The following is a 72,089-nucleotide window of genomic DNA, read 5'->3' on the forward strand; positions in this document are numbered from 1 at the left end:
CCGACTGGTTGCGCCTTCATAGCAGTGTGAAGGGTAAATTTGAGAACGCCAAACAACATGTGAAGTGTTATGCTCGCATATCGCCGCGTCGTTTCAAGGTTCTTAAACGTTTGCACGAAAATTAATGTACTATTCAAGGCATTTATTGTAGCGTATAAATGTCTGTAACAAATACAGCGCATGATGGCAAAACAAGCAGAACTGTGTGTTTGGTTAGTTAACGCACGTTAACGGTATAGCAATAAGATGCCAACCAACGCACACAGGAAGTGACAAAAAAGAACAAACGCCTGCTTACAACAGTTTTTTTAATCCATTCTACGCTATGTGCTTTTCTCCGCTCAGACGCACAAGCCCGAAGTCCCATTTAGAGCCATCTTTTCCGGGAAGGGTACCTGGCTCTACGCAATGTCAGGCTATATACCTATACAGAAACATTTGGAGACTCTGACATTTGATTACCCTTACTACATTCCTAGCTCATCCTCTGTTGTGAAATTTCTGTGCCAAGAGAAGCCAGTTGGCGGCAGTGCTTTTAGCATTGATGTTGAGGACCTTTACTATTTTTTGCCTCACAATGTTTTGTTATTGAGTGAGCGCTCGGCTGACTATACCTCTGTCTTTCGTTTCTTGTCTGTTTGCATGCTCTAAATACCAACAGAGAGAATTGTTAAGAAATATTTGGTGAAGAAAGCGCTTCTTTAGGTTAGGAATTTATCCATTCATTGTTCATCTAAAGGCACCAGACATCTTCGACGAGTGTTTTTGACATTACGAAAAAGGCTACTGGTTCAGAGGGATTACCAGACGGTCCGCGAGCTTTACAAAGTCAGATGTCTACATTTGGCAAAATGCAGACTGTGCATGCATGCCCCCCTCTACATTACGTGTTAAACAGCGCTCAAAACGAAATGATGATCAAGGAAAGGTAGACCTAACAGGCTCTGAGTTGAACATCGGTTTGAAGCGTGCACATTTTACGTCAACGTTTTATTGGTGTTCATTTTCATTCATGTTTTTTTTTCTTTTTGAGCGCTGCTTAAGAATAACCTGTATGCAAGATTACCAACCCGCCCACACTTGTTGATTGTGGGTTGTTTGAAGAACAGACTGACATAGCCGCAATCTTCCATTTTGATTCCACAGCCGTATACCGAATCGTTTTGCATAACTGCTGAGTTCAATCAAGATACATTTAAATAGGTGGCAAATCAAACAATTGTAATAAAATTAACCACCTAACTTAACTATGACCAATAGCGAGTTCCCTTCTTGTGCGCTGACTTTTTAATAATATCAAGATATTACTAATAGCAAATAAATAGCTGGCATATAGCTTCCCTTAAGTGGAGAAAACTGATATTCACGCAGCTGCCAGAAAGTCCGTTGATACTTTTTTTTATTAAACCAGAGAACGCCATAAGCACCGGTACTAGCAGCATGGGACGACCATAAAAGTTTGTGCATATAGTACTAAAGTGGTCTGAACACAAAACTGCGTGGACTTGTGCACTTGCATTATATTTAGCCGGAGTATAACTTAGCTACGGTAGCCATGCTTGAAGGCCCTGGTTCGATTCCCAATCGATTCGATGCCACAGATCGATGAGTTTGAATTTCAAAACCGCCCGTTTGCTTATAGTTAGATGTGCAATAAGTAACCTCTGGTGGTGAGAGTTATTCAGTCATCTCCCGGGTGTTCCGTGAGTATATCATGGTTTTGACACGTAAACCCCAAAAGTCATTGTTTAGTGAATTTAAGGTGTTGTGACTTTGAATGTAGTGTGTTATGCAAAAAAAAAGCATGTGCCTACCTTCGACGGACATAATTAGCTGTTGCGGACCGCAGAAGCTGCGCGTTTTGCTTATGCGTGCATACCGATGCCCCAATAATGACAGCGCTCTGTGCTGTCAAAGCGGGCGAGCACAGAGTTGATGTCCTCGGCATCCGCGGCGCGCGTTGCCGTTTCCGCACGCGACGCGCCAGGGCCGTCACAGCCAAATGACGAATCGAGGGGTGTCGGCCGCCGCGCGAACGAGCATCGCTGGCGGTTTGTTTTGAATGCGCCGCTGCCATGTTTCTCCGACGCGAATCGCCCACGGTCAAGGCAGCGAGCGACCCACGCATGGACAGTGGCGCGCGAGGCGACGACGGCGCTGCCCTTGAAAAGCCCTGGTCTCCGCTGGCCGCGCACAGAATGGCGAGCACCGCGATCCATGCGCACCTGCAGCCTTCGTACCGGCTGCCCATGGTGCTCGGCTTCCAGGAGCGAGAGCTTGAGGCGGCCTTCGAGCGCAATCGAAACCCGAACTTCAGCGACCTGGCAATCCTGGCCGCGGAGATGGGCCTGCCGCTCAGCGCCGTCAAGGTGAGCGAATTAAGTGCGCGTGTTGGCTGCCTTATACCTGTTTGGATTTAGACAAATGGTCGTGCTCTTGTCAACTTGCGCAGATGACAGCTGCAGGCGCGGACCTATCATAATGCGCACGATGAATAAATGCAGGGCACTGGATGTTGTGCGTTTTATCTCACTTTTGTCGTCCATATACTCCATCAGTTCGCCTACACTACAGGGTAGGAGAACGAACACGCGTCCATCTCTTTCCTCTCATTTTCACTCATCGACCTATTGTGTTGCTGCTCTCTCTTTTTTAAGAGATTAAAAAAAAGAAACTATGCAGAATTTACTGCGGCGTTTATCTTTGTTCTTTCTTGGCCCTAATTCATTCCAGTTAATTCGTTTTTAACGTTTCATGTATCATTGTTTTGCAAGTTTCCCATTCCACCCTGAAAATTGTTCTCATAAAACGGTGGCATGCCCCAGAATTTTCGTGTTCAGTTCAAGTAAGTTGAGCATTTACTGTATTCCCCAATGAAGTCGTTTAAATAATTTTGGCCATTCTTTGGGAGACGACATGGACAGCTGCGTGCTCCGTCTACATGTCGAAGTAAATCTATACGACCATGTGGCCCCTTTGGTATACCTTGCGGACAATGGGGAGTTTTCAAACGGTAAACACAAAGCTTTGCATTAGCGTTTGTCGCCTCTACGCATGCGTCGTACGATATCCCCTAGCGGATCTTTTAAATGAAGCAAAAAGCGGGAAACCACAGCGAACGCTATCTTCGCGTATGCTACTCTAAAACTGCCTAATGCTCCAAAGGCTCAAGTCAGACAGTGCTAAAGGGACTTAGTGAAAATCTTTGAGTCGGCCAGCTGCGCCACCTGTTTTCGAGGTGCTCACACTCAAAATGTATCCCGAGACATGCTGCTGTTCTTCCAAAGCAATGTTGATGCTGAAGATAAGCCGAGGCTTGTGATTTAGGCTCGAGCCCCGTATAGTTAGGCTATGGGTTTCCTGAACTGAGAAAGCCACTCGAGCATTTTGCTTTTTCTACCGATGAACGTCGAAAATTCCCTGTTGTGCTCACTAGTCATTAATTTTGCATGACGACACTGTTAATCATTTACATTAAAAAACCTTGTGCTCTTAAGTGTATGAAACCTTTTTAATTAGCGTAGTTTACTTAATAGTAGTGCTCTAATAAATGAAAGTGCTGCTCTATATATATTATATAGATTTTTTGCTGCTGTAACTCAGTGTAGATTATTTTACTTGAAGCTACAAAGCTACAACACAGTTTATATATATATATATATATATATATATATATATATATATATATATATATATATATATATATATATATATATATATATATATATATATATATATATATATATATATATATATATATTGACATCACTGTAGAAAGCACTGAATGAATTGAAGAGCGTAAACGAGCAAAAGTTTTACGTGCTCGTCTGCGGCAATCCAGCTGAGATGTCTGATGTGCTCGCGATGTTTCGAAAGCAGCTTGCCTATGCATTGTGCGTGAAGAGTGGCCGAAGGGACTAGCGGAAATGCATTCTCAGCCGTTGAAGCGTGACATTCTTTTGCGCGCGCCGTTATTCTCAGTTGTTCGAAGATCGCCTCTTCCCTTACTTAACGCTCTAACTCATACACAAAACCGGGCCACATCTGTAACATTGCGCTCACTGAATGTCATCGCAGTGGAAGGAAGATGACAATATACTTACAATACACAAAAGCATACTTTATGTTACCCCCCCCCCCCCTCCCCTCTGACACACACATATACACCATGCTGAAGCTACGAACTGCCAAGCTCTGGCTGACATCCAGCAGCGGATGTGTATGGCTTATGACGTGCAAAATGTGAATTACTTGTATGCAGTTGCGAACGTATGAACTTGAAGACAACACCATGCAATTCAATTTTATTGGTTGAGTTGCAAATTTCTGATGAGTATGAAAACCACACCAAGCTTTCAGGGACACAAGAAGGCTAAGTCGCAAATTAAGTATTCTCAGCAAGTAGCTCCTCGACTTCAGGAAACAGCTATGGCTGCTGGGAGTTAGAAATGATCCCTGCAAGAAATGGTGACATCAATCCAATGAATCGACCATTGATCGCCCATTTTTTCGCCGTTAATTATAGTGAAAAATGAGATGCATGCCAAACAAAAACATCGAGAACTGTCTCCGTGTGTAGACAATTTTATTTCCGATTCATGGGTGCCGCAATTTTAGGCCGTTAAAGAATGTTCTCTGTGTTTTATGTGTCCTGACATGAGATCAAAAAGGTCAAGAAAGGTGAAATGCACGGGCCGTTTTCGTGCTTACGAGTCTGCCGTACCACTGTTCGATTAGTTTTCCAGACACAGAATGGTGGCGCAGAGAAGGGGGCAGTTATAACTGCACGCAAACATGCATGTAACTGCTCAAGCTTCGTGTTTTATTTCTAAAAACAGTGCACTCTATAGAGTGGGCATTGATGCAATAGCGTACAAAAATAGATTGTTTTAGTTCGTTTCATACGGTATTAGCCACCAGTTTGCGCACGAGCGCTGGTCATTATAATATCTGACGGTGATTCGGAAGAAGAAACGCACGCTGTCTGGCATTACTTTTCTGCACGTGAAAATATTACAAAGAAATGCCAGGCCTGCATGGAACACGCCGCACAGACACAGTGAAAGCTGGAAGAGCGACGTTTCTGAGCCTTTATTAAACACCCTTCGGGTAACTGCTAATTCATCGACATGTGACCTTCAACGTCCCAAAACCACCGTATGATTATGAGAGACACCGTAGTGGACGGCTCCGGAAATTTCGACCACCTGGGCTTCTTTAACGTGCAGCCAAATCTGAGCACACGGGCCTACAGCATTTTCGCCTTCATCGAAAATGCAGCCGACGCCACCGAGATTCGATCCCGTGACCTGCTCGGGTAACTGCTGCCAGCATACTTGCATAGTTTCCGCTACACCATAAATACTCCTCAGAATGTATGTCTAGTAGGGAGAGATTCGCTATGCCATCTGGCGCCTCTTCGGAGAAGCGAAGTGCTCAGCCGCTACACGCTTGCGAGGAATTTTGTGTAACTTTTTTCATCGTGTGGCTGATGACTTTGAAGAATCATGCCTGTAGCTTTTGTAATAAGTTGGGGCATTCGACGACCCACTAGTTACACAATTCACATTGTGTGACGTCTGGTTGTTCCTTGGCGGTTCTAAAAAGCTTTATTACTCATTTAACGACATTATTTTCTCGGCATGCAACCTGGTTAGGGGGAGTTTGCAGCGGAGTTTCAAGCACCGTCGCGGCTGGGTGGTAAAATACTGGGCTGGCTTACAGGGGACCGGGGTCGGAATACCATGGTGTCTTTGGTGTTTATTTAGTTTTTTTTTCCTACTTCGCGCGATGGTGATTATAGACATCGGCGTTGACAACTATATGGCGTCAAAAACTACCCTTGTGGTCTCATAAGTCATAACACCTTTTGCTCTAAAAAACAATCCATGCTCATCCACGAAGTGAATTCGGATGATAAGACAAAACAGTGATCATGAATCATGACATTTTATTTTGTACTGCATATTAGCTTTTGATTTTGTTCTTGTTAGTCTTTTGTTATGTCATATCTTTTGACTTATGGGTAATTAAATTTCTATGTTTACGGCGTTGTGGTTTTTTATTTTCTTCTGATCAACGTTCTTTCGATAACCTTTCTGTGGTTCACGGATGTTTTAATTTCTTCACATGCCGCCAACTGCTTTGCCGCATATATAGTGTTTTGGTATTGTGACCCATTAGATGCGAAGCAGTTCTTTGACAAGCCTGTGTGATTCGGTCTCTCGATCCACACCGCGCTCCCCTGACCGCAGGTGTTGGGGCGGTGCCAAGTAGGTCACGCCTTCTCTCGCATTTCGCACGCTTTTACGTCGCTCTCTCCCTAGCCTGTCGCCGCTTGCTGCGTTTCATCTCTCTCGCTTCACCCTCTCCACTGCTCGCAACGTTCGAGTGAACAGTCTTTCTTCTTTAGGCATCCTCTTATCTACAGAGGCATGGTGCGACAGCTGCATACTCCGCTAGGGGCACCACGGTAGTTCCGCGGTACAAAATCACGGAGCGCACGCGCCTCCATCTCTCCTGCGCAATGCTGCGAAGAGCGCCAGCATCCACACCGCCACTAGTGTCAGCGTTAGCGCCAGCACAAGCTCTCAATAAAGTACACCATCTCGCGCTCAAGCGAAAAATCTCCCCATGGCTTCGCATCCACACATGGTTCCCTTTAGCGGGAGGTAATTTAATTTGTTTTGTTCTGGTTAAGATGCTCTCATTTCGATCCAGTGAACAATTTGTTCTGTCACACGCTTTGATTAATGGGTGGGTAAAGGTCACTGTTTGTACGGTTTTGTAGCCTTTTATTTTGCTTGTTCTGGCTAACAGCCTTTTGATAACCTTTTTTCTGTTTGAAGATATATCTGTTTGTTGACGCGCACCTGCGCTACACGGGCTGTAGACGCAGGATGGCGCTTTATGACAATATGCGGTGTTAAGGGGCTCCCGCCCTAATACGAATATTGTGAAAAAAATGCAATGTGTAGTATAGTCGCTAAAAAAGTGTTCCATTTTATTGCAGAGCTTGTTTCGCAGAAATTCTGGTGTCTGTGCCTCGAGGTGTGAGCGAAAAATCGGCGTTGCCCATAAGCGAAAACCGAGATAGATGGCGAACAATAAAAATATTTGGTTTGAGTGGTAATCAAACCCAGTTCTGCGTGACAAGCAGGCATTCAACCACGTCATTTCTCGAACTGTTTTTGAAAAAAAAGTCACTATACGAATGTCATGTAGTGTGCATGAATATTGCGTGGCATAAGCGTAGAATCACACCAAGTGTCAAAACATGCGAATAGCACTACGAGAGGGTTGTTTAAGAGCACCCCCTCCTCTGCTTACAAAGATCTAAGGTATAGTTAATTATCAGCATCAACACCATCAACAAAGTGTGCAACTGGGCTCGTGCTCGTGTTGCCTAGCAGACGCGTGATGTGTACTTCGCCAGTTCGCAAAAGCAATTATAGCGTAGTTCAATTATAGCGTAGTGGGTACTTCGTGACTGTAACTGCAGTAAGCATTTTAGGATAGTTTTGTAGCGGCAGAAGCATCGGCGGCTCATAGAAGACTGGAACGCTCGCAGTTTCTTCTTCCTCTCCACACGCACTGCATACCGTGTCTGCCCCTTCGTATTTGGCTCGATATGTTTTGGTTCGCATTACTCCCGTCCTGGCCTCAAACAGTAGAGCTACCCCGAGTATTATCATAGATCGTTTCCTTGGCAATTTGCTGCTTAAAAGTTTGATAGATCTTGAGTGCGGACTTCTTAATCATGCCAATTCTCCACATGTTAGTCTCTGTTTCCTACACTTTCTTCTTAACCGATAGTTCCCTTTGGTTTGGCCACCTGCTGTTTTCTAGGTATTTACCAGTCAATTTTCTGGTTCGCTTCCTCCATTTTGTATCGACATTCTTCATGTACGAGTAGCTGAATACCTTCCTAGCCCAACGCTCCTCCCCCATTTCTCTCAATCGCTTCTCAAATATTATGTTGCTGCTATAGCTACCCTGCCCTTAATGATGTCCTTCCCATATCACCTTGTACTCCCTGATTTGGTGTATTCTCGTGAGCTCCTAAAGCAAGCCTACCTATTCCACGTTGTTTAATTTCTAATCTTGCTTGAATTTCTGATCTCATGCGCAAGACCGCATCGCCGAACGTCAGACCAGGAACCATGACCTCTTTCCATATTCCTCTCACATCATACCTATTGTAATTCCACAGTGCCCTATTTTTCATCACTGCTGCATTCTTGTTACCTTTAGTTGTTACGTATATTTTGTGTTGCCTTAGGTACTCGGTCCCATTGCTCATTCATACGCCCAGATATTTGTATTAATCTGTTATCTCTAGCATCACCTCCTGTATTCTAAGCTCACAACCTTCATTGTCATTAAAAATCATGACTGCTGATTTTTCCTTACTGAATCTGAAATCTAACCTATCTCCCTCATTACCGCAGATGTCCACCAATCTCTGCAAATCTTCCTTGTTGTCGGCCATTAGCACTATATCATCTGCGTACATCAATGTTGGTAGTGCCTGTTCAATGAGTTTTCCTAGTTTGACGAAAAAGAGGTTGAAGACCAGTCCACTTCCCTCTAATTTGGCCTCTAATCCTTGTAGGTATATCATGTATAATAAGGGTGACAAGGGACACACCTGCCTAAGCCCCCGTTTTACCTCTGCAGGCTTGGATACCTGTTTTTCCCACTTTATACCTACCTTGTTACCTTTCTAGATATTCTTTAAGAGATTAGTGACTACATCTTCCACGCCTAGTGTGTCCAGTATTCCCCACAATTCCTCTTGAACCACGCTATCGTACGCTCCCTTGATATCCAAAAATTTTATCCACAGGGCCCTGTGTTCCTTGTCTGCTATTTCGATGCACTGCGGACATTCCAAGAAATAAACCATCTAGCGGACATTCCAAGAACTAAACGAGAGGTCTCACGGCTGGGCTAGATTACATCTGCGCGCTCGCTTCCTACGGACTTCGCATCGGGTGTAGTACATGCCTCTCGCCGCTGTTTTGAGGAGGGCGCTGCGACCCTGACCTTCCTAGGGTGCCTGGGCGCGCGCATCGAGGGACTCTAGACGTTGCTCCGCCACTCCGTGTAGCGCGCGCAACGCCGGCACATGAGTTCGGGCGCGCTTCTGCACTCACACCTCATTGAAAAACAAGTTGCTCAATCGTTGAAGACGCACAAACGGTTTAAGGCATTGCTTATACCTGATGATACTGGGCTTGGACCTATATACCTCTGAAGAGTGCACTTTGCTGGCAGTGTCAGAAGCCCCAAAGTGCGCGCATGATCGTAGCCTTTTTTGTGACCGAAAGCGCCGTATCAAACATCCCTTACAAGTTTGCCTCGGCACGCCAAATGCTTTCTTCCGTCCCATTATATTTGATGCAAAAGAAACACGGCCTTTTTCTCTCTTTTCCGTGCACCTGTTGCGAGTTTCTTAACGCATGCGTGGTGCTTGTTTTCGCGTTAATATTGGGATGTATTTTTCTCTTTTTCAGCAATTGCTGCACCTTCTCGCATTTTGATCGATGATGTCACACTTGGGAGCGCAATCGTCCTCTCATAGTCTGGTATTGACTCGAACGATGAGCGTCGCTGCTTATTGTTTGCGCACAAACCCTTACTGTTTCTTGTTCAGTGAAAGCGTCTTGTGAAGTTGTAAGATCCAGATCTGTTTCGTTTGTCTCAGCTTTTCGCTTCCTTGATGTATGACGTAGAGGCGAATCTCGTGAAGCAGGATCTTTGCGAGGCTTCTATGCACTCGAAATCAAGTAGGAAGGATAGTCCTTGAGAAGAGTAGGCGGAGTCAGGCATAAGTTTTCTGATGCGGAACGCAACGCATCGCGCAAGTGCCTGCTGCATACGACTGTCAATTCAGACTAGTCGTTGATGATGAGGTTTTCTCTCACAATATTCTTTTGTCACATGGGGCACAGCTCAGTACTGTTTGGGAATTGGAGAGAAGAAACACCGGGTGTTGTCCCAGCACGTGACTTACAATCCGGAACCACGGTGATCGAGCGGTCGTGACGGAACACAGCAATACACCTTCACAGAGCTAATATGTGTCCATGTGCGTAATGCGCGTGCTGAAGGTTGTGCGACGGCCTTATCGACTCGCGAAATTACTGTAGACTTGACTGATTTGTGGGGTTTAACGTCCCAAAACCACCATATGAATATAAGAGAGGCCGTAGTGGAGGGCTCCGGAAATTTTGACCCCCTGCCATGGGGTTGTTTAGCGTGCACACGGGCCTACAACATTTCCACCTCTATAAATAACTGTAGACTGAATACTGACAAAGCACCGAATGAAATACAGCCGTGATGGGTAAATCCTACAAAAAAGCAAGCTACACTAGAGATAAAAGGAAATTGACAACAACCTACTTGTAGCACTATTCCACAAAGAAATTCGTACAGGTTTTTTTTTTAGAAAAAAAAGCTGAATTACTTGCCGAATAGTTGTATTGTTGACAGTTTCTATTTTCAAACATGTTTTTCTACGAACTCGATGGATAACGAAGAACTCATTTGCACTAGAGTTTTAGTTCCAAGGCAAGTGGCTTGCGAGCATAAGCAGCTGCGTACTTCGTTCGCATTCTTCATGGACGTCGCTTGCATTGCAAAGCAATGCAAGAGGGCTTGGGTCTCCAGAATCAATATTTCCAGGTGGTGTTAACATCTTGACAATGCACACAACCACTTTCTGTGCGTGCCGTCCGAAGGGGTTATTCGGCAGCAACGGTCCTCTTTTTTGTTTTTACTTTCTTTCTCCTTATACGCTGTTTTTTTAGCCATGCGATATACAACACACGTACGTGATTCAAAGAGTTGTCAGGCTGCAGACCGTTGCTTCTAGTCCTGAAAACCACTCCAAATGTATTTGGAAAAATATAGAAAAATAGAACATAGCCAGCAAAGTGAAGGTGCGCTCGTCAACCTGTGAGTGGCCTCTCTTAATTGCGGTGGCGTTGTCCAACGACTCCAAGGACCAAAGGTGCTCTCTGCTTGCAGAACAGGTGCAGCATTGTTTATTTATCGCTCTGATTGTTGACAGTGCTTTATGCCTTCTGAAGTATGCCTCTCATTACCCGATTCTTCCGCATTTTTACTTAGTTTCAGCCTGTATTATCTACGAGCACATACATACCAACATTAAGCGGAAAGCCGTCTGGTAAGATTATATTTCTTTAAGTAGGCAATCCTCCTCCTGTCCCTGATTTATATAATAATCCTTTTCCTCCTTTCCGTCAAGAACCTCCATTTTACGTTTTCACATCGACAAGCTCTCTTGTGCTGTGTGCGCAGACGATGGAAGGTCAGGGTGGCTGCGCCCCTATTGACGACGAATGGCGAAACATTCTCAGAAACTCTCCCATTGTGCCGCTTCGTACATGCGGAAGAAGTAATTAGTGCGAGAAAGTGGCCGAAGACAGCTGATTTACAATTCAACGAGTATGCTGCAAAACTCGCTTTGAAGAGTTGGCTCACGACGCCCTCACGCGGAGCGTGACCATCGCATGCAAGGACAGACAGCCAGACAGACTATCAGAAGGACGGATGGAGAGACGGACGCGTAAAGTGGGTATGTGCTACAGGTATACGAGATGCGAGATGGCAGTACTCAGAGTGTAGTTCCATTCTACTCGCGGCAGCTGCTTAGGCCGTAAAAGGAGAGAACCTCTAGACCGCGGCCGTGGCTCTATAGTTAGATAGGTAACCGTTAGAGAACCGTGCCCGTATACACGATAATTCTCATGGTAGTTCTCTGCTGTTCGAGGTCACAACGGGAGTATTGCGGACCAAGACGTATCGAGCCAAGTACGAAGGCACAGACACGGTATGTAGTGCACGTGAAGAGGAGGAGGAAGCGGCTAAACATTTGATAATGTTCTGTAAAGGGCTCCGCCCTTTAGTCGAAGATAATGGCGCCGAATTTTTCGAAGAATTGGGGTTTAGGGACAGTGAAGGCAAAACAGACTTTACGCGGGCAGAAATAACGAAGAGTGTAGCGATCGGGCTATACCTTGACCCAGCGAGTCATTTGCCACGCCGGATTAGTGCAAAAAGGACAGTCTCGCCACGTCTGGACGGAGGAAGCAACAGAGGCCGGCCCCACGAGACGTCGCCTGCTGATTGACAGCGGCGCCAACGGGGTGGAATGTCGCCAAAGAGGGTTTTGGAGCCGCCACTCTATCTCCCGCCTGGGCCAGTCACGCATCGTTGGCGCGTTAAACGGCAGACGACGACGGCGCTGGTCAAAGGGCTCTCCCCAGAGGATTCCACGAACCGGGCACCTCTCAAAAGATCGGCGCTTGTTTAATCCATTGTCAAGTAGCCGACCAGCTGACTGCCTATGCCCGCCAGGCATTGTCCCGGAATACGAGACGTAGTGTCGCCAAGACGCCACCAAGAGGACAACAGGGACGGCGTCTTCCTGGGGGAGACCGCGGCGGCTGCCGCGGATCGCCCCGCTAATTGAGCGAACATAATCGGCGGACTCTTTGAAGTATGCGGCCAGGATCGTGGGCACTCTCGACTAAAGGCTCACACACGACGAGGAAGAGCCCTGCTGGCGCCACCAAAGTGCAGTGTTCACGTGGACCTTGCATGCTCGCCCTCCCCTCACCTGTGTGTGCGTGATTGGTGATCGACTCGTAGAGGAGGAGCCCGACAGGGCATAAAACGACGCGGCAGAGTGCTGGACGTCGCTCTGAACCTTGCTCTGAACTATGTAAGGTTTAACCACCACGCTCGTGGTTTGTGAAACCACTAGTTCTTCTCTTCTCTTCTGTCATCTCGACAACTCCCTGTAAAGATGTAAATAAATCCGTTAAGTTTGCTCAAAGCTCTCCCCTGGTCCTTGGCTCGACGGAGCGACGGCGATCGGCCCCGCTACCCGCAGACTGCGGTCGCCGCGACGCGCAACAACTGGTGAACAGCGGTGGGATCCACAACAAGAGGAGGAGGCTAACGGATTGGTGGCTACAATTAAGGCGCGAGTGAAATTCAATTTTTAAACACATAGTAATAGTACTTAATTTTATGGCTAGGTGGCGTGCACATGACCCACCAATGGGAAGTTATTACTAGATCTTTGCGAGCAACATAGTCTGGAGATAGTTAACACGGGGCCTAAATGTGACGGCCAGATCACATGGGAAGTCGGAAACAAGCAATCAAGTATTGATTATTGTCTCATGACTGAAGGAATTTACCACAAACTGACAGAAATGAGGATAGACGAGGAAGGCATTAACAGCTTGGGTAGTGATCATAAACGAATAACATTACAAATGGGATACGAAACTGAAAATATGAGCATGGAATCAAAGTCTGGCAGCTCGTATTTAAATGACAAACAAATAATAAATATAGCCGCAAGAGTCGAGGAAGAAGTAGGCGAAATACCAGGCAAGGACTGGGAGTATAGTGAGCTGTTACATCTAATGACGAAGGAGATAGGGAAAGAGAAGAAAGCTGTTTGCTGGAAAGGAAAAAGGAAGCCAAAAAGTTGGTGGAACAAGGAAATCCGGGAGGCGATCGAGAAGCGACGCGAAGCATCACGGGAGCATAGAAAGGCAAAAAAGGAGAAGCGGCCGCAGGACGAAGTCAAAAAAATATGGGAAATATATTTAGAGAAAAAATCCCTTGTACAGAAATTGGTAGAGGCAAAAATTAAAGGTGAAAGTGAACGCTGGATGACAGAGATACACGAAAAAAAGGAGGCCGCGCCTAGGATTTTTTGGAGCCACATAAAGGCGCTAGGTAGGAAGTCTGTCACAACGCAACAACATATTCTAGATGAAAGAGGAAATCAATTGGAAGGGTACGAAGCGCTAGGTTACATCCAAAAGGTAACAGCCGATTCGTTTCAAAAGAGCGTCCAGGGGATCTCCCCGGTGAGTAAAAGTGTGGCGGAGAAAGCAACAGAGGAAGAGCTAGTACTTGATAATTTCAACTGGAAAAAGGCCGAAGGAAAAATTCCAAAGCGCACTGCCGCGGGTTTAGATGGGATTCCCGTTAGCCTCATTAACGAACTAGGACATAACACTAAAGAAGCATTGTTAAAAGCAGTAGAAAAAAGCTTAAAGGACGGACAAATACCGGACAGTTGGCGACAAAGTAGAATGAACTTAATCTATAAAGGCAAGGGAGAAAAGGACAAGATTCGCTCGTATAGACCACTAACCATTACATCGGTACTATACAGGATGGCGATGCAAGCAGTAAAAATGAAAATAGAAACATGGGCCGAACATAACGATATTTTGGGAGAACTTCAGAACGGATTTCGAGTCGACAGGCGGTTAGACGATAACCTGTTTGTTCTCACTCAGTGTATAGAAATATCTAAAATAGAGAATAGGCCCTTGTACGTGGCTTTTCTAGACATCACTGGGGCATACGACAACGTTAATCAGGAAATTTTGTGGAATATATTGAAAGGAATGGGCATGGGCGACGACTGTATTGTTGCGCCTTTGTGTAGCGTGGTGCGGACTCGGGCCATCCGAGTCCCCGGAGAGGACGAGTAGAGAAGCCGGAGAAGGAGAAAAAAATGTTTATATACAGTATTTACATGGTAGCGTGGTACAACATGAAAAGAGAATCACCCACGAGCGCCTCTGCGCTAGCGTTTTTATACATCGTCCGCCTTCCCAAGATCCCTTGCAAAGATAATTTATGCGCAGGATACTCCAATGAGATCGTCGTCTTCCTCTCCGGCCCCGAAGAGGGAAAGCCAAACACCGCCTCCCTCTGAACCTAGGAAAGGGGGCAAGGCATGCCCAGTTCGCTGTTTGGTGAGGGAGACCCCACGCGCCAGCGTGGCACCACAGTGAGATGACGTGGAATCCCATGCGCAAAGTCGCTCCCTGATGCAGCCAGGTTGACTCAAGCAAGGCAGAATACCCCGTACAGCTGCTGGGTCGACGCTGCTTCGGAGTGTTGCTCTCGGCGGCTGACAAAAGCTTGGCCAACGACTTTTGTGTCAAGAGGAGCCGGCGACGTGGTTTTTCCCGATTGTCCGCGTCCGTCGCCGTCCCGGTGCAGGGTTGACTCATCAACAGCTGCCAGGTGCCAGCAGGCCGCGAAGACCACGTGGAACTTGGGCGAGGCACAACAGTATACAGCTTTTGAGGGAGATATACCGAGAAAATACAGTTTGCATAGAGTGGGAAGGAATGCGTAGCAAAGAGAACGTTGAGGTTAGCAGGGGTCTGAGACAGGGATGTCCTTTGTCCCCGCTGTTATTCATGCTGTACATGGTGAGTATGGAAAAAGCGCTAGAAGGTAGCAACATTGGTTTTAATCTGTCACACAAACAGGGCGGCATGATGATTGAGCAGAAGCTTCCAGGTTTATTTTATGCGGACGATATCGTCTTATTTGCGGACAGTCGAGATGATATACAGCAGCTGGCGAATATATGCGGAAGGGAAGGTGAAGCTCTTGGACTAGGATTCAGTGTAACGAAGTGTGGATTGATGGTATTCAATGATCCCTGTGATCAGACGGTGTCCATACAAGGCCAAGAAATACCGAGGGTAAGTGAATACAAGTACCTTGGAGTATGGGTAAATGAGAGTGATAGATACATGGAGGTACAGGAAAAAGCCTCGGCAGCAAAAGGAAAGAGGAATGCGGCAATAATGAAGCACAGAGCGTTGTGGGGATACAATAGGTATGAGGTGCTTCGAGGTCTGTGGAAGGGTGTAATGGTTCCAGGGCTTACTTTTGGGAACTCAGTGGTGTGCATGAGGGCAGAGGTGCAAGCGGGAATGGATGTAAATCAAAGGACTGTGGGACGCCTCGCGTTGGGTGCTCACGGGAAGACGACAAACGAGGCTGTAAAGGGCGATATGGGGTGGGCAGGTTTTGAGGCGAGGGAAGCGCAGAGCAAAATAAGGTTCGAAGAAAGGCTAAGAAATATGAAGGAGAGTAGATGGGCAGAGAAGGTGTTCCGTTATTTGTATAGGAAGAGCGTGGACAGACAGTGGAGCAAAAGAACTAGAAGACTCACTAGTAAGTATACGGCTGGTATTGTAAGCCATATGTCAACAAAGAGCGTTAAGGGAAAAGTCAGGGAGGCGGAGAGGATTTACTGGATGGCAGCTATGGAGAAAAAACCGGCTTTGAGTAACTACCGAAAGGGCAAAAATGAAATAAGGAGGGAGGCATTTTACGATAATTCAAGGGGAAGCGCTTTACTGTTTGAAGCGAGATCGGGTTGCCTTAGAACGCGTAGTTATAAAGCAAGATTCAGTAAAGAAGAAGAACAATGCACATGCTGCGGGAAAGATAAGGAAACGGCGGAGCATGTTCTGATTGAATGTGGAGATATCCACCCAGGTGTACGTTTGGGCACGAGCCTACAGGAAGCCTTGGGTTTTAGGGACAACAATGGAAAGCTGAACACACCCGCGATTGAAATAAGTAAGAGACGGTTAGAGTATTGGTGGCAGAAAATTAGAGAGAAAGGACAAAAATAAATATTGGAAAAATAAAATATGGACAGTGTGCCGTAAATGGCAGAGAACTTAAGCTGAAAATTTACCTTTTTTTCCATTAAGATAGAATTTATCGAAGTAGAGGCATTAGGCCAACATAAAAAAAAGAAAAAAAATTTTTTTTTTTTTTGTCGAGCCTGGTGGCATACTTGTCACCACCCCGTTATAAAGCGGACGCTCATAGCATCCATCCATCCATCCAGCCCGATCTAAAGGGCACAGCCGGATACATCCATCCAGGGCACTTCTAAGTAGCTCTAGTATTATACACCATTTTCACGGAGACGAGGAGCGTAGCGTCGAACCGGTGCACTTTAGTCAGTCTCTCCACTCGCCATTTGGCGACAACCATGGGTGTGTGCGAACTGCCGTGTTTTGTATGCGCGGCGCGTGAAAGAACAATGTTCTTATTTTTTTTGTCCGCTAAAGCTGTTGTGCTGCCGAAAATTGAAATATCGGAGAAAAACAGGTCGACAGGCTACCACAGCGCTGTCTTTGGCTGCCAGAACAACTGTCGAAAGCACAAAAAGTTGGCAGATGAGACACATGAGTTTCAACTTCCTTCGAAATGACTTTATAAAGTCCCAGGCGTTTTTCGCCGCCAAATATTTTATCATATGTGGTCTCTGTCCTTCGTACCGTTTCTTTATTACACCAGCTTGTAATATTGCTCGGGTGTTGATACACTTTGTTAACTGCAGCAAAGAGAAGCAGCGCAGTTATTACAAAAATGTTTTGTCCAGAATTCTGTTGCAACATCAACATCCCCCATTTCTGGGCGGTAGCACATGAGTTGCAATGCCTGCTGCTACCAAAATCTCAGAGCGTGCAATTTCAAGTTTATATCAAATGAGCCCTTTCTAAACTGCATGACAGAAATGGCCGCATGAAATAAGTGTTTTTTGGCTTGGGAACGTGCCTAGCATTTTTTTTTCTTTCAACGGCACGTCACTTCTGGACTTATCAATTTCGTGACGATAACTGGGGCAGTTTCATGACAACCACACTTTTTTTTGAGGCAGCCTGCACGTTGTAAATAATCGGCCCATAATTGTTTTTGCCTGAACCAGTGCACACGTCGTGATGATTTAAAAAAAAGACAACAATGTTACTGAAAACAGGCGCACTTTTGGCATATGGCCAGTGGCGACCGCTCGCGTCGAAGGGAATTTACGCCATGCCATGCTTCCAGCTGTGCGAGACGTTTATTTTCATTTTCTCTCTGTGTTGCTCCTGCGCCGAAGTTTGAGCTCATCCGTCGTACATCCGTTTGTTTTTCTGCGTGACAATCAGACACGAGCTTTTGGTCACTACTACGACGGCACGAATCAACACAAGCATCAGCGTTTAATTGTGCTTCCTTTGTTTCATAAACTTTGTATTGCGACATTCTGAGCGGAACCAGTTGGTCTGCTAGCAATAATAGAGTTACATGGAACTTGAATCACGCCAAAGAAACCCGCGAGTTGTTTCAAACACTAATGCGCGTACTTTTAGTGCAGCTGGACAGTGGCGTACGTATTTCCTCAACTCAAATTACGTGTCACCGATGGATTCGACAGTTGACCCCAGTTTTTACGCTATAGTGCATATTCCCAGAACCCTACAAAGCCAGCTATACCAAAACATACTAAGCAATTACCTATTTACACGTGCTGCTTAAATAAGGCATTGGAATTTCCCTCACCTCCTATCTATCGTCGGCACCACTGTGGGAGCGTCCGTGTCGCCGCAGTTTCCTGTTTCAGCCATTTCGAAGCTGACAGCTTAGCGATTGCTCATTAGTGCCTTCACACCATAGCGAAGCTTTGCTGTATTTTGTCTGTGTCCACCACGGTAGATCAGTGGCTATGATGAGAAAATCAAGCACCTATGGTGCTCTGCTGCTGACCTGACCGTCGTGGGTCCGATTCCGGCCACGGCGGTTCCATTTCGGTGGAGCCAAAAATGCTTGAGGCCCATGTGCTGTGTGATGTAAGCGCACGTTAACGAACACCAGACAGCCAAAATTTCCGGAGCCCTCCGCATTGACGTGTCTCATAATCAAATCGTGGTTTTGTAGAGATCTGAGGCAGCGGCGTATCATGCACAGCAGATCTCCACTCACCGACGCGGCGGCGATACATTGCAGACGCTATAGACAGCACTGCGGCGGAAAAAAAAATTACGGCCTCTTTGTGAAGTTGGTGCATACAGTGCTCCCGTGGGGCGCGCTTCCTTTCTATTCACTGGGAGCTCACTCAGCGAACTCATTTCTTGACCACTCCACTGTCTTGCACCCCAGAAGCTAAGGCAGCGGCGCGACGGGCAGCAACAGCTTGGTCTCACCGCAGCGCTATGTTTGACTGCCCTTACTATCAAAAATACATAATGATGGTTGTCTACTTTCCCTTTCTTAACCCTTCAGCCACCTTGCGGGTCTCCGCAATACTCATCTGCATTAGCTTTAGCGTACTAATAGTTCTTGCGTAGTCAAAAACACGAATGTTTTGGACTCCTTCGGCGTAGCGCTTCATCGTTTTTGCTCATTTGTTACTGGCTAAGGGTGCTTTGAAAATTGTTTCATTGTGTTAGTCAGTGTAAAGGTTTTTAAAAGTTCCTAAAAAGTTTTTATAGTACCTTTTTATGCGTTCATGTCATTGAAGAGGCTTGGTGCAATAAAAGCATAATAAAGAAAAGTTAATAATAGATAAAGTAGAAGTACACACCTTGCGGGTACGTAGTTCTTAAGAAGTTTAGATTGTGGTGTTCGTTACATTTAAAGTGTTTTGTCACGGCTCTGTCTGCAGCACCTCTGCAATAGAAACCTGTTTTGTGCGCATCGTGGTGGCGCAGTTTGGCTTGCCTATATGTTGGTTTCATTGAACGACAATGAACAGTTGGTGGTCTGTGCTCTTTCCAGCCTCCCTCCTCGTTTTCCTTCAGCTTGCGCAGCGAGTCGAGTTTTCACGTGTGAACCGCTGGTCTTGGAAGAAAATGAAGCGTCCCAGAACAAGTGCCCCGCCGCGGTGGTCTAGTGGCTAAGATACTCGGCTGCTGACCCGCAGGTCGCGGTATCGAATCCCGGCTGCGGCGGCTGCATTTCCCATGGAGGCGGAAATGTATGCCCGTGTGCTCAGATTTGGGTGCACGTTAAAGAACCCCAGATGGGAGAAATTTCCGGAGCGCTCCACTACAGCGTCTCTCATAATCATATGGTGGTTTTGGGACGTTAAACTTCATATATCAATCATTCAATGTCCCAGAACAAGTGTTTTTCCCGAACCCCTTCTTTCATCATTTACAGTTCTCATCCAGGAGCTCATGTCACCCGCAGTAAAGGCTTGGCATAAACTTAAAAAAGTGTAAGCCAGTGGTCATCCCACATGTGCATGCCGTCTCCCACCGAATGAAGAAGGCTGCAGGACGTGCTCGCGTGCAGATCGTGTTCTCGGTCCCACAACAAATGGGTTCTTTTCGCAAACATCTCAACGGGAGCCACATTGATCACCACCCCTGCAGCATTAACCACGTTTCGTCCCAGGTGAAATGCAAGATCGGAGTAATGTATGAATTTGCCACCACTTGCAGAAGGACGCCCGTAGGCCAAACCAAACGCTGCCTCAACGACCCCTTGTGGGAACATGCAAACAACGTGAGGAATAGGCACGGCACCAACCTGGCGATCCACTGTGTCAAATTCGGGTGCTTCAGGACACCAATGTCCGGCACGGTGAACATGGCTCAGCGTGGACGTGGTCTGCGGAGCCATGCCTCGAAGCCTGTAGTGGCGCATGCACGCATGGACACACGCCAGATACTTCACGTTGCCAGATACATCGTTCGAACGCACCGCTCGCCAGGTGCTGCTCTTAGCTGTAGTACAGCAAGAGCCACGCACTCGTGTGCGCCTGCGTCACTTTGATTGGATGCGCGCTGCGCAGCTTCACGTAACCGTGTTGATGCACAGCGCTGTGCAATAGCTTTCTTCTGTTTGTGTTTTCGCGTTTGCAATGTGATAGTCACTTGTGCTGCACCCCCCTCTTTGTGCGAAATCTGGGAGCATATATATTTGGTTGATGTGAGAAAAATAAACGAGTTGAAAGTCCCGGCGCCCTATCCTGTATCATTCTTTTTTCTTGTTTGTATCAGTTGCGCCATGATTTATTTATTAAGCTTATTCACTCACGGCATGGTTGGCTTTCGGCCCCATTTGCCCACAAAAGATGATGCAGATCACCCACGACATGTTTGACCCGCTCATTCCGGGCCACACCAAGGCCGTCCTAGCTCTGGACTTATCCAGAGTATTTGATCGCGTCGAGCATATCATGCTATCTTCACAGCTCTCTTTCTACTGAATTTTGGTACACTTGCGCACACTTACATTGAGACCTTTCTCACAGCACGCACTGCCGAACTTCAGTTCGGCCCGCTCACTTGCCCAACATACATACTAAAGAGTGTCGGAACACCTCAAAAGTCCACCCTCTCACTTTTCTTATTTAATGTTACTATCATCCCCCCAGCCCGACAACTGACAACTATTCCTCACCTAAAGCACACCCTATACGCAGATGACATCACGCTATGGTCTATCCATGGCAGTGATGGTGACATACAGGACACCATTCAAACTGCCACCAACCTAACACAAAACTACGCAAGTGTAGGGCTTACCTGTTCTCCAGAGAAGTCCGGACCGCTCTGCATCCGTCTCAAAAGCCGCAACTCCCCTTCCTTACCTATCGTCATCGAACTGGATGGCAGATCGGTACCTGAGGGCGACACCCTCCGGATATGGAGCATGCATATCCAAAGAGATCAAAAGAACACTAGCATAATCCAAAAACTTAAGCAGGTTGTAGGGGCGATTTTAACCTGATCCGCCGAGTCTCGGGCTGCCACAGGGGCATGAATGAGGGTGACCTATGTGCCCTTATTCATGAATTCGTACTCAGCCACGTACGCTACTCCACTACCTACCTCCAACTATCTCGCGAGACACTGACGTCCTGGATGTACTCATCCGTCGGGCATACAAAGTATACCCCTCCATCCTCCCATGAGTACACCGACCTATCGACTTCTCAAGTTGCAGCCTTGACACGACTATCGGGAACCTATAGACGCCCACCGCCAAGCGCAATACCTTCGCCTTACACAAACTGACACCGGACGGCATATTTTGCATTGTTTCAACCAAGAGGGCAGTCGAAGCCAGAGGGTTCCTGGACTAGGGAACCCTCCCGCCTTGAGGAGATACCGGGACTTGCACGGAACACTGTTTCTAAATAAACGTTTATTTCTCTCTCTTGGAATCCAGATACCAGCCAACGATCCGACATTACTCCCCATACCAAGACCCCTGCACCGTGAACTCCTCATTACACCACTTCCCCGTAACATGCACCCCAGCCACCATGATAAAAGCCTCCGAGCTCGTGCTAGAACTCAACACCGATGTTGTGGCTCCGAACTGGACGCCGTATGGGTGGACGCAGCATGCGTGGGTGATGACGTGGTCGCCACCATGATGGATCACACGCTCTCCCCATTAAGTATACACACACTTCCTTCGGACACCTACCCCTAAGCTGCAGAGAAAGCTGCCATTGCCTTAGCAATTGTTAACATTTAGCATGGCATGTTTTATCCAATTCCAAAACCGCAATTCTAAATTTCGCGCGGGGCCGAGTTCACGTCCTTGCTTTTCGCATACTGGACTCGCCCAATGCACCTCCGCCCCGTCATCTGGAGTTGATCTGGGCACCACGCACTCCGGGAATCCTGGAAATAAGGCCGCCAACCTCTTATTCCGAGGTTCTCTAAGCCGGGCACTGGCGGCCTCCGATCCCGGATTCACGAAGGAGCACGCGCACACTTTCAACGAGCTGACTCAGGCCTATAGGGCAGAGCGTTAGCTTTATCCTCCCCCGCACAAGTCCATCAGCAACCGACAGACCACCATATTGTGCCAGCTACAGATTATCACTCTTCCTTCTCCTCTCGTTCTATCACACTATCACCCCCTTTTCCTAACACCCGCCTCTACTCTCTGCCCTGAATCTCATGCTTCTGCTATACCAATCCTTTTTCACTGCCCGGCGGATCGTCCCCCACGTGAACGCCTCAAGACCAGGGAGGACTGGGAGACCCTACTGCATTCAGAGGGCCTGGTCGATCAGACAATTACTGCCGACCAGGCTGCCAGAGTCATAAATCACCACCAAATGAACGCTTGAGTGCTGCGGGATCGTGTGGGGACCCAAGGGCCCGCGTCCTCCAAACTCCTCTGTTGAAATAGAGTTTTTCTCCTCCTCCTGGGGAAGGACTGCAATCACGGTGCGCGTGAGCTCGTAAGCAGCTGCTATAGGCATATTACGTCGTATCCCTTATTGCGATAACAATTATATGGACACTCTCGGCTGGTTTTTGGCGTCGCCTCTGCCGTCATTCAAGGGTACACTTAGATTCAGATCTTTCTGGGTGTGAGTGTATAATGCCGCGTTGCTTTTTTCAAGTTTTATTATCACCCCGTTACACCATGTTCAGCACAAACTGTGCCTACGGTGTCAGAGAAGCTTCGAGGCTGAAGTAGATTGTTTTGTTAAGATTACGCCCACCTCATGAATCTTTCAGACTATTCTGGAACCTACGTCGCCGCTAGCGATAACGCTAGAATGTTGGATGGCAAGTGTATAAACGCCGACACGCTGCACCACTTGTCAGTTGATCGACGGCCGACGCTGCGTTCGCCACTATCAGTGCACGACTGCTAATGTAGCCCGACTTTCTGTTTACAGGGCACAGGTTCACCCAAAAAAAAACAGTTTGATCTCAACATACAGTCTTCTGTCTTCGGCCACGTCGCGAGCTCATGACTATATATATATATATATATATATATATATATATATATATATAGAACTTGAAGGAAAGGCACGACAGGTCCGGGTATTTTCTATATTGAACTAACTTGCAGATAGCACATAAGAAAAGGATCCTATTTACTAACGTTTCGGCCGTGGCACGGCCTTCGTCAGAGTAAGTAGGTATGATACAATGCAGCCGCTTTTATAGGCTCACGTGATGAACTCTTGGTATAGCAGCTAGGACAATCAAAGTAAAAAAATCGTAATCTGTCAGAACCTTGTGTTGACATGACTGACATGTGACGGGTGCATGAATATACAAGTCTCAAGTTTCCTTGCGCATCGACACGCGGGGCACAGTATGGTTGGCAGGACATGCAAAAGAGCTCTGAAGTAAAGAAACCACGGTTGACTAATATACATTCTAATATACACTAAAATATTTTACTAATCTAAGAAGTCGTGTTGTTATAGTGCGAGGCAGGTGAGCTTTCCTACGTTTTCATTGATACCTGAACGAATGGTGTTAAATTTATGAATCAAGAAGGATTCCCTCACTTCCCTATCGTGATTAGTCTTGAAACCGGACTGAATAATAGTGGCCCTAATTTTGTCGAAACCATGGCCAGGCATACTGACGTGCTTCGACAGCGGTAGATTAGGGAGGCTTACGGCATGTGCACGGTGATTATTAAAACGAATTCTAAAACTTGTCTCTGTTTGACCTATGTACTGAGCTCCGCATGTTGAACACTCGAGAAGATAGATGACGTTGATACTATCACACGTGTAGTTCCCATTTATCTTTAAAGAAAAACTGGACGATGTACTTAAAACTGTTTTAGATGTCGTCATGTGCGCGCACACTTTGCAACGTGGTTTGTTGCAGGGATGACAGCCTTCATGATGTGAACACGTGGTTTTAGATGAGGTTAGTAAATCACGAAGGTTCCGCGACTGCCGGTAGACCACGCGTGGTTGTTCTGTAAAGATTCCTTTGAGCCGCTCGCTCTGTATTAATATGTTGAAATGTTTCTTTAAGATATGGTTAACATTTGGAGCTGAGGCCGCATGTGTCAAAATTAGATTAGTCCGCGAACAGTCTTTGGGTCTTTTGTTAGTACTCAGCAGGTCTGAACGGTCAAGCTCTTCGGCACGTTCGATGGCGTCTGTGATTATGCTGGCCGGGTAGCTCTGTTTTTTGAGCGCGCTCCGAAGTTGTTCACAGTGGCAGGAAAATTCGCTGCTATCAGAGCATATTCTTTTAAAACGGACTGCTTGGCTGTAGGGAATACTAGTTTTCTTGTGTTTCACGTGACTACTGCTAAAGTGAAGATATTGCTGCCTATCCGTGGGTTTTCTGTAAAGATTAGTTATCAGCTTCCCGTTACGTAGAGTGACCATGACATCCAGGAAGTTTATGTTCACAGGTGAATGTGAGTGCGAAAAAGAAATCGCCGGATGGGCGTTGTTAATATCTGCTATGAAAGAAAGAAGTTGCGATTCACTATGGTGCCAGATTAGGAAAATGTCGTCAATGAACCGCTTATAGTAAAATGGCTTATATTCACAATTTGCAAGAAATTTGTTTTCAAGAAGTCCCATAAATATGTTTGCGTAGTTTGGTCCAATTCTTGTGCCCATAGATGTACCGCTAACTTGAACATAATGTGTCCCATCAAATTCGAAATTGTTAAGTTCAAGAATGAGCTTAAGTAACGTAGCTAACGTAGATGCAGAAACTGGTTTGTTGGCGTCGCAATCGTTGTACGCGCAGATAACTACTACCTCGATGCCATCTGAGTGAGGGATATTAGTACATAGTGACGTGACATCTAACGTAACGAGAAACGAATTTTGAGGAACCTGTAGGTCAACAATATCTGATAGAAAGTGATTGGTGTCTTTAATGTAAGAAGAAAAGCTGGACGGAATGATGTTGATGAGGCTGTCTACATAACGGGAAAGGTTCTCAGTCACTGTTCCAATACCAGAAATTATCGGTCTACCGGGATTATCTCTCTTATGAATTTTGGGAAGAAGGTAAAACCTGCCAGCTACTGGGCTCAACGGTATTAGGGATTTCAGAGTGCCATAGCTCATTTCTTTAGTATTAAAGAGCGCAGTCAAAGTATCACGAACAATATCTTTGAACTCGTTTGTTGGGTCATGATCTTGCCGCTTGTAATATGATGCATCACTGAGCTGCCTATGGCCTTCGCTGATATATTTGCTTCTGTCCATTACAACAATGGCGCCTCCTTTATCTGCAGGTTTTATAATTATGTCATTACGACTAGCGAGGGATTCAATTGCTTGTTGCTCTCTGTCAGTAAGGTTGCGGTGCAATGATGTACGTTCTTTATATGCCTGCATGACATCGCGTTGTACAGCTCTGATATAAAGGTCCAGACATTAGTCTCTTTGGGAGGGGGGTGTCCAATGCTTGTAAGATGGCAATGATGAGCTATCGGTATTGTGAGCCGAGGACCGATCATAAAAGTACTCATGGAGGCGCATGTTACGTTCGAAATTGTGAAGATCCTTCACCAACTGAAATTCACTATAGCCTCCTGTTGCAGGGCAAAAATTAAGTCCTCGAGATAACACACTACGTTCCTCATTTGATAGATCGTAACCTGACAAATTTATAATGTTATCCTGTCCAGAAGATTTACTTTCCAGCTCGGGCTGGCGCATTTCAGCTGTAGTTAGAATGTTTCCTCGTCGGGAGCATTCCTTTTTTCCTAAGTTGTCACGCGCGACCTTCTTTGACTTTTTAGCATCCAGCTCGGCTAACTTCTGTGACCGATATAATTCGAGATTTTTTAATTCTTCAGTCGTAAACTGAGAGGATTGCACAAGCTGTTTTTCTTGATTCCGCAGACCTTTTTTTGATGATTCATAATGGCTAATAAGTATGCTGGTTAGTTCAACAGACGCCCGATTTAAGGTGTTGTGCCACCTTGACAGGTTTTTCTTTGACATCTCTGATGTGGCCGGCTGCAGTTTTAGTTGTAAACCTTTAGGAGCACTTGTTGCCGCGACATACATTCTAAGCATAGAAATGTGCGATTCACAACGAGTACGTTTTTCTATAACCTTCCTGGTCCTTAAAAAGTTCATTGAGCTAACAGATAAAGTACTCTCACTTAGCTGGCGTTGTGTTAGTCAGTTCGTTCCTCTCGTGGTTGTGCCCCTGTTCCGGAGTCCGTAGCGTGGTTGAGACGGCTAAGGTGATGCAACGACCGCAGGCGGTGGTAGGCAAGACGTAGGCCGTGTAGATTGCAACTTGTTCATGTGGGCGCGCGATGACTTCGAGGTGACGTTCTCTGCTACGGAAGGCTTGTTCGTCAGGGTGAAGGTAGCTGTCGGCGCGGTGTTGTTTCTTGAGTTTGACTGTGTTGTAGGATTACTGGGTGCTGAAGGTCGCCCAGCTCGATCCACTCGATGCGGAGAGTCGTCATTCGTTGATGAATCGCACCAGGCAGCTGATGTCGCATCCACCGGTCTCCTGAAGCACAGGTGGCGGATGTGGCTTGCAAGCAACGACACACCCTCGAAGCTCATATGAAGGCCGTCTGCTGCGAGGACCCGTGTGGGTGGTAACCATTCGATTTCATGATCGAGGTAGCAAACTAGCCGGGAATAGCGGCAAAAATTCCGAAGCATGTTGTTGAACACTGAAGCTTCTCTGTTGCAGCGTCGGACGAATGTCAGGTTACAGTTCCTTTGTCGACGGTTTCCACTTCTAGGCAGTATCAGCGTGGCGTAAATTCGCCGAATTTCTGGGCGGTCTTTTGCAATGCTTTCAAGTAGATCGCGGTATTTTGCAAACGCCTCGTGTCCCGAACTCGAAGCCACATCGACTGTCCCAACATGAAGAATAAGACAGGATGCTGAGCGGGGCACTAGATCCAGTAAGTCACGCACATCACCGATTGTAGCACCACATTGCGAAATGAAGGCTGGTGCGCCATTGCAGAGGGGGTCGAAGTATTGTAGTATCGGCCGAAACGTTAGTAAATAGGATCCTTTTCTTATGTGCTATCTGCAAGTTAGTTCAATATAGAAAATACTCGGACCTGTCGTGCCTTCCCTTCAAGTTCTTCTTCAACCATGGGTCCTGGGACAGCACTGAAGAAAAGGATGATTTTGAAATACCCTGTGCACACTCCTACCACAGCAGTTGTGGGAGATTCACAAACAAAGTATATACATCAATACTTCGACCCCCTCTGCAATGGCGCACCAGCCTTCATTTCGCAATGTGGTGCTACAATCGGTGATGTGCGTGACTTACTGGATCTAGTGCCCCGCTCAGCATCCTGTCTTATTCTTCATGTTGGGACAGTCGATGTGGCTTCGAGTTCGGGACACGAGGCGTTTGCAAAATACCACGATCTACTTGAAAGCATTGCAAAAGACCGCCCAGAAATTCGGCGAATTTACGCCACGCTGATACTGCCTAGAAGTGGAAACCGTCGACAAAGGAACTGTAACCTGACATTCGTCCGACGCTGCAACAGAGAAGCTTCAGTGTTCAACAACATGCTTCGGAATTTTTGCCGCTATTCCCGGCTAGTTTGCTACCTCGATCATGAAATCGAATGGTTACCACCCACACGGGTCCTCGCAGCAGACGGCCTTCATATGAGCTTCGAGGGTGTGTCGTTGCTTGCAAGCCACATCCGCCACCTGTGCTTCAGGAGACCGGTGGATGCGACATCAGCTGCCTGGTGCGATTCATCAACGAATGACGACTCTCCGCATCGAGTGGATCGAGCTGGGCGACCTTCAGCACCCAGTAATCCTACAACACAGTCAAACTCAAGAAACAACACCGCGCCGACAGCTACCTTCACCCTGACGAACAAGCCTTCCGTAGCAGAGAACGTCACCTCGAAGTCATCGCGCGCCCACATGAACAAGTTGCAATCTACACGGCCTACGTCTTGCCTACCACCGCCTGCGGTCGTTGCATCACCTTAGCCGTCTCAACCACGCTACGGACTCCGGAACAGGGGCACAACCACGAGAGGAACGAACTGACTAACACAACGCCAGCGTAAATAACTTAAAAAACCGTGCTGAGCTAGAGGATTTGGCCACTCGTCGGAAATATGCACGCCTATCACTTTTTCACAAGCTTTACAATCACCCATCATTACATGACAGTTTCTTTTAACCCGCCTGTTCCATCTTTCCCCACCGTGATCATCCTAACAAAGTCAAACGCCCGCTATCTCGCACCCTTCGGTTCGCTCAGTCATTCATCCCGCGCACTATTATTGAGTGGAACAGTTTGCCTGCACATATTGCCACCGAGAAAGACTCGGTAAAGTTTTCAGAGCTCATGCGCACTACGGTGACTAACTAAATATTTTTTGCTTTTGTTGTTTTGTTTTCTTTCGTTTTTTAACTATTGTATAACGCCATGCAATTGCTGCCCGTATTCATGGTTTGTGCTTTGTTGCGGTTGTCAGGTTGCACTGTATCTCGCTGTACTGCTTTTTTTTCTGTTTTGTTGTATTGGCCCCATGTATTGTATTCCCCATGTATTTCTGTATGTTGTATTGGCAAACCATGTTGTATTGGCCCCCCCCCCCCCCTATGTAATACCCTCTTCTAGAGGGCCTTTAGGGGTAACCTGAATAAATAAATAAATAAATAAATAAATAAATAAATAAATAAATAAATAAATAAATAAACGCCAGCTAAGTGAGAGTACTTTATCTGTTAGCTCAATGAACTTTTTAAGGACCAGGAAGGTTATAGAAAAACGTACTCGTTGTGAATCGCACATTTCTATGCTTAGAATGTATGTCGCGGCAACAAGTGCTCCTAAAGGTTTACAACTAAAACTGCAGCCGGCCACATCAGAGATGTCAAAGAAAAACCTGTCAAGGTGGCACAACACCTTAAATCGGGCGTCTGTTGAACTAACCAGCATACTTATTAGCCATTATGAATCATCAGAAAAAGGTCTGCGGAATCAAGAAAAACAGCTTGTGCAATCCTCTCAGTTTACGACTGAAGAATTAAAAAATCTCGAATTATATCGGTCACAGAAGTTAGCCGAGCTGGATGCTAAAAAGTCAAAGAAGGTCGCGCGTGACAACTTAGGAAAAAAGGAATGCTCCCGACGAGGAAACATTCTAACTACAGCTGAAATGCGCCAGCCCGAGCTGGAAAGTAAATCTTCTGGACAGGATAACATTATAAATTTGTCAGGTTACGATCTATCAAATGAGGAACGTAGTGTGTTATCTCGAGGACTTAATTTTTGCCCTGCAACAGGAGGCTATAGTGAATTTCAGTTGGTGAAGGATCTTCACAATTTCGAACGTAACATGCGCCTCCATGAGTACTTTTATGATCGGTCCTCGGCTCACAATACCGATAGCTCATCATTGCCATCTTACAAGCATTGGACACCCCCCTCCCAAAGAGACAAATGTCTGGGCCTTTATATCAGAGCTGTACAACGCGATGTCATGCAGGCATATAAAGAACGTACACCATTGCACCGCAACCTTACTGACAGAGAGCAACAAGCAATTGAATCCCTCGCTAGTCGTAATGACATAATTATAAAACCTGCAGATAAAGGAGGCGCCATTGTTGTAATGGACAGAAGCAAATATATCAGCGAAGGCCATAGGCAGCTCAGTGATGCATCATATTACAAGCGGCAAGATCATGACCCAACAAACGAGTTCAAAGATATTGTTCGTGATACTTTGACTGCGCTCTTTAATACTAAAGAAATGAGCTATGGCACTCTGAAATCCCTAATACCGTTGAGCCCAGTAGCTGGCAGGTTTTACCTTCTTCCCAAAATTCATAAGAGAGATAATCCCGGTAGACCGATAATTTCTGGTATTGGAACAGTGACTGAGAACCTTTCCCGTTATGTAGACAGCCTCATCAACATCATTCCGTCCAGCTTTTCTTCTTACATTAAAGACACCAATCACTTTCTATCAGATATTGTTGACCTACAGGTTCCTCAAAATTCGTTTCTCGTTACGTTAGATGTCACGTCACTATGTACTAATATCCCTCACTCAGATGGCATCGAGGTAGTAGTTATCTGCGCGTACAACGATTGCGACGCCAACAAACCAGTTTCTGCATCTACGTTAGCTACGTTACTTAAGCTCATTCTTGAACTTAACAATTTCGAATTTGATGGGACACATTATGTTCAAGTTAGCGGTACATCTATGGGCACAAGAATTGGACCAAACTACGCAAACATATTTATGGGACTTCTTGAAAACAAATTTCTTGCAAATTGTGAATATAAGCCATTTTACTATAAGCGGTTCATTGACGACATTTTCCTAATCTGGCACCATAGTGAATCGCAACTTCTTTCTTTCATAGCAGATATTAACAACGCCCATCCGGCGATTTCTTTTTCGCACTCACATTCACCTGTGAACATAAACTTCCTGGATGTCATGGTCACTCTACGTAACGGGAAGCTGATAACTAATCTTTACAGAAAACCCACGGATAGGCAGCAATATCTTCACTTTAGCAGTAGTCACGTGAAACACAAGAAAACTAGTATTCCCTACAGCCAAGCAGTCCGTTTTAAAAGAATATGCTCTGATAGCAGCGAATTTTCCTGCCACTGTGAACAACTTCGGAGCGCGCTCAAAAAACAGAGCTACCCGGCCAGCATAATCACAGACGCCATCGAACGTGCCGAAGAGCTTGACCGTTCAGACCTGCTGAGTACTAACAAAAGACCCAAAGACTGTTCGCGGACTAATCTAATTTTGACACATGCGGCCTCAGCTCCAAATGTTAACCATATCTTAAAGAAACATTTCAACATATTAATACAGAGCGAGCGGCTCAAAGGAATCTTTACAGAACAACCACGCGTGGTCTACCGGCAGTCGCGGAACCTTCGTGATTTACTAACCTCATCTAAAACCACGTGTTCACATCATGAAGGCTGTCATCCCTGCAACAAACCACGTTGCAAAGTGTGCGCGCACATGACGACATCTAAAACAGTTTTAAGTACATCGTCCAGTTTTTCTTTAAAGATAAATGGGAACTACACGTGTGATAGTATCAACGTCATCTATCTTCTCGAGTGTTCAACATGCGGAGCTCAGTACATAGGTCAAACAGAGACAAGTTTTAGAATTCGTTTTAATAATCACCGTGCACATGCCGTAAGCCTCCCTAATCTACCGCTGTCGAAGCACGTCAGTATGCCTGGCCATGGTTTCGACAAAATTAGGGCCACTATTATTCAGTCCGGTTTCAAGACTAATCACGATAGGGAAGTGAGGGAATCCTTCTTGATCCATAAATTTAACACCATTCGTTCAGGTATCAATGAAAATGTAGGAAAGCTCACCTGCCTCGCACTATAACAACACGACTTCTTAGATTAGTAAAATATTTTAGTGTATATTAGAATGTATATTAGTCAACCGTGGTTTCTTTACTTCAGAGCTCTTTTGCATGTCCTGCCAACCATACTGTGCCCCGCGTGTCGATGCGCAAGGAAACTTGAGACTTGTATATTCATGCACCCGTCACATGTCAGTCATGTCAACACAAGGTTCTGACAGATTACGATTTTTTTACTTTGATTGTCCTAGCTGCTATACCAAGAGTTCATCACGTGAGCCTATAAAAGCGGCTGCATTGTATCATACCTACTTACTCTGACGAAGGCCGTGCCACGGCCGAAACGTTAGTAAATAGGATCCTTTTCTTATGTGCTATCTGCAAGTTAGTTCAATATATATATATATATATATATATATATATATATATATATATATATATATATATATATGGGGGGGGGGGGAGAACGCACTAGCCTCCTCTTTCTACGAAGCGAACACATCACTTTTCGCACGCGCGCTTATCTCGTGAGCGAACAAGGGGAGGAGGCGCTTGTGCGCGGACACGAACACGATCAGCGCGCGGCTCTTGCCCCCACAGCAGTCGGGAGCTTCTACGGGCTGCGCTCTCAACGCGAAAAAACGGCGCCAAAAATGTACCTGGAGCAACCGTCCACATATATAGATGCGCTCTATAACAAACTGCCACCAGCGGCAACACATGACGTATAGCCCTTAGTACCAGCATGCGCTGCCTACGGGAGGCGCTTCTCATCAACGGCGTAAGCACGAGCCTTGTGGTCAACTACTGTGGCCGCGCCGTAGGAAAGTTGGTTACTTAGTAAGCGCATGTTTACTACAATTATTATTGCTTGTAAAAATGATAGCCTTGCTTCGTAAAACAGTCGAATATGTTGCTATCACATTAATTGCTTCCTCCTTTTGGCGGAACTGCGACATTTTAGGAGTTTGCTCCTTTTGCTCGTGGCATCGAGGCACTATGCTCGTAGTTTGTCCTACGGCAGCTGCCGGCGTGTACACAGTGCTGCCGGTGTGTACGCCAATGCGGTCGCCGCTCAAGTTCACCTCTCGGGTGGTTTTAACAATGCTCACTAGATGGCGTGCCGTCGCCGAAGGCATGTTCAGTTCGGGCTGTCAAGGTGGATGGACGTGTTTTTTTGACCGCTCCGGATCGACTGCGCAGATAAGTGTTTTTGCATGTTTTGAGCTTGTTTTTATAATTATAAGGCAGCGGTTGAAATCTTCGTAGCACTTAGTTTATGGTACGGCTTTTTCGGGAGCCAGTCACCAGGTATTTATTATGTAGTGCGGGTGTGTGTGTTTAAATTTTTGGTTTTTTTTTCTTTTGCCACCACGTGGGGGAGGTACTCGTACATTGAACACGCAAGTTTTTGTAGTAGAGCTTATACTTTCTTTTTTTTCGTAGTGCAGGGCTCGGGTTTAGTAATTATCGAGTATAGGAACAATTGGTGTCAGAAAGGCATGGTTAAAAAGACTGTAAAGTGTTCAGTATGTGGAGTGGGTTTGAAAGTGGACCCAAGCGTAGAAGCGGATGGAGAAGAGGCTGACGCGAAGTGTAGGCAATGTGAGGTCGAGGAAAAATGGAGAAAATTATGGTTGCCCAGAGTGAACTGCTGATGAGAATCGCCGAGCTCGAGACTGCGTTGGCGACAGAGCAAGAGAAAACGAGGGCAATGGGAGAAAGACTGAAGTCCGCCGAGGAAGCGCTAGCGAAGCTGCACAAAGAAGCGACCTACCCAGAGAACCGTAGGGAACCGGCAACCAGAACGGTGGAGAAGGAAAAGCAAGCAAGTTTGGAAAAAACAGGTTTAGCCGGTTCAACTGTCGCAAGGCCCAGCTTCAGCGAGGTAGTGGTGGGGCAGGGAGGAAACAAAGCAGCCGGCGTCACAGGTGCAAGTAGCCCCTAGGTGCAGAACGCTCCAGCTGAAAAGTCACAGCATGTGATAATCGCCGCGGACTCAAATTTAAATCGATGCACAGAAACCATCAAAGAGAGGGTAAGAGGTGACAAGAGGGTTGCAGTAGGGGCGTTCCCAGGACGCAAGCTGGAAGCAGTCATGAGGCAAGCGAGCACAAAGCTCAAAACGACAGCTGATAGACGAAACCTCGTGATAATTTTAGGCGGTTTAAACGATGTTCTATATGAAGATGCAGCAGGACTAGCAGTCCCACTGGCGAAAGGCGTCGATGACATGCGCGCCACTTCTCCTAAGGTACAGGTAGTGATATGCACGATACCGGAGGTACCGGTGCGTGATAGCAACCTGCAAAGAGCGGTGGTCAACGCAAACCAAGAGATATGGCGGATGAGTCGAGAAAAAGGCTTTGAGGTGGTGGAAACAAACAGAGAGGTGCATAGGTGGGGGGGTTTTCAACGAGACAGAATTCACTTCGATGGGCGGCTAGGTCATGAGGTAGGTTGGCGACTTGCAGGACGCGCAGTAGCTTTTTTGGGCGGCAAGCGAGCCCTTCGGGGTGCTGAATAGCTAGTAACGAGGGAAACAACCAAGAAGACTCTTCGACAGGTGGTATGGACAGATACGATTCCAAAGTGGCACCAATATCTAAGATAGGTAGAGTCCGGGGTATAACTAGACGTAGCCACGAGCGCCGAGCCAATTCAGACATAAGGTATATTAAAATGCAGGGTGGTAGGAACAGGCTGAAGTGGGAAGAGATAGAAGAACAGCCAAGGGAAGAGAGGCCGATGGTATATGGTTTTGTAGAAACACATCTCAGGGACATGGAATAACGTCCGAACAATCTGGACTACGCGTGGGAATATTGTAATAGAACAGAATACAGCAGAAAGGGGGGTGGTATTGGGGCATTCATTCATAAAAGTACAGACTGGCAAAGGGTCAAGCAGGAGTCCAAGGAACATTTATGGCTAAAAGGGAAAGTGGCAGGTCAAATGACACTCCTTCATTTCGTGTACTTGTGGACGGGAGCAAAGGCCAGAGAGGGAAACCAGGCAATGGTAGAGTGTATATCAAACGACATTCAGGAGTTAGGAAGAGAGTGCGAGATAATTATACTAGGAGACATGGATGCGCACATAGAAGATATAGATGGGTATACCAACCCGACAGGCAAAATGATCATGGATATGTGTGAAAGGCTTGATTTGATCATTTGCAACAGTACCGAGAAGTGTGAAGGGCAAATAACATAGGAGGTAGGAAGGCTTCAGTCGACGATAGATTATCCACTGATGTCACATAGGATGTATGATAAGCTCAGGGGAATGCACATAGATGAAGGTGGCTCCAGAAGTCTGGGTAGCGATCACAAACGTATCAAGCTAAGTTTTGGAAGAGCAGTGAAAGTGGGAAGGAGACAAGATGAGCAACTACAGTAAAATTTTTATCCAGAAAGGCAAATTGAAATAGCCACTAATCAAACTGAGAAAGTAATAACAAAGGATAATAAGACAGTGTGGACATACACGAATATAATTAGACTCTTTGAGCTAGAGCTTGCTAAGACGCGTGACAAGTCACCCCAGAAAAGAAGACACAAACCCAAAAGTTGGTGGGATTAGGAAGTTAAGAGAGCCATAGCAAAACGTCAGGAAGCCTCTAGGGAACACAGACATGCTAAGCAATGGGGTCAACCGACAGATGATGTTGAAAGAAAATGGGACCCCTTTCTAAGCTGTAGAAGTAATGCATCCCTTCTGATCAATGAAAAGATTAGAAGGAAGGGAGCTCAGTGGCTGGCAGAAGTACATAAAAAAGATAGAAAGGCAGCTGCAAAATTTTGAAACCATCTAAACTCCCTAAGAAATGAGACGAGCCTAGAGCAGAGTTTTATTACTACAACCCAAGGTGCTAGGCTAGAAGGGGACGAAGCTATTGAATATATAAGAACAAGGTTGACAGAAAATTTCAGCAAAGAAGTACTTTATGCACAACAATAGACAAGGACGAATCAAGTGGTGCAATGGCTCCATTTTCACAACAAGAGTGGGAAAGGGCTGAGAAAAGGGTTCCTGGTAGTACATCAACAGGCCCAGATGGCATTCCAATTAGGCTGATAAAGACATTAGGCCCGAAGTCTAAGCAGGCTTTGAGAAAGGCAGTGAGCACAATAATAATCGATGGTGAAGTTCCCGATGGATGGAAACTTAGCAGGATGAGCATGATCTATAAAGGAAAGGGGGACAAAGCTGATATAAACAACTACCGTCCTATAACAGTGACATCAGTGGTCTACAGGCTGGCGATGCAGATTATAAAGGAAAGACTGCAGGCGTGGATAGAGGATGAGGGGGTGCTGGGGCAACTGCACAATGGGTTTCGGAAACACAGGAGGTTGGAAGACAATCTGTTCTCACTGACGCAGTGCATCAAAATAGCAGAAAAGGAACACAGGCCCCTGTGGCTAGCATTTTTGGATATCAAGGGAGCGTACGATAGCGTGGTTCAAGAGGAATTGTGGGGAATACTGGACACACTAGGCGTGGAACATGTAGTCACTAATCTTTTAAAGGGTATCTATAAAGGTAACAAGGTAGTTATAAAGTGGAAAAAACAGGTATCCAAGCCTGCAGAGGTAAAACGGGGGCTTAGGCAGGGGTGCCCCCTGTCACCCTTATTATTCATGATGTACCTACAAGGATTAGAGGCAAAATTAGAGGGAAGTGGACTGGGCTTCAACCTCTCTTTAGTCAAACAAGGAAAACTTATTGATCAGGCACTACCAGCATTAATGTACGCTGATGATATAGTGCTAATGGCCAACAACAAGGAAGATTTGCAGAGATTGATGGACATCTGCGGTAATGAGGGAGATAGGTTAGATTTTAGATTCAGTAAGGAAAAATCAGCAGTCATGACTTTCAATGACAACGAAGGTAGTGAGCTTAGAATACAGGAGGTCATGCTAGAGATAATAGATAAATACAAATATCTGGGCGTATGGATAAGCAATGGGACTGAGTATCTGAGGGAACACGAAATATACGTGACGACTAAAGGTAACAGGAATGCAGCAGTGATGAAAAATAGGGCACTGTGGAATTACAATAGGTATGATGTTGTGAGAGGAATATGGAAAGGGGTCATGGTTCCTGGGCTGACGTTCGGCAATTCGGTCTTGTGCATGAGATCAGAAGTTCAAGCAAGATTAGAAATTAAGCAACGTGGAATAAGTAGGCTTGCTTTAGGAGCTCACGGGAATAGACCAAATCAGGGAGTACAAGGTGATATGGGATGGACATCATTTGAGGGCAGGGAAGCAAGCAGCAAGATAAAATTTGAGAAGCGATTGAGAAAAATGGGGGAAGAGTGTTGGGCTAGGAAGGTTTTCAGCTACTTGTACATGAAGAATGTTGATACAAAATGGAGGAAGCGAACCAGGAAGTTGACTGGTAAATACTTAAAAAACAGCAGGTGGCCATACCAAAAATAACTATCGGTTAAGAAGAAAATGAAGGAAACGGAGACTGATATGTGGAGAATGGGCATGATTAAGAAGTCCACACTAGAGATCTATCGAACTTTTAAGCAGGAAATTACCAAGGAAAGGATCTATGATAATACTCGGGGTAGTTCTCTACTGTTTTAGGCCAGAACGGGAGTACTGCGAACCAAGACATATCGGGCCAAATACGAAGGGGTAGACACAGTATGCAGTGCGTGTGGAGAGGAAGAAGAAACTGCCGAACACTTGATAATGTTATGTAAAGGGCTTCACCCTATAGTTCAGAATGATGGCGCCGAGTTTTTCAAAGCACTGGGGTTTAGGGACCGGGAGGGCAAAATAAACTTTAAGCGGGTAGACTTAACTAGAAGGAGGTTATCTGATTGGTGGCTAAAGTCAAGGCACGAGTGAAAATTAAACTCTTCACTGCGAAGTACGAATCCTCAAACTCACTTTTTAAGGAAAAAAAATAAATATAGTTTTTGGTTCATTAGGTATTACGGCTTGGTGGCACTAGCCACCGCCCGATCTAAAGGGTACAGCCATATCCATCCATCCATCCATCCATCCATCCATCCATCCATCCATCCATCCATCCATCCATCCATCCATCCATCCATCCATCCATCGATTTCTTATGACCCGCACGCTCCTCCTCGAGGTGGATTTGAAAGAAGGGGAAACGAAGATAAAAATCTGGCGTCGTAACTGTCCCTCTCTCAGGAGGTCACCTCAACAATGCCACATGGGAATGGGTAGTGGAGAAGAGAAAGGAATCGGAAATAGAGAGGAAAAGAGGAGAATATCATTGGCGTTTGGTCTGGCCGCGGGCGAACGCGCGTCACCTCCGAGCCGGGACTACGTCCACTTCCTTGTCGTTGCTTCGTAGGGCATAGCAGAACGTGCCAAGTTCCTACGATAAGTGTTAAGCACGAGTACCGATATCGTCCCAAGCCCTCCCCCCCCCCCCTGCCTGCTGTCAACTCCGTTGAAGAGCGTCTGATAGCTCCACGTCTGCCATTTATGAGCGTTAGGCATTTGAAACACGGCAGCGGCCAGTATTGCATAGAGGGGCAGGTGGTTAACGTGCCGATTGACGTCGCCAGCACTGTGCAGTGCCGGCCGCGGAACGGGCCCAACAACGCTGCCTTCGACACTACATGCGCCGGCTCGTTAACAAACCTTGCTGCATAAGTTGTCTCGCTAAGAAACGTCCCGTGCATCTACGAGCAGGCTGCTCTAACATCATTCACTTCGTAGATATGATGGCGATTTTTTTATTTAGCGAGTATCATTAGTAAGTATAAAACAGTAATAATGAACGTATATAAAGTTTTAAACTGTCTAATAGGACATTTTGCAAACCAATCTACAACTTTTTTCCGTGAAATATTTGGCTAGCTTTATTGCTTCAAAAGTTAGTTAAACATTCCTAACTGGGCCATTAAGTGAAAAACAAAAAGAAATGGTTTTAGACCGTTTTACTTACGCCAGACAATAGTAAGCACAGGCATTTGGTCGTGTCGTCATAAAGTGCGTCGACATGGAGACTCCCACTAAGCTCTAGCCACCTAGTGGCCACGCCTGTTAATGGTGCTAACAGGGCCAACCTTAAAAAACAAGATATGTCACCACGTTGCGCGCGTTGAGAAGCGCTCACATAGTTCCTTTGTTATCGCTATTCTGACGCGCGAGCCCGAAAAAGAAGAAGGCGATGTCCAAAGAACATTAAAGCGTGCCGCAATGCGTGCACGCATCACGGTGGAAAGATGGTAACGTATATCCTTTTATCACTTTCCAAAGGATGCAGACGACGCGCGATGGAGAATGGCGCAAATCAGAAACTTGCGGATTGGAAAGTCGGTGAAGGACACTACGGTAGTTTCTTTCAATCAATTTGCTCTGGAAGACTTAATTTTACTTAGCAAGTACACCATTTTTTATCGTGTGTGCATTGTTATAAATATTACAGTTTTTGTTTATATAAGCAAGTGTATTAGGAAATGTGTTGCGTTACGTGTGTGACTGTATTTTTCGCATATGCTTGTTTTCTGTGCAAGTCCTATAGTGCTAACCATTCTCAAATTAAGCTGCTGCAATCCTTCCCCAACACCATTTTTTTTTTATTTCGAATGTGTGTTCACGCACATAAACGCACGCCCGAGGGATCGTGCGTTCCTGTAGCATGCGTGTATGTGTACATATATAATCTCTCTGTGAATTCGTAGCGTGCGTATATAGTGTGCGTACATATATCTCTCTGAACATCCACTACGGCCAATACAAACAGACGAGTATTCGGAAACACACAACCTCATTTTTGCAAGCTTAACAACATCAACCGCGAACGCAAAGAAAGGAGCACTCCTTCTACAATCGAAACTACGATTTGCGTCATCTCAAGATACGTCGGCCCAGGCCTAGCTTTGTTCCGTAATCATGTGAACAGGATGCGTATTCAGCTTTTCGCGGGACGACATAACTCAATGGGATAGATGCAATTGGCAGCACGACTCGCAGCGTAGTTACCTCAAAAATCGTTAAGGCCTTACCCGCAGTAGTGTAGCAAAGAAGCGTAAAAGTGCTAGCACCTTTCGGAGATGTACGCTATAAATGGACAGTTGCCTTCTTCAACGTCGGGCTTGCTAGACATGTTCTCCAACTTGAAGTCAATCTGATGCGGTTCGCTGAAGAGGCTCGATGTTGGCGCGCACACAGCGCCACTATTTCCGCGAATTGGCGAGTAAAATTCTTTATGTCGATGAGAATGAGGCGGTCTGCGGCCAATTAATTTTCGCATTCGGCGAAGCGACGCCATTCAACTCCACAATCAAGAAACTTCAGCACAGCGCCAAGCGAAAGGGCTGCGTTGACCCTGTTAAGCGCAGCCATCTTTGTTTTTTTCGACCAGTTTTGCCAGCACACAAAGCGTTTTTTAGAGTTGCGAAATACCGCTACTGTTGCGTGGGTACATCACTTCGACGATAGATAGATAGATAGATAGATAGATAGATAGATAGATAGATAGATAGATAGATAGATAGATAGATAGATAGATAGATAGATAGATAGATAGATAGATAGATAGATAGATAGATAGATAGATAGATAGATAGAATTGGAGTGAGCTTGCCCTCATCCTCTCCCTGTATTGAATGCTAAGCATTTCTTAGCGAACTTCGGCGACTTCGAGCGTATCTATCTATCTATCTATCTATCTATCTATCTATCTATCTATCTATCTATCTATCTATCTATCTATCTATCTATCTATCTATCTATCTAGCCGCTTAAATTTGGGTGCTCTCCTGGTCACCCCCTTAACTTGGTGTGAACCAAAATTAGCATGGGAGGGTAAAATAGTGTGACAAATATAAGGCGCTGGTGAAGACATGAATACTGCCATAATCCCGTCTCGTACGTCGTCAAACACTTCCCGCCAGACAGTGGCACATACCCACGGGCAGGTATGTGCCGCTGGTATGCGGTTGTGTGCCACAGGTGATCGACACTTAGTATCTACCCAGGAAGGACGAGAACACACATGGGCAATTGTAACGCTCGGACGCTAAGAAACACCCGACATCGGTAGCTTCGACCCGAGAAATGCAAAGAATAAATGTCAGGATCCCAGCTGGAATCAAACCCAAGAATTCTGTGTTTCAATGAAGCACTTAACCACAGAGAACGCCAGGTCTAAGAACTATTCAAATAGACGGTAACTTTAGTGAAAAGATAGTGGTTGCAGTGCTGCCAACCCAATTTTATAAACATTACATATGTACTCCTTTGATACAGCCGTCACGTCGGGTTAACGTCCTTTGTGGTTAGTTACCTGGCGCTCAAGTTTATTTATGTAGCAGTGTCCAGGGCCAGCATCCTCGCGAGCATAAGCGCTTCATATCAGCTTCGGGTGTTTCTAATACGCATGTTCCAGTTGACATCGTTGCTCAAGTGCAAACAACAGTTTATAACATCTGCAACTCTTGAACATGTGTATGCGTAACACATTTGTACATATATTTAGCGTCATTTCAGGACATGTCACTCACTAAAAAAAAATGCAGCATGGCCCCCTTCCCTCCGCATGCTTCGCATACGCTGATTCCCAAATACATGGGATCTGCCAATTTTTTTATTGTTTGTGTGACACTGGATATTCGCAGATGTGGTTCGAGAACCGGCTGGCACGTTGGCGAATGTCGCAGGGTCTACCAGCCAACGGCAGAATGGTTAACCAGTGAGCTGAACCGGCGCCACTGTGCAAGTGAATGCGCCGCTTGGCAGCCAATGCGAGCCAAAGACATCACGCACTGACTGGGCGCCTACTCCGGGGCACCGGACGATATAAATTGCAGGAATGACCAAGTTGTTTGACACCTCCAGCTTCCACAATAGCGGAGCAATAAACCTTATTTCTTCCAAGTAGTGTTTATGCGCTCACAATAGAGTGCCACTCTAACCTAGCGTAGCGTTAATAATAATAATAATAATAATAATAATAATAATAATAATAATAATAATAATAATAATAATAATAATTCGTTTTTTATATCGTCAGCCCCCTTTGGGCTATATAGCAGGTGTGGAAAAACATGCAGAGACAAAACAAGTACTCCCTCTGCAAACATCTATATTATATAACAATGAATGACAAACGATAGCCAAAGCAATAATAATAATCATCAATCAATCAATCATTTATTTGAACGTACCCAGGAACAACTACAAAGTCTTTGTGCTGGCGCACAGAAATTGAAACAATAAATAGAAACCATACAATATACAATATTCAGAAAAAAATGAAATAAAAAGAGCGATAACGCACAGACAAAATGAAACCAACACAAAATGGGGAGAATAAAAAGACAAGACAATAATCACAGAATTGGAGTGAAAAATAATGTGGAATATACACTGCTCTGCGGAAGGCTTTCCGAAATACCAAAAAGGGAAGGATTTTCACATTGTGCTTAGCTGCGTTGAGACAGTGTAAAGCTCAGATAAAAACAGTGACTGTGGGCTATGAACACATCAAGAACAAGAAAGTTTACTGTACAGAGACTTTGTCTTCTGTGAACGGTAGGAAAGAAGGAACAGGAAGGAAAGGAAAGGCAGGGATGTTTGCCAGTCTATAGAAGGAATGTATATAGTGTTGGAAGGAGCTGGCAGCTATGTGAAATGGTTGATTTTCTCCGGTAAACTTGCACGGAGTTTTAAAGTTAATACAACTGCGAAGTAAAGGGCACGGTATCATACCGTGAACTAGCTTGTAAAGAAATAACAGATAAGAGTGAATCCGTCGGCAGCAATGTGATGACAGTGATAATAATCTAGCAGCGTTAGAACGAGATACAGTCATTCCTAACAAAACGATGATTGTACGCGCTTTAAAGGTTTCTGGACTCTCTAAATGACGTTACTGTTAGTATACCAATGCCGTTCCAGACCCCACATGCAAACGATGGATGTAAACGCTTATAAATATTTCTGGACTCTCTAAATGACGTTATTGTTAGTATACCGATGTCGTTCCAGACCCCACATGCATATTCAAGTTGAGGAAGACATATGATTGATTTGTGGGGTTTAACGTCCCAAAACCACCATATGATTATGAGAGACGCCGTAGTGGAGGGCTCCGGAAATTTTGACCACCTGGGGTTCTTTAACGTGCACCCAAATCTAAGCACACGGGCCTACGACATTTCCGCCTCCATCGGAAATGCAGCCGCCGCAGCCGCGATTTGAACCCGCGACCTGCGGGTCAGCAGCCGAGCACCTTAGCCACTAGACCACCGCGGCGGGGCTGAGGAAGACATATATGCAGCGTACAATTTTTGGAAAGTGTTAGGAAAACTGCATTCTCGAGAGACTCTGGCAACACAGCTGAGATAACGAAGGCCTCTAATGGCCGCACTTTGAGTGTGAGGAGAAAAATGTATCATGTTATTAAAATTTATTGATTGATATGTGGGGTTTAAAGTCCGAAAACCATCATTGGATTATGAGAGACGCCGTAGTGGAGGGCTCCGGAAATTTTGACAACCTGGGGTTCTTTAGCGTGCACCCAAATCTAAGTACACGGGCCTACAACATTTCCGCCTCCATCGGAAATGCAGCCGCCGCAGCCGGGAATCGAACCCGCGACCTGCAGGTCAGCAGCCGAGTACCTTAGCCACTAGACCACCGCGGCGGGGCCATGTTATTAAAAAGAACGCCAACATCACTGATGTCATAACCCTTACGACACGGTATTGAGAGAGTGTAAAAATGACACGATGGATATTTTGCGAAATATAGTCATGAAATTTGTCTTCGACGTATTAGGGGAAATGTTGTTGTTCTTACAACATTCCGAGAGAAAGAACACAAATATGGCTGCAGCAAGCGACAGTTGTTATAACTGAGGCTGGGGTAGGAAACCTGCGCCAATTGCGCCAACGTGGCCAACTGGAAATTACTGCCCCATATATACTGCTCGAAAGGGCACTTTTTGTCTAATTTGCACCATTGCTGTTCCACAAGGTGACTTTGGAACCGAAACTAATGTTGACAGCACGCATTGTGTGTGGTTATTACATAATGGTCACCATCTATACACGTGCGCTGCTGCATTTACGTACAGCAGCGGGGCAAGCATGCCGCTGCTGTGCTCGGAAGGTTAGAGAAACAATTATGGAACCAAGCTTGGTAGATTGGGTTATATAGTGTTATGCCAGAGGCATGGGCCCCTTTCGGAGCGCTTCTTCCCCCGGGAACGAGCGCAGTTCCGGAGAACTCTCCCCGCTCCCAGCGCCACCTTCCACACAGACGGCGGCGAGCCACGTGTCGTTCTGGGGAAGGCTTCGCTTCCTCCGCCAAGAACTGGGAACTGGTCTCAGAGAAAACACCAGAACGTTATTCAGGGCCGTGCCAGCCCCATGCTTAAGGATTTTGCCCCAGCCGACGTCGTTGTGCTGGCCAGCTCTGTAGAAACGATAAGCTTCTGCTCTAAACGTTGCTACCTGTTTCGTTCTGCAATACGTTTGCCTCCCTATTCCGCCTCTGAGCGAAAGGTTCAGCGAAGTCCGTTCGGCTAATCGCCGCTCTCGGCTACTGCTACCATCACGACACAGCGAATTCCTCTAAAGGTGGTGGCAGCGGTGGGACGCCATCAAACCCGAATTCTTAACAATAGCTGGTGGTGACGCGAGCCGCCTGTGAAACTGCATTGGCGCTGCCTTTTATCGGAAACGTGTGGTGAAAAGTGGCCGTGTCACGCCATGCTTATCAGTGACGAGAAGAAGGCTGCGCAGATCTCTGGACAGTGGTCGCCACAGGCTCTTAGACCCCACCCACATCCTCCAACATTATTTCAAACGATATCTTGAAAAGAATAACATCAAGGTTGTTCACAGACGCCGAGTAAGACACGAGCATGGCTCCTAGCAACAACAAGAAGACCCCCTTTATTCCCAACTGCCCCCCTGCTATATACCCCACATGAGGTGGCGCGCGCATGCCGACAGCGCCATCCATTAGAGGATTAACATAGCACTCAGCGTCCACTACATCTTCCCTCCCGGGATAGTTACATGTTCAACCTGCGCGGCGGTTTCACGGCACGGCCAGAACGCGTACGCTTAGGTTCATCACACTGAGGCGCACTTGCTTGCACAGGTAGCGTCTGCACTTCAGGCGAGGGAGGCATCTTCACAGGCGGCACAGGTGATGCGCACGAAGCACTTGAAGCACTTGGAGACAATGATTCCGACGCTGAGGTCGAGGCTGAGTCTCTTGGCGGATTTGATGACAAGGTTCCATGCGTCGGTGATGAAGCCATTGATGCTTGCTGTTGGACATTTTGGTCATCTACAAACGGCACCAGATGGCAACGGTTCCTCTGGACAACACCACTTTGAGTCTCGACCACATATGACCTTGGTCGCTGAGCTGGGCTGAGGACACGACCGCTGCAACCTAAATCCTTTATCCACACATCCTCCCCCATACTGAGAGAAATCAGAGGAGTAGTACTGTGACGGCTATTGTAGTCCTTCGCCTGTTTCAACTTCGCCGCAGTATCCTGTGCTTGAAATTCCTCGTGATTGGGTAAGGCCGGAAGAAGTCGTTCAGGCAGAACCGGAAGACGAGTTTGTAGTCTCCTTCCCATGAGTAACTGAGCTGGAGAGACGCCCGAAACTCCAGGTGTGTCTCGGTATGCGAGTAGAGCGAGGTACGGATCCGGGCTTTTCTTCAGCAAATCTTTCACGGTACGCACCATGCGCTCTACCTCTCCGTTACTCTGAGGGTATCGAGGGCTGCTGGTCTCGTGGCAGAATCGATACGCCGTTGCAAAGTCGGCGAACTCCTTGGACGAGAATTGAGGTCCATTGTCCGTCCGCACAACGTCTGGTATCCCAAAACGGGCAAAACAACTCTTGACCGCAGCAACAACCGCTTTTACTGATGAAGTTCCCAGTGTGACTATTTCTGGAAATCGGGAGTAGTAGTCGACAATGAGGACGTAGTCGCGTCCTTCCAGGTGGAACAAGTCGATTCCCAGGCGTTGCCATGGTCGTTCCGGTGTTGGCGTTGGTGACAGTGGCTCAGAACGCAAGGTTCGCGTCTCAGCACACTTAGCACATTGAGCCACAAGGTCCTCAATATGCTGGCTGCAATGGGGCCACCAAACGCACTCGCGGGCGCGCACTTGACAGCGGCGGACACCTTGATGTCCTTCGTGCAGTAGTGCGAGAATGTCCTTGCGTTGGGCTGACGGGATGACAATGCGGCGATCCAGTAAGAGTAACCCATCGTACACACTCAGTCTTTCTCGCTCCTTCCAGTATGGTGCTAAATGGGTCGGAACTCTCTTCTTGGACGGCCAGCCTTTCTCACAATAAGTCATAATAGAAGAACACTCGCTATCTTGAGCTTGAAGACGACGGATCTCGTCTAGCTGATTTTCCAGTTGTAAAGGTAGCTCCTTGAGAACTTCCCCTATATAGACTTCCAAGCTGCTGACTGCTTTAGAAGTTGGCAAGTCGCAGGGTGCTCTTGATAGTGTGTCCGCTGTGGCTAGCAGTTTTCCAGGAACATACTTGACGGCGAACTGATAGCGCATCAGTTTTATTCGCATACGTTGAATTCGAGGTGGCAAGATGTCCAGATCTTTACTTGACAGGAGAGCTACAAGCGGAAGGTGATCGGATTCGACCTCAAAGCTTAGTCCACGTAGGTATTGATCGAACCTGGTGACAGCCCATGTGACAGCCAGAGACTCCTTTTCCGTTTGACTGTAGCGTCCTTCTGTAGTAGTGAGAGATCTGGAAGCATAGGCAACTGCTCGTCGAATTCCTGACGGTTGATCTTGGAGTAAAACGGCACCAAGGCCATGAGAGCTTGCGTCAGCCGATACTATAGTTGGGTAATGGGGATTGTACATAGCCATACATGTGTCGGAGCTGAGCAAAGACTTTATCTTCTTGAACGCTTCCTCTTGGTTGTAACTCCAGCTCCACGCGTTATTCTTGTTGAGGAGTGCACGAATAGGTGCGGAGATCTCAGACAGTTTTGGAATGAATCGAGCCACATGGTTTACCATTCCAAGTAATCGGCGAACACCACTAACATCGATTGGTGGTGGGAGATCCATGATAGCCTTGACTTTGTCCGGGTCTGGACTAATTCCTTGCTGGCTGACGACAACTCCTAAGAACTTGACAGAAGAGACCCTGAACTGACACTTCTTTTCATTAAGAGTGACACCCGCTTGAGTCAACCGTGCCAAGACGTCAGCTAGACGCTGGTCGTGCTCTTGATGGTTCCTACCAAAGACGAGTATGTCGTCTATCATGTTGACGACTCCGGTGATGCCTTCGAGCAGTCTCGACATGAAGCGTTGGAAATACTCGGGTGCTGTCGCAATGCCAAAGGGAAGACGCTTGTAGCAATATCGGCCAAAAGGTGTGATGAATGTCGTCAGTTCTTCACTCTCACGAGTTAGTTTTATTTGGTGGAAGCTGGATCTTGCATCGAGCTTGGAAAAAATTTGTGCCCCACCAAGCTGACCTAAGATGTCTTCAACTGTCGGCAGAATGTAGCGTTCCCGCTGGATAACCTTGTTAAGCTTCGTCAAGTCGACACAGAGCCTGTACCCGCCCGACGACTTCGGCACGACGACGAGGCCTGAACACCATGCGGTAGGCGTGTCAACCTTGCGAATGACTCCTTGGGTTTCCATTTCATCCAATTCCTTCTTCACATGCTCTAGCAGAGGCAGAGGTATTCGTCGAGGAACACTTAATGAAAAGGGACGAGCATCTTGAGCGACGCGGATGTGGTATTCTTCCTGTACTTCGCCAAGCCCACGAAAAATTTTTGATTGAGATGACGGAATACCATCCACAGAGTCCAAAAACTGAACGATGCCCAAGTCTTCAATTGCTGGTAATCCCAGGAGGTGTGTCGTCTGGTTCTTGATAACATACAGTCTTTGCACAGACACTTTGTTACGCCACTGCAAGGTAGCAGTGAAAGATCCCAGAACGTGCAGCCTTTGATTTCCAGGACCGGATACCTCGGCGTCCACTTTATCCAAAACAGTAGGTAATGCCGGAAAAGAAGGTGAAACCACCGTTATTTCGGCCCCTGAGTCTATCTTGAAGTGTGCGAGGTGACCATTCACGTGAATGTCGGCATATCGTGCCCGACGCGTACTGAGCGCGTGAAGTTCCACTGAGCCTAACAGCTCTTTCCGATGCTTGGCCCGGCAAACAGCAATAAAATGACCTTGCTTCTTGCAGAAATTGCATGTGGCTTTGCGAGCTGGGCATTCTTTTCGAGAGTGGTGACCACGGCCGCAGTAATCGCAAGTAGACTGAGTTGGCTGCACAGATTTGCTGCGACGCGATGAAGCGTTCTTCGCGCGTTGCGCCGCGTCCACGTTTAAGCTGTCAAAGGCCCCGTTCTCGCTGGGAGTTTCACGGGATAGACGCTCTTTTTCGGCTTCTTCATGAACACGCGCTTGGCACAACGCTTCCTCAGCTGTAAGTTTCGTACATCGGCACAACTGATCCGATAGCTTCTCATTCCGCAATCCAACGACAAACTTGTCTCGCACAAGGCGGTCTTCGATCTCGGCGTTGTTGTACCCACAACGCTTGACAAGATTCCTGAGCGCGGTGAAAAATTCATCAACCGGCTCCCCAAGTTGTTGCACTCGGCGGTGAAATCGGCGGCTCTCGTAAATCTCATTGATAGGGTGGACAAAATGCGAAGTGAGCTTAGCCTTGACTTCCGCAAACGGGCGGTTTTCCGGAGCAGACAGTCCTAGCGACGACAAGACGCTACGTGCTTGGGAACCCATGCAATATAAAAGAGTTCGCACCTGCACCTCGTCGGTGGCTGTGTTGATACCGGCCGCGAAGGCGTAATCTTCGTACCTCGTTATCCATGTTGTCCATTCCCCAGGGCTGGTGAAGTTGAAAGGCGACGGAGGCTGAAGTCCCGGTGTACCGACGTGAATGAAGTTGAGCTGAGAAGGTCCGGCGTCTGTCTCCTCCATAACTCCGCGTTAGACGCCCACTTCTGACACCATGTTCAGAGACGCCGAGTAAGACACGAGCATGGCTCCTAGCAACAACAAGAAGACCCCCTTTATTCCCAACTGCCCCCCTGCTATATACCCCACATGAGGTGGCGCGCGCATGCCGACAGCGCCATCCATTAGAGGATTAACATAGCACTCAGCGTCCACTACAAAGGTGATTGACACGGGTTCGGAAGTTGATATTTCACTTTTGATTCAGTATTTTATGTTTCGTGCACTTGCCACCAAGTAGCCTGAAAATCACCTTCATGGTTTTTTATTACAAAGTTTTAAAGAAAACAATATCGATCTTACTGTATACGAACTGAACAATTTCGTTTTTTGCCTTTCTTGAACGTTAACGACATTTTAAAAACAGTAATGTTACTGTTACAAATATCATCTTTTTTAAATAAATTCACGCGTAATAAAAAGTAAGGCAGCATTGCTTGAAGTCTGTGGGCTCAAGCAAACTGTTTTAAAAAAAAAAATGTCTGAACAAGCGACATTTTTTTAAAAGTTTCTGTACTGGAGATTTGTTTTTAATCTGTAAGGTAAACGAGGCAATGCTTCCTATCTTGGTCACCTATTACAAAATAATGTTTGCAGTATTTCCTGGTAATACCGTGGCTGCAATTCAAATAAATATTTTAAAACTAAGGTTAACCAGCCAATGCTCCCTATCTTGGTCACCTACTACAAAATAATGTTTACGGTATTGCCTGGTAATACCATGGCTGCACTTCAAATAAATATTTTAAAAACTAAGGTAAACCAGCCAATGCTTCCTATCTTGGTCACCTACTACAAAATAATGTTTACAGTATTGCCTGGTAATGCCGTGGCTGCACTTCAAATAAATATTATAAACTAAGGTAAACCAGCAAATGCCTCATGTCTCGGTCACCTACTACAAAATAATCTTTACAGTATTGGCTGGTAATACCGTTGGTGCACTTCAAATAAATATTTTCATAAACTGCCTCACACTTTCAGTTTTGGCGACTGCTAAGTCCATTGGAATATTCTGATTTAACCCCCCGCCCTCCACTTACACTTTTCTGAAAAGGCCTTCGCAGATAATAGAAACATATTATTAAGAAACATGTTGCATTATTATATTTGTAGCAAAAATATCACGGGCACGAGTCCCGGCTTTTCGAGGATGCACTTAGGCAATAAACAGATGACAAATCGGCCTTAAAAAAGTGGGCACGAGCATCGGAGTCATTTGAAAGTAGCCAAAATTACAGAGGAAAAGCTGTTTTGGTAAGCCGGAATGACCGTTCCAAGCACGCCCTTCTAAAGTAGCTTAATTTGCGCTTTGAAGTTGAGCCTTCAGATCTCCAACTTATGGGCACCTCGGTTACGGACGTTCTTGCTTGAGGCAGCTTTGAAATTAATGTTTTAACATTTTGGTTCAGTACACTGAAATGGTAATACGCTAAGAAAGGAAGCCTGAAGCATAACGAATATCGAAATTAAGCAACGCTGCAGCTGCCGCCTCATTCAGAAGACGCTTTATCACTTACATCCGCCGGTTGCCTGCTCAACAATTTCATGCGCGCTCCCTCTTGAATGCAATGTTTAATGTCATAGGCTTTCAACTATAGCAAACGGTAAAAATCTGCAATTTTAATGAAACATGGGTTAGAAAAGCCTAGCGAAGCACAAAATCTCGCTCTCCCACTTAAGCGCGGAATCTTGGGTGTGAATAAACCGGCATATGGAATGATGGCATTATAAAGCTAAGGAATGTCAAAATGCTCTATGCAAATGCAGACGACCTAGAAACAATTCGTTATTTTAGGATAAATTTAGTGCATGACGTTGCCACGTGCTGCAATGTTGTCGGTACATTTCATTAAGCTAATCTAACGGTACAGATCATGGCCATGTTTTGTTAGTGCCAACCACTGCTGTAAGTTATATGGAAAACATGCAGCGTTTTGAGCACTGCCTGGCTTACTTTCAATGCACACAGCTTAAGAAGGAAGAGAGGAGAGGGCCACTTCAAACGATCATGTTCTACCTTCCGATGTTTTACGCTAGTGATGAAGCATTTTAATTCATCACTTTGCAGCATGTACGGATTGTCGGATTGCGTGTCACTGTGTATAGGATTTCGGCTTTAAGCTGAACGAAGCGCACCAGAAATGCACCTTTACAAAAACGCATTCCTCAAATTGCCAAGACTCCTTTCCTCTGTAAATATGACCACGTTCAAATGACCTAGAAGATCAAGCCCACTTTTTCAGGCCAATTCGCCATGTGCTTATTTCCTAAGTTCATCCTCGAAAAGGTGCAACTCGTTCATTTGACAGTTTTGCTGAAAATAAAGTAATGCAACATATTTCCCAATATTATTTTTCTTTGCCCTACGAGGGTATTTATGTGGGATTCTAAGAAAAATCACAGATGAGTTTTCATCGTGAATCCTCCACTGGTCGCCTCCGACCCAAGGAGGATTAAAAAATTGCTGGAGTCGAAGCTTCCGCACTGCCCTGCCAGCAGAAGTGAAGCAATCTTATGCCACTGCCAAGATGGCGGAAACATTCTCTTTTCTGATAGTGCCCACCTAAAGATCAAGTGAATCGGAGGCTCACTGAGGAAAACTAGTAACACTGAAACGCACTTGGAGCACTATGTGACCCGAAAAAGTTTCCACGTGACACTCGTTGGGCGTGTGAGGGAAACGCTCCATCCCTAATCGCTTAATGGTGATACTGTATCACGCGCCTACTAAGATGGTGGCCGCAGCCGCCATCTTGCTAGAGGCATGGTTTCACACCTAGGCGATGATTTCCACTCAATTTTTAGTCCTCCTTCGTCCGACCGTCGTCTGTCTGTCTGTTTGACGCATGGACGGATGCAGAGATGGACGCACAGATGGATGCACAGATGGACGCACAGACAGGTGCATGGGTGGACGGACAAACCATGCATGACAAGACGGACGGACAGCTACAGGGACGCACATACTGAGGCACGGATAGACGGACGCACGGGCAGACAAACGCACGGACGAACCCAGGGATGGATGGACACACGGACGCACAGATGAACGTAGGTACGAACACACGTGCGGCCGAACGCACGCACAGACGAATGCAGGGTCTCACGCACGGACGGACGGGTGGACGGACGGACGCACGCACGGACGAAAGCCGGACGAGCAACTGGGCGCACGTACGGACGAATGGGTGGACGCATGGACAAACGCATGGATGAACGCAAGCAAGCACGGAAGGGCGAACAGAATGCTGGACGGACTGACGCACGCTTCGCCCTAATATTCATCATTCACTCGGTGGATGGGTGTGCTGTTATTTTTTGTTTGTTTGTTTTTTTTGCTCGCTTGCATTTTTCCAGGTATGGTTAGTCTAGTGATCCTCACTTTTACCAGTAGTGCGTCTGTTGTTGACTAATACAATGTTTAACAGTGACTTGGACTACTTGAGTGTTGAAGTCAAACATACGTTGGAAATTGACCAATAAGGTTATCAAGCACTAGGAAACCTGCACACCAAAAGAGACCACCATGGACACAATGTTAAAATTTAAGAATGTTCATTTGTTCATAGACATGCATATTTTATCTGTACAATAGCTGAAGTGGTCATTTACTCCCCTTCATACATGAGTGAAATTTTTAAATAAAATAAATAAATTTTCCACGATCGGAAAATGAATTATGTACCCCTCCTTCGGACTTTTTCGCGACAGCCACGCCGCTTCATTCGGCTTCTTATGAGAATAATATTGGCTTCTTCATTCGCTGGCATAAAACTTGCTGCATTCAAAAAATGGCACATGTGGAGCACTGGAATGCGAACTGACTATTCGCCTGAATAAAAGATTAAGTTTCTATATGAAAAGATGTTGATCTCTGACAAATACGCGATCAAAAAATCAGCACTTATTGAGACAAAACGCAAAGAGGTATGTAGCCTCCCCGCGCACTATTTACGGCCTGTTCGTGTGAATAGTTTAACCGTTCTTTGACTCCCTGCTTTCAATTAACCCTGCTACATGCATTTGTACAAGCAGCTAATGTCAGGGTGAGGCCCAAGGGACGGCGGTTTGCTCTCCCACAGTAGAGTACCTAGTACTCTAAATCGTTTAACTTTTTTGTAGCGTTAGCTACACTGGCCTCGCTGAGCCAATTTCGCGTGGCACTGGTCTGCGCATGCGCAATGATACTCCGCCGCCGCCGGTGTGCACGCAATTCGATGCGCTGCGCAGACGATGAGTAGTGTCGCGCACCGGGGCCGGCACCTCCCTCGCACTCGTCCGCGGCCGGTGTGCGCTTCCCAGAGAAGTGCCGTCATAGCCTTGGCAGACATATGGACGCCGACGCGCGCGCCTTCCCTGTGCAGTCGCCATCTGACACTGCGCTGGAGCCGCTTGATAGCGCCTCTGACTGGCGTTTGCCACTGTGGTATAGCCATGGACAAGGAGAGTGCAAATGCTGCTCAACGGTGCAGTAGAGCGGAGAAGCTTTTTTTCTAAGCACGCAGTCACTTTGGGGGGGGCGGCTTTATGTTCTCTCCTACCAGAGTACCGAAACTCTTAATCGTTAATCACTTTTTAAATGCGAAGCATTTCTTAGCAAACTTTGGCGATTTCGAGCCTATCTATCTATCTATCTATCTATCTATCTATCTATCTATCTATCTATCTATCTATCTATCTATCTATCTAGCCACTTACGTTTCAGTGCTCTCGTGGTCACCCCCTAACTTGGCGTGAACCAAAATTAGCATTGGAGGGTAAGAAGACGGTTTGACGAATATGACGCGCTGGACAAGACATGAACATTCTCACAAGGCCGTCACGTACGTCGTCAAACACTTCCCGCCATAAAGTGGCACATATCCACGGGTGGGTATGTGCCGCTAATATGTGGGTACTTGCTACAGGTGATTGACACTTATTATCTACCCCGGAACGACGAAAACACACATGGACAATTTTAACGCGCGAGCGTTAAGAAATACCCGACATCGGATGCGTTACCCGACGAGTGCACACAATAAATGTCAGGGTCCCAGCTGGAATCAAACTCAAGCATTCTGCGTGGGAATAAAGCATTTCACTACAGAACTACACCAGGTCTTCGAACTACTTTTCAAATAGACGCTATCCTTCATGAAACTTCGATAGTGTTTGCAGTGCTGCCTACCCAATTTTATAAACATTACATATGTACTCCTTCGATACAGCCGTTACGTCACGTTAACGTCAATTGTGCTTAGTTGCTATGCGCTGAAGTTGATTTAGGTAGCAGTGTCCAGAGCCATGGTGTTGGGACGTTAAACCCAGTATATCAGTGTCCAGCGCCAGCATCCTCGCGAGACACAGCGCTTCATATAATGTTTTGGTGATGCTAATACCCATGTTCCAGTCGGCATCGTTGCGCAAGTGTAAACAACTGGTTATATAAACATCTGCAACTTTTCAACTTATGTCTGTGCGTACATATATTTAACGTCATTTCATATCGTGTCGCTCAATAAAAAAATTGCAACATGGTCATCTTTCCTCCGCATGCTTCGCATAACGTCGGTTCCCAGGTATGCGGGATCTGCCAAATTTTTTTCTGAACACTTTTAATTGTGTGACAGTCATCATGGACGCCTTCGATAGCCCAAGGAGAGAACGCCTACACCTTTAGAGATAGGAACAGTACGTTTCACTATAGCATGAAAATAACGTTAGCGGTGGCTTACCGTACCGCTAAATATCTAGGCCATATAATGCTGCTAATTCTAACACCATTTTTGGACTGACGCACATTTTTGTCATTGTTAGCGTCAGGCATCGGAAAGTGTGAAGTTCCCGCCACCACCGAAGGGGGCGAAAAAATAGGCCACGCCCGAGCTAAAGAAAAAACTATGGACCATCTGCTCGAACGGAACCCTGTTGGGGCGCGAAGCAGCAGTGGCGCGCACGGCGTACCCGATCGAAACGAACGTCGACGCAGGTGCTGGAAAAATGGTTTCAAACTAAAGTCGGTGTAGCGTTTACGCGAGTAAACGTTTTTTTTAAAACGATAGTCTTTCTTGGGGACCTTCGATGCAAAAATTTTGGTCTGTCTGTCTGGATATTTGTCTGTTCGTCCACTCTTAACAGCATCGGGTATTTGAAACGGCCGACCACATCCGCAGCGCGCACCATTGTTGCTCAAGATTCAGCGTTCATACTTGTGCAATTTTCGATGAAAAAGCAATTATTGCGCATGTCTGGGGCACCATAACAGCACGTGTACATTCTGCATGTGCGCCTTTTACTAAAAAAGGCATACATAGGTAATTCTAAGGACCATGGTGCTTATCAGGCTGCGCTGACCATGCAACTCTTGCACGAAAAGGAGAGTGCTTCCAACGCTTTGCTAAAACGAGACGGTGGTGGCACCTACCCGTCGCCTTGCGTTCCACACCTTATCACCTCTGAGACGGGCGCGCGCACCCGTCTCAAAGCCACGCTCTTTGTTTTGGAAGAAAACTGCCAGATAGCGCTCATGTCTCACGTGTGACGTGACTTGATGCGCTTGTTCGCCTCCGCTGCACGCTCGAGGCACTCTGACGCAGCGCCTCCAGAATATCATTCACCGATTTTTTTGCACAGAACATCAAATAAATGTTTTGTTCACTCTCTCCACACGCAAGACTGTCGTCTTTCGATGGCATTTGCAGAATAAATGCAGATACGAGGCCTATATTTTTTTTACGCAAAGACTAGGGAAGCGGGACGCGTTGAAGGCGCTTGCGCTCAGCTTCTTGGCTCGCTTCTCATCAGTTTTACCCGCGTGCCGTCTGTATTCTCGAACGCGATCGGTGTTCTCGACTCGCACCTCGTCGGCGTTGCTCATCTTCCACTGCCGATGCTTGTGTTCCGCTTCCCTGGTTTGCGCCTCGTCGGTGCTGACGTCGCCAATCATCCGTGAACGCGATTGGCTTCGCTTACCCGCACAACGTCGACAACAGCCGGGAAAGGTACACGCACCCTAGCGGGAAGCATGCCGCGACTGCGTCCTAAAGCCCCTAGATGTTGGAAAGTAGCGACGCTCCTTTATCCACGCCGGCACTCTCTCGGCGCGCCGGCAACCTACTCTTTTAGATGCGGAAGCATCTTATACTCGCGCCTTGTAGTGCGCCGTCCGCGCCGTCCGCACCGCTTCTCGAACACTCGACAGCTGACGCGCGCGCATGCGCCGTCGCGCCGTCGCCCACCATCTGTGCCGCGCGCGCTTCTCCTTCGAGAACATTCGACAGCTGACAGCGCATGCGCCGTCGCGCCGTCGCCATCTGTGCCGCGCGCGCGCTTCTCCTTCGACAACATTCGACAGCTGACAGCGCATGCGCCGTCGCGCTGTATATATACTCAAGGTCGGCGCTCGCTCGCTCAGTTGCCGCTCGTCCGTTGGTTTGTACGGCGCGTCGACGTCCGAAGTCGCCGTGAAATGAATGCCAACGAATCCACAAACAGAATGATCGATGTCCCTTCGACCAGCGCCGGCCAAACTGTTGGCGGAACCGCTTCCGCATCCTCCTCAGTGTTCCCCCGAGGGAAGCTGCGGGCAATTTTTTTTAGATGCGGAAGCATCTTATACTCGCGCCTTGTAGTGCGCCGTCCGCGCCGTCCGCACCGCTTCTTGAACATTCGACAGCTAACGCGCGCGCATGCGCCGTCGCGCCGTCGCCCACCATCTGTGCCGCGCGCGCTTCTCCTTCGAGAACATTCGACAGCTGACAGCGCATGCGCCGTCGCGCCGTCGCCATCTGTGCCGCGCGCGCGCTTCTCCTTCGAGAACATTCGACAGCTGACAGCGCATGCGCCGTCGCGCTGTATATATACTCAAGGTCGGCGCTCGCTCGCTCAGTTGCCGCTCGTCCGTTGGTTTGTACGGCGCGTCGACGTCCGAAGTCGCCGTGAAATGAATGCCAACGAATCCACAAACAGAATGATCGACGTCCCTTCGACCAGCGCCGGCCAAACTGTTGGCGGAACCGCTTCCGCATCCTCCTCAGTGTTCCCCCGAGGGAAGCTGCGGGCAATTTTTTTTTCACCCCCTCTTTCGCGGAGCCCGCGCATCCCAAGCGCTGAATGGCTGCGGCGGGCGATACCGCCCAGTCAGATGACCCTGACGTCACGAAAAGCGCGCGCAAGCAAACTTCGCGCGCTTTTCGTCAATCACGCACGCCATGAACCCTCCAGGCGCCACGCCAGCCCTGCCGCTCTGAACGTGTGTTTTTTTTTTTGCGTAGAATCGTGAGCTTCGTTTTTCGTGGCAATGCCTGGCTGTTGCGCGTATCAGTGCAGCAGCAGGTCAGAGAAAGGAGTAAGATTATTTTATATCCCCCGAGGAGATAGGAATAGGAATGCCGTGCGCAGAAAGCAGTGGATCCACAACATCGGGAGAAAGGACTTCGCCCCTTCTAAACACGTCGTTCTTTGCGAGGTTAGTGTTACCGATTTCGTTAAATCTCTAGATAAAGTCGTACGAAGATTTTAATGCTATTTGCATCGCTGGACTCTCCGTTCAGTTTAATAGCGAGCACATATAAATATGGATATAGCTGGGTCTGAATGAGTCGCTGAGCTTTTTTTGTAATTCTCTGTGCCCTGAGATAGTTTTCTTGTGTTTTAGCACGTGCGTCAGTTTTCTTAATGTGTGTAATTTGTAAATTAACGTGTGTAATTCCTACGCATGTGTGTGTGTGTGTGCGTGCGGGTGTGCGTTTATGTGTGTGCATGTGTGCGCCTGCGTGTATGCGTGTGTGTATGTATGCGACTGCATATGCGCGCTTATGTGTGTGTGTATGTGTGCGCCTGTGTGTTCGCGCGTTTCTGTACGTCTGTATTCGCGCGTGTGTATGTGCTTGTGCGCTCAATGATATCTCACATCATATCTAACAACCGCTCAATGATATCTTGGCAGCAGCCGTAAAGTAAATAGCCATACGCACGGAAGCAAAGTTACGTATCTGGTATATGTATGTATTATGCGTGTATGCTCATATAAAGAAAGAGCCACGTACGCGCTTTTCGTAATGGCTCTCTTCTGATAAACTTTACATCCTGAATTCTGTGAGTTAATTATAGCGTAACATAGTCTTAGAAGCTTCCATCTGAGCGGTGGGTTTTGCTTTTTTTTTTTAACAGACTGAGGTAAGTCCCAAAGTTAATGGAATGCAATATCTCGGCGTTTCATCGTGACGGAAGCCAGGCACGCACGGTGACTTCTATGCTTGCTTTTCGCCAACACAACATGAATTTTACAAAGCGACACTGCAGCACTTATCAAGTTCTCGTCTATACAATGTGCTGCCTACATTACATGCGCTTAATACACATCCGCGTTACAGACAGCCGAAGCGGCGACGGAGAGGTAAACCGCTAAGCCGCCAGCTGGTATGCTCATTTTTTCGAAGCGCTTCCGCTCGTATTTATCGAATCGTCTTAAAAAATATGTCTGCCATAATGTTCTATGGGAAGCCTACTTTCGTCACGACTCTTTCTTAAGGGACATATTCTCGTATAATGCTTCAAGGAGCCGATTAAACAAGCGCGCGCATTGAATCTAATGCGGCTGCAGCGAGCCAGTGGAGGGTTCAGCGTGCCGTGCGCACCGCGCCGGCCGGGAGAGGGGAGAAATCCGAGGAGAATTGAGGAGGAAAACGCGCGCGCGGAGGAGAGTGTCGCTACTTTCTAGATCTAGGGGCTTTACTGCGTCCCGCCCGTCAGCGCGATCGCGTGGCAACCAGCGCGCGTTGTCCACATTGTCGACGCCGTTGGATTCTCGAGGCACGCGCTTTCACCGGCTCTCACTTTCTTGCCCCGCCGCGGTGGTTTAGTGGCTAGGGTACTCAGCTGCTGCCCCACAGGTAGCGGGATCGAATCCCGGCCGCGGCGGCTCCACTTCAGATGTAGGCGGAAATGCTGTAGGTCCGTGTGCTCCGACTTCGGTACACGTTAAAGAAACCCAGGTGGTCGAAATTTTCGGAGCCCTCCACTACAGCGTCTCATAATCATACGGTGGGTTTGAGACGTTAAACCCCACATATCAGTGTACCGAAACTCTAAATCATTGATCACTTATTAAATGCGAAGCATTTTTTAGTGAACTTCGGGGGCTTTGAGCGTATTTATCTACACATCTATCTAGCCACTTACGTTTCTGTGCTCTCGTGGTCACCCCCTAACTTGGCTTGAACCAAAATTAGCATGGGTGGGTAAGATGATTTGACGAATATGACGCGATGGATAAGACATGGATATTCTCACAATCCCGTCACGTACGTCATCAAACACTTCCCGCCAGCAGTGGCTCATACCCACGGGTGGGTATGTGCCGCTGCGGGTATGTGACACATGTGACTGACACTTAGTATCTATTCAGGAGCGCGAGAACACACATGGGCCATTTTAACGCACGAGCGTTATAAAATACCCGACATCGGTAACGTTGACCCAACGAATGCAAAGAATAAATGTCAGGGTCCCAGCTGGAATCGAACCTAAGCATGCGTGGTAATGAAGCATTTTAGTACAGAGCTACGCTAGGTCTCTGAACTTCTTTTCAAATAGACGCTATACGCCTTGCCACAGCTGTCTACTGATTACGCTCAGTTGTGGCAAGGTGTACATTGGCCAGTCGGGCCGATGTATAAATGACCGCCTAAGAGAGCACGCGCTGTCAATGAGGAGCAGCACGGGCTCGCACTTGCCGAATCATTGTAAGGAGTGCTCGTGTGGGTGCTCGAATCATTGGAAGAGTGCTTGTAAGGACCGCTCCTGATCAGCACGGGTATCTTACGAATAATCAATCAATCAAATTTATTTGAGTCAATTTCACAAACAGACACAGTAGTGGTGAATAAAAGATTGACGAGCCCTCCGCCCCCATCTACAAGGACTCACAGCAGCACAGCGAGATTTTGATTTACAGAGTCTTGGAAAAAGAAATCATACAGAAAAAGTGACGTCGCTGTCAAAATACGGTGCATCACTTGGAAACAATGGCATTCAACACGAGAAAGCAACCAAGCGAAAAAGAACAGTGACAAAATAATCAAAATAATAGAAACGAATATACACATATTAATAGCCAATCGCGCGTTTCAAAATTTCAAGCGTAACTTGCTTGAATGACAACCGAACAGATGAAAATTAGTTAATGTGTAATGACTGAGAAAGGAAAGCAAGGTATGGAACAAGCGTTTTCCGCCGGCGTCGACGTTACTCACCGTATATATATATATATATATATATATATATATATATATATATATATATATATATATATATATATATAGTCTAGTAGATCCTCCGTGAGCGGTCACAACGTGGTTTATTTCGACGTTTCGGCCTAGAGTCTGGCCTTCATCAGCTTTCCTGGCTTTCCTGATGAAGGCCAGACTCTAGGCCGAAACGTCGAAATAAACCACGTTGTGACCGCTCACGGAGGATCTACTAGACTATATGCAACGCTACGGCCACTCAACCACCATGCCTGCCATATATATATATATATATATATATATATATATATATATATATATATATATATATATATATATATATATATATATATATAGGAAAGAAGTGTATACCCAAGGGCTTGTTTTTCCGTATTTTGACACAATATTGATGAGATCTAACTGACAATAATACCAAGGAATGTATAGGGGAAGTTATTAGAACAAATGCAATGTAAATAAGAAAGAAAACTGGGAGAAAAATTAACTTGCCGTGAGCAGGAATCGAACCTACGCCCTTCGAATAACGCGTTCGATGCTCTACCACTGAGCTGTCACGGCAGCTATCACCCCAGCCACTGTATTGGGTTTATATGTGAATTTAAACGTGGGAATGTCAGTCAGTGCGCCACCTGTAGCCATGGCGGCGAGTGTGGAACACTCATTTTATGAGCCTGTATGGCGTCACGTAGCACGTGAACTTTATTACAAGCTGGCAGAAGACCTATAGTCCCTCGTATACAACCTAACGGCTCTAAGTCTGCCAGTACGAGAGCCTCGTTACTGAATATGTATATATATATATATATATATATATATATATATATATATATGTGTGTGTGTGTGTGTGTGTGTGTGTGTGTGTGTGTGTGTGCGTGTGACGCTATGATGAATTGGCGACGGGGCCTGGCTCATACCCCATGTTTATTCCATCTCACTTCTTCCTCTACTTCTCCTAATCATCCCTGCCTTCTTACGTCACATATATATATATATATATATATATATATATATATATATATATATATATATATATATATATATAATGTTACAAGTAACTTATTTATTAAATTATATATGATGGACCGTGCTCGGCGAACAAGATGGCGACAGTTCATCAACAACCAGCAAGCGACGTCGTCTTTCTCTTTCATGCACGAGGGCTGTGCCGGCTGTTGTGTATGATAACCCCCCGGCGGTAGAAGCACCGTCTCGGTGCTTCAGCTACTCGGATGCGGTAGAAAGAGGGTGATAAGGCTTGAGTCGAGCTATGTGCACGATGTCACTTGAAGGTGACGATGATGACGTTGAATCGGCTGGAACGATCTCGTATGTAACGTCAGTCCCCTGGCGAATGACGCGGTATGGTCCAGTGTAGCGTGACAGCAGTTTTTAAGAAAGACCTACACGCCGAGTGTGGGACCAGAGAAGTACAAGGGAACCAGGTAAAAAGTGCACGTTTCGATGATGGGAATTGTAGAGCTGTCTTTGGTGCTTGATTGATTGATTTGTGGGGTTTAACGTCCCAAAACCACCATATGATTATGAGAGACGCCGTAGTGGAGGACTCCGGAAATTTTGACCACCTGGGGTTCTTTAACGTGCACCCAAATCTGAGCACACGGTGTCTTTGGTGCTCCTGTGACGCCTGCAGACGGCTTCGGGCGAGTTGGCGTGCGTGGTTGGCTCGCGCGATGGCTTCGCCGGCATACTCAGTGACCGAGGGCAGCGAGGTGTCAAAGGGCATGGCGGGTTCTCCGCCGTATAGAAGATTAAATGGCAAATAGCCGGCAGTGTCGTGACGTGATGAATTACATGTGAGCGTCACAAATAGCAAATGAACGTCCCAGTCCTGGTGGTCGGCCGCTACGTACTTAGAAAGCATGTCGGTTATGGTGCGGTTGAGGCGCTCCGTAAGACCGTTCATTTGCGGATGGTACGAAGGGGCAAACTTGTGCTTGGCAGAGCAAGAACGCAGTATTTCGTCAACGACAGCTGATAGGAAGGTCTGGCCCCGGCAGTGAGAAGTTGGCGTGGAGCTCCTTGTACTGAAATAATATTATATACCAGAAAGTCCGCCACATCGGTTGCGCAACTCGTCGGAAGTGCTCGTGTGATAGCGTACCGTGTTGCATAGTCAGCGGCGACAGCAATCCATTTGTTGCTTGAGCTGGCGATCAGGAATAGGCCAAGCAGGCTCAGGCCAACTCGAAAAAAAAGGTTCAGTGGGAATGTCAATCAGCTGAAGAAATATAGCTGGTAGGGAGGATGGCTTTTTGCGGCGCTGGCAGGGCTCACAAGCGGCAACGTAGCGTCGAACAAAATGGGCAAGACCAGGCCAAAAGAAACGACGACATTCACGGCCGTATGTGCGAGAGACGCCCAAGTGGCCCGTGAAAGGAGCGTCATGAAGTTGGTTGAGGACAGTGTCACAGAACGAGCGCTAAAAATGGGCGCGCCGCCAAATTCTTGCGATAACGCGCGAAAGAGACGCCGCGAGGTCAAAAAAGAAAAAAAAGAAAACAAACATCCAAGGCTCCCCGGGGCGCGCGCTCTCCCCTCGGAAGCGTGGCTTCGCCGACGAACCTCCTCACCCCACAACGGCGGCCGAGCAAGCGCTGGAAAGTTCCAGAAGGAAATAGGCGTGGTCATACCGAGCTAAGTCATCTGCCGCGGAGGGCATTCCAACCGTCTCGCCCTCTTCCCAGCCTTCGCTGCGTATCGCGCCGACGAAATGATTAGAACCTTCTGGAATGTCGCGTGGAAGGTATTTAACCGAGCAGCGGAGATGAGAGATCAGGAGAAGACGGAAGTTAGCGCCAGAGTGCGAAGGGATCCCGCCGTGTAGTCGGCGAAGGTTTTGTCCGTAGCGACAAAGCAGGAGATGAACAGGATTTCCACCTGAGGGGTGAAGGCTCGAGCTACAGGCAAGAGCGTGTGTCTACCGCTATCGAGCGAAGACGCGTGGCAACCGCTGCGTGTGTGAAGCCGACGTGGTTCCGGCGAAGAAGTTGAAGCTTGAAGAGTGGCCAATTGAAGACGCGAGGTTTCCTGGAAGAGAAACTTCAGGGGGCAGCGGAACGACAACAACGCTGGACTTTGAGTGAGTGATTCTCGGAAGAGTATCATCTAGGCTTGGGTTCCAAGAACTTTGGACTGAATAGGTTTTCTATCTCTTTAGTCTTTAAGTGTCTTGGTTGTTCAATGCATGCGACTGCATTGTAGTGCGTATTGTTGTCTGTGTCCGTTGTTTCAAGTGTGGCTGAATGTACTGTGTAGTACGTTGTTTGTTTGTTGACATATTGTACTCAACTGTTGTGGAGTGTGCATACTTGTGTGTGTTGTTTTTTGATCTGCCACTATTGTGAATATAATTCTGTTTTGTTTATCAACTCTCGGCTCTGACTTGTTCTTTGGGCCACAGCCGGCGTCCGCTGGCGCACCAAAAAGGACCACTTCTAAATTGTCCACGCTTTCGTGGTGCGGTTCGGGGGGCCGATACTTCGGCCCTTGGAATTAGCCCGGCGATCGCCTCCCTAATTAACGGGACCGGTGTGACAATTAATCTGGCGTCCGCGACAGGACCTTTTGGTGCACAGTGTGTCCAAAGTAGTGAGAAAGAGCCTGGAGTTGTTGATAGTGTTATCGGAACGATTTGGTGTGTTGTTCAGTGTTCTCGTTAACGAGTGCAGGGGAGTGTTCCGATAGACTGATTTAGGCAGATACTTTTTGCACGCGGCAAGGTTTTATTTGCGAGTTGCGAGACACAATGGATCTCGAAAAGTTAGTCGCTCTTGGTGAGAAGATGGGTCTTTCTGGCGCCGAACTACGGAAGTGGCTCACCCAGAAGGAAAAAGAAGAAAAAGAGAGAGCCAAGGAAGAAAAAGCAGCTGAGTTGGAACGAGAGAGGTTGGCAGCTGAGAGAGCCAAGGAAGAAAAGCAGCTGAGTTGGAACGAGAGAGGTTGGCCGCTGAGAGGGCGAGAGAAGAAAGAGAGGCAAAGGAGCGACAGCTGAAAGAAGAAAGAGAGCAGCAGTTGAAGTTGGAGCTGGAGAGAGAAAAGCTGGCCGCTGAGAGGGCGAGAGAAGAAAGAGAGGCAAAGCAGCGACAGCTGAAAGAAGAAAGAGAACTCAAGGGAACGGCAGCGGCAGCACGAGATGGAACTCGAGCGGCTCCGGTTGCAACAGCGAAGTGAAACTCCCGTCCAAGCTAGAGTTGAAAGCAGCGAACGGGAAGATCATGGCTTCCGCTTGAACCCAAGCAAGCTGCTCGTAGCGTTTGATGAAAGGAAGGACGACCTTGACGCGTACCTTCACCGATTTGAGACGATTGCCAGGAGCCAGAATTGGCCGGAACATCAATGGGCAACTGCTTTGAGTACCTGCTTGAGTGGTGAAGCGCTCAGTGTGTATGGTAGGCTGACGCCGACCGATGCAGCCAACTATGAGAAGGTGAAAACTGCTTTGCTGAAGCGATTTAGATTCACTGTGGAAGGATTCCGGGACAGATTTCGGACAGAAAAGCCAGCTGATGGTGAGACGGCTACACAGTACGCCGCCCGACTTAGCCATTATTTCGACAGATGGATTGAACTTTCAGGGACAGCGCAGGAGTACGATGAACTTAGAGAGCTCCTAATTAGAGAACAATTTCTTACTAGTTGCCACCCAAGCCTGTCGCTGTATTTCAAAGAGAGGAAGGCTGAGTCACTTGAAGGAATGCTTGAATTGGCTGATCAATTCTTGGAAGCGCAAGGTGGAACTAATTTGGCCAAGGTCAAGAAGGATTGTCCCGATGATTCGAAGAAATCGGCTCCCGAAAAAAAGAAGCGTGCACCGGAAAGCACTCCGCGTTGTTTTCTGTGTAACCGAGTGGGTCATCGCGCGAGCAACTGTCGTACTAACTTTACGAGCCCTACGGTAGTAAAATGTTTTAGGTGTGGTCAGACTGGGCACAAAGCAGACGCTTGTCGGAACGGAGTGAGTCAAACTCACCAGGTATCCTGTGTGCAAGCGGCACCGAAATCTGATAATAATGCCGTCACCGATGGATTCGTAGAGTCGAAGAATGGGGAGAAAATTCCTATTGTGGGTGCGGTAATGGCAAAACAGCCAACCGGTGTTTCTAAGGGAATGCCAACGCTGCCTGGAAAAGTTGCAGACAAAAAGATTACGCTGTTAAGAGATACCGGCAGCTCCACTGTTATCGTGCGGAGAGATCTGGTACGCGAAAGTGAGTTAACAGGCAAAACGAAACCGGTTTGCCTAATTGACCGTACCGTTCGGATGCTTCCCGAAGCAGAAATTGAGGTTAAAACCCCGTACTTCAGCGGGAAGTTTACTGCTTTATGCATGACGACCCCCCTGTACGACCTTGTCATTGGAAACATCGACGGGGCGCGAAGACCGAATGATCCGGAATGTTTGGGAGAAGACCCTAATATAGAGCCCTCGCCAACCCAGCGACCGCGAGATACAGTGGAGGAGCATCCCGTGACGGATCTCACTAGAGCCCAACGTGAAGCCGCGGCGCAAGAGACAGCGAATGAGAAGACAATCGTGTTGAATGAGTTTACGCGCCGGGCAGCTGGACTTACGTCGGCACGACCTCAACCGAGCAACAGTGTAAAGGTGACGGAGTCGGCCAGCCAGGCCAAATGTCGGGACGTGAACAAGCGGGTGAATAACCGGGCAGGATCGGTTGAGCGTCATGACCCGTTAGCAGTGTCGGAAGCGACAACGATGGCTGAGACGCCGCCTCAGATATCGTCGTTGGAAAGGGCTCGCCGAAAAAGAACGTGGGAACACAAGAAGAGATCGAGCGAGCACCGCAAGAAAGGGCGCAAGCGCCGCTCGGAATGCACCGGATCGGTGTCGAGGTCGAATCTGAATGTGTTTGGCAGGGCTGAGTGCCATATGTTGTGTTAATGTCCTTGTTGTCCTGTGTCGCAACTGTATGTTGAGTGAGTCAAAATGTTTGTTTCGGTAATGTGATGTATAGTAATGATGCGAGTATAGTAATTGTTGTAATGAGAGAACTTTATACATTTGTATTGTTTAATGTGTGATGAAGTGTTGTAGTCATGTACCTGTGGCTATATTTCATGTGTCGTGGAATTTAATTACAATGTACAGTTGTATTGAGGATCTATTGTGAGTGTGAAGTGTCATGAGTGACGGTTTGTGTTACAGTCTTTCAGAGTGTGTGTTGACTGTTCGCGCTCGTTTGTGTGGTTTGGAATATTATGAGATAATATTCTTAAAGTGTGGGGCAGTGTCACAGAACGAGCGCTAAAAATGGGCGCGCCGCCAAATTCTTGCGATAACGCGCGAAAGAGACGCCGCGAGGTCAAAAAAGAAAAAAAAAGAAAACAAACATCCAAGGCTCCCCGGGGCGCGCGCTCTCCCCTCGGAAGCGTGGCTTCGCCGACGAACCTTCTCACCCCACAACGGCGGCCGAGCAAGCGCTGGAAACTTCCAGAAGGAAATAGGCGTGGTCATACCGAGCTGAGTCATCTGCCGCGGAGGGCATTCCAACCGTCTCGCCCTCTTCCCAGCCTTCGCTGCCTATCGCGCCGACGAAATGATTAGAACCTTCTGGAATGTCGCGCGGAAGGTATTTAACCGAGCAGCGGAGATGAGAGATCAGGAGAAGACGGAAGTTAGCGCCAGAGTGCGAAGGGATCCCGCCGTGTAGTCGGCGAAGGTTTTGTCCGTAGCGACAAAGCAGGAGATGAACATGATTTCCACCTGAGGGGTGAAGGCTCGAGCTACAGGCAAGAGCGTGTGTCTACCGCTATCGAGCGAAGACGCGTGGGTGAAGCCGACGTGGTTCCGGCGAAGAAGTTGAAGCTTGAAGAGTGGCCAATTGAAGACGCGAGGTTTCCTGGAAGAGAAACTTCAGGGGGCAGCGGAACGACAACAACGCTGGACTTTGAGTGAGTGATTCTCGGAAGAGTATCATCTAGGCTTGGGTTCCAAGAACTTTGGACTGAATAGGTTTTCTATCTCTTTAGTCTTTAAGTGTCTTGGTTGTTCAATGCATGCGACTGCATTGTAGTGCGTATTGTTGTCTGTGTCCGTTGTTTCAAGTGTGGCTGAATGTACTGTGTAGTACGTTGTTTGTTTGTTGACATATTGTACTCAACTGTTGTGGAGTGTGCATACTTGTGTGTGTTGTTTTTTGATCTGCCACTATTGAGAATATAATTCTGTTTTGTTTATCAACTCTCGGCTCTGACTTGTTCTTTGGGCCACAGCCGGCGTCCGCTGGCGCACCAAAAAGGACCACTTCTAAATTGTCCACACTTTCGTGGTGCGGTTCGGGGGGCCGATACTTCGGCCCTTGGAATTAGCCCGGCGATCGCCTCCCTAATTAACGGGACCCGTGACAGACAGTCACACGAAGATGTGCTGGTATAACGGGGAGTAAGTCATGGCCTTATTGATCGAGGTTACGGTGATACAGGCTACCGTCTTTGGCCAGGAACATTTGTAGAGATGCGTCGCTAGGCATTGACTCAAGCTTGTCAATGATTGTTTGCAGAGAAGCATCCCGGCGTTGTTCGTGCCAAAGGTCGAGTAGCTGCGTCACAGACAGAAGGTCTGAAAAAGTGTCAGTATGGGCAGCTTCTTCTACAGGATAGCGTGATAAACAATCCGCATCCTGATGCAACCGCCCTGTTTTGTACGTTATGGTGAACGTGTATTCTTGCAAACATAGGGACCAACGAGCGAGGCGTCCTGTGCGACCCTTGAGTGAGGCCAGCCAGCAGAGCGAGTAGTGATCGGTGACTACTCGGAATGGACGCCCGTATAAGGGTGAAACTTGGCGACTACCCACACAAGAGCGAGAAACTCATGCTCCGTGATTGAATAGTTGCGCTCGGCGGTAGATGGCAGTCGGCTTGCATATGCTATAACGCTGTCATGTCCGCATTGGTGTTGCAATAGCATTGCTCCTATGCCGTGCCCACTAGCGTCAGTGCGAACCACGGTGGAAGCTGATGGATCGAAATGAGCTAAAATCGACGGTGTTGTAAGGAGGTTCGTGAGCTGGCAAAAATTATGAGGCTTGATCAGCGCCCCATAAAAATGGGGCATCCTCCTTCAGGAGCTTTGTAAGTGGGCGTGCAATGATCGCGAAGTCCTTAATAAAGCGTCGAAAACAGGAGCACAAGCCCACAAAACTGCAAACGCCCTTTGTTGACTTCGGAACAGGAAAGTCTGTGACGACGCGAATTTTCTCGGGATCCGGGCGGACTCCTGCGGCATCGACGAGGTGTGCCAAGTACGGTTATTTGATGACGAGCGAAATGGCATTTCGAAGAGTTCAATTGAAGTCCGGCTCGACGAAAAACCTCAAGAATCGCTGATGAACGATCGAGATGGGAGTCGAATGTGGGCGAGAAAGCGATAACGTCGTCCAAATAACATAAGCAGGTTGACCATTCAAACCTTTGGAGCAATGAGTCCATCATTCTTTCGAATTTGGCCGGCACATTGCAGAGACCGAAGGGCATAACTTTGAAGTGATAAAGACCATCAGGATTGACGAATGCTGTCTTCGCACGGTCCATCTCGTCTACAGCGATTGGCCAACAGCTAGATCGAAGGTCGACAGGGGAAAAATACGTAGCACCGTACAGGCAGTCTAAGGCATCATCGATTTTAGGCAACGGTTAAACATCTTCCTTCGAAATTTTGTTGAGATGCCGATTATCTCCACAAAAGCGCCATGTTCCACCCTTCTTTCTGATCAGGACGAAAGGAGAAGCCCAGGGGCTACACAAGGGCTCGATTATGTCTTTTGCCAGCATCTTTTCGACTTCCTGTTGTATGACTAAACGCTCGGACGCGGAAATACGGTATAGATGGCGCTGAATGGGACTCGCGTCACCAGTATTAATGCGATGAGTAACAACACTCGTGCGGCTTAAGGCCGTGCTGGCGAAGTCGAAAATGTCACTATAGGGCTGCAGGACGTGACTGAGGACTTCAGCTTGATCAGGAGCGAGGTCTGATGGTACCATGCGATCAACGTCGACGCCAGACGAACGTGATAGGGTTGGGTCATGGTCTGAGGTGCAGCAATCATCCACTCTGAAAGGCTCAACCGTATGGTCTTCTAGGACGGTAATTTCGGCCAGGGAGATGTCGTGGGAAAAAATTTGGGCAGTGAGGGCAAAATTTACAATATGAAGGCATGTGCGGTTCTCAACAATTGTCAAAATGGTGTGCGGAACAGCGACGCCATGCGTAAGCATCACGGCATGAATTGGTGCCACCATGTAATCGCCTTCCGGTACAGGTGGCGCAGAGAGGAGGTCGATGTGTGTAACACAAGCAGTTAGGCGGAAGGCGTACGAAATCAATGCAGCAAATATGGCTTTGGCGTGGGTTGGTCAGATCGGAAAGTAGGGGCATCTCGAGGTCAGGACAATATCGTCAGCCTAAAATAGACCTGGAAGCTTCTGCTCAACCATGGCGCCCACCTGTTTGTTTGAGATTACACCCAATTTTGCTACCTTCTAGCGCCATTCCATCCTCACCATGTGCAGCATGAATAACAGCGGTGATGTGTTCGGGGGTCTGTCCAGAGGACCGGAGCAGGCCAGAGTCTCGGGGAGACGTCGAGGAGAGGAGCCGGGAGCTGCTAACAGTAACATTTATTTACATTATTTACAAGTAGCGTGTTGCTACATAATGGGGTTAGCATCATGGAAGCCCTCGAGCTTCTGTGAGCTGCTCAGAGCTTGAGAGCTTGTCGGGATAGCCTCGGCGCTCGCGTTTCATGTCCCTGCCTTCCCAGAGTTCCCTGTAGGAAAAAAAAGCAATGGAGGCCAGGACAGTCCAATGAAGATTACCATCTTCACCTCCACCCCCAAAAGGGGTGGGTGAAACGCCGCCTCCTTCCCAGCCCACGAAAGGGGGAAGAGGCACGCCCAGTTCAGCCCATGGCGAGGGAGGAAACACTGCACGCTGCGCACGACCCAGCACGGCACGAAGACGTTGAGTCTTACATGGAATATCGTAGTCTGTTGCAGTGATGGGTATGCGGCGCCAGGCAGGCCACACATTGTGGAAACAGTGGCGACGCCACGGAGAACGTGGGAAATGCATCCGCAGGCGGTTCTCAGACGCGGGGCCCTTTGCCCGGGGCACCTTGACGACAAAGCAAGCCGCCTCGACGGCCAACAGTCGGTCAGGCGTGTCCAAAGGCTTTTACAAGGGACACCGACGACCTGAGATAGCTAGAAGAATGATTTCTCTGTTGTCGCCGCTCTTGGCGCATCTCTGAGAGCGCTGACTCGGAAGAAATCAGTGTAGGCTCAACCACAATGTCTCATGCGTCAAAACGGCGTCCAGCCAGGCAGGCCGAGCATAACAGCGGGGACAAAGGGCATCCTTGTCTCTGCACCTAGCTACTTTCAACGCTGTAATTGCTGCTTATTCCTTCTCATTCTATGCAAACTGTATTTTCTCGGTATATTTATCTCAAAAGCTGCATAAAGCCGTCACCCACTTCCTTCAATATGCCCCACAAAACTTCCTGATTGGCGTTTTCATACACCTCGGTGATGTCCAGATCAGCTACGTATAAGGGTCTGTTTTCTATTTTAGATATTTCTACATACATGACCAAGCACTACCAGCTTGTCGTGCGACCCTTGTCAGTCGCCGACGTGAATGCTTTCCGAGAGTGACGGCGACGTTAAGGGGTGCAAACATTTAGAGAGGGGAGGACGAAGTGCGCGGCTTGATTGGCGGCTCAATCATCGCGCAGTTGGTAACTCGCAGTTTAGCGATCTTCACTTCGTCCATTACCGCCATCTCTGCTTCCCAAGGCGCGCGCTGGCGCCGTCTCGATGTAACGCGGTATAGCATTAACTTCGTAGCCATGTGTGAAGTAGCGACCGTTTTTTTTGTTTGGCAGGAGCCGTTTTCGAACACTAATAAGTAATAATTAATAAATAAGGCAGCGCGTATTTTGTTACTCTGCCAGACTCACTAAGTCAGCATGCACACGCGTGTGATACTGACTTAGCAACCAACTAGTAAGCTAACAATACGTTATTTAAAAAAACAATCTGTGCGCTGAGGTAAGTCAATGATCTGAGAGTAGTGACGCATCTCTTTTGATGTATTCATCTGTAACGTTAATCACGCTGAGTTCTTCGGCATTTCAATTAGTAAAGGGCCGTAAATGAAAAAAAAAAGAACACGTTACCTTTATTCGTGGATTGTTCGGGCTCTAATACCATGTCCGCGGTTAGCGTTGACAGAGCGAAGGGCTGCCTACATGCTCAGTTAGCTTTATAAATAAATTATTAATGTATAATAAATAATTATTTAATAATTATTGGAAAGAAGCACGAATAAACTGGCCTCGCATATGTAACACGTAAGGTAAAGCGCTTGTTCTTGTATGTGTATTTCTTGTTTATTTGCGCATATAACTATGTTTATTTTCTTTCAAATTTAGCCTGCCACTCGGCGCCTACTATAGTCGAACAGTTGGTTCCTGTGAAGGCTTGCTTCCTAGTTTACTATGAAAAGACAGGTCATTTTGCAAGCATAGTCTCGATTTACTTTGAATAATTTTTTCGTGCATTTATTTATTTATTTATTTATTTATTTATTTATTCATTTATTTATTTATTTATTTATTTATTTATTTATTTATTTATTTATTTATTTATTTATTTATTTATTTATTTTTAGGTACGGTTGGTGGCGGGGAGAGGGGGGAGAGGGGCTGTAAACAGTGCGGGGCGTCAAGGCATCTTCGGGTCATTCGGGGCGCAAAACAACTGGGGTGTGAACCTAGCCTGACTAGCTTCTTGCTGCAAAATACTGTCTGAACTCCAGAAATCAGGAGGCCCAAGCCAGTTGATGCAAGCCCAGACGGTTATGCACAAGAAAGCGGATCGAAGGGCCTGGAAGAAAAAGACGAGGAAGATGGAGGACTCAGCATGGAAAAAGCAAGACAAAGAAGGAAAAAAACGAG

The 72,089-nt window shown here is 47.0% G+C and overlaps 1 protein-coding gene across 1 annotated transcript; it reads left to right on the plus strand.

Annotated features, from left to right (window-relative positions):
• The first annotated feature begins 1,991 nt into the window (after positions 1-1,991).
• On the plus strand, positions 1,992-41,667 carry LOC119183337 (pituitary homeobox 3). Its single transcript, XM_075881923.1, has 2 exons — positions 1,992-2,369; positions 41,409-41,667. The coding sequence occupies exons 1-2, from the start codon at positions 2,076-2,078 to the stop codon at positions 41,484-41,486; spliced, it is 372 nt and encodes a 123-aa protein (XP_075738038.1). The 5' UTR covers positions 1,992-2,075; the 3' UTR covers positions 41,487-41,667.
• Positions 41,668-72,089: the final 30,422 nt, after the last annotated feature.

Source organism: Rhipicephalus microplus, chromosome X (assembly GCF_043290135.1).
Source record: "Rhipicephalus microplus isolate Deutch F79 chromosome X, USDA_Rmic, whole genome shotgun sequence".
In the NCBI taxonomy this organism is placed as follows: Eukaryota; Metazoa; Arthropoda; class Arachnida; order Ixodida; family Ixodidae; genus Rhipicephalus; species Rhipicephalus microplus.

Coding starts and splice junctions, on each gene's coding strand:
- LOC119183337 (XM_075881923.1), top strand. CDS start 2,076: ATGTTTCTCCGACGCGAATCGCCCACGGTCAAGGCAGCGAGCGACCCA. Junction 2,370..41,408: donor TGCCGCTCAGCGCCGTCAAG/GTGAGCGAATTA, acceptor GGATATTCGCAG/ATGTGGTTCGAGAACCGGCT.